At 36.5% G+C, this 70559-nt stretch overlaps 6 protein-coding genes and 1 pseudogene across 10 annotated transcripts; 5 read left to right on the forward strand and 2 right to left on the reverse strand.

The window, feature by feature from the left end:
- Nucleotides 1-115: 115 nt before the first annotated feature.
- On the forward strand, nt 116-3462 carry LOC104226946 (O-fucosyltransferase 36-like). Its single transcript, XM_009779058.2, has 3 exons — nt 116-1498; nt 1739-1988; nt 3099-3462. Exons 1-3 carry the CDS (start codon nt 252-254, stop codon nt 3273-3275), a joined length of 1674 nt encoding a protein of 557 aa, XP_009777360.1. The 5' UTR covers nt 116-251; the 3' UTR covers nt 3276-3462.
- A 1709-nt stretch (nt 3463-5171) lies between these two features.
- Nucleotides 5172-11472, forward strand: LOC104226945 (uncharacterized protein C23H3.12c). Its single transcript, XM_009779056.2, has 8 exons — nt 5172-5688; nt 5798-5862; nt 5945-6043; nt 6758-6805; nt 9281-9350; nt 9521-9592; nt 9992-10120; nt 10807-11472. Exons 1-8 carry the CDS (start codon nt 5491-5493, stop codon nt 10948-10950), a joined length of 825 nt encoding a protein of 274 aa, XP_009777358.1. The 5' UTR covers nt 5172-5490; the 3' UTR covers nt 10951-11472.
- Nucleotides 11473-14755: 3283 nt separating this feature from the next.
- LOC104226944 (26S proteasome regulatory subunit 7 homolog A) lies at nt 14756-21204 on the forward strand. The gene is made up of 10 exons (XM_009779055.2): nt 14756-14929; nt 16317-16398; nt 16528-16619; nt 16702-16779; nt 17402-17463; nt 18120-18264; nt 18471-18689; nt 18769-18950; nt 19466-19641; nt 20769-21204. The coding sequence occupies exons 1-10, from the start codon at nt 14837-14839 to the stop codon at nt 20924-20926; spliced, it is 1287 nt and encodes a 428-aa protein (XP_009777357.1). The 5' UTR covers nt 14756-14836; the 3' UTR covers nt 20927-21204.
- A 2099-nt stretch (nt 21205-23303) lies between these two features.
- Nucleotides 23304-31162, reverse strand: LOC104226942 (protein STRUBBELIG-RECEPTOR FAMILY 6-like). Of its 5 annotated transcripts, none has more exons than XM_009779052.2 (17): nt 29584-31162; nt 29056-29154; nt 28376-28511; nt 28196-28267; nt 28035-28100; nt 27715-27786; nt 27550-27621; nt 26949-27020; nt 26793-26858; nt 26623-26682; nt 26239-26534; nt 25265-25551; nt 24744-25012; nt 24494-24626; nt 24103-24239; nt 23844-24000; nt 23304-23717 (listed from the first exon to the last, which is right to left on the reverse strand). In XM_009779052.2, exons 2-17 carry the CDS (start codon nt 29144-29146, stop codon nt 23610-23612), a joined length of 2094 nt encoding a protein of 697 aa, XP_009777354.1. In that variant the 5' UTR covers nt 29147-29154; nt 29584-31162; the 3' UTR covers nt 23304-23609. The 5 variants fall into 5 exon arrangements, with proteins under 5 accessions (XP_009777354.1, XP_009777353.1, XP_009777355.1 ...); XM_009779051.2 differs by having other exon boundaries at nt 29288-31162; XM_009779053.2 differs by having other exon boundaries at nt 26239-26522; nt 29056-31162.
- A 6643-nt stretch (nt 31163-37805) lies between these two features.
- Nucleotides 37806-38370, reverse strand: LOC104226940 (mitogen-activated protein kinase kinase 5-like; annotated as a pseudogene).
- Nucleotides 38371-41309: 2939 nt separating this feature from the next.
- LOC104226939 (glutamate receptor 2.8-like) lies at nt 41310-45186 on the forward strand. Its single transcript, XM_009779048.2, has 5 exons — nt 41310-41852; nt 42024-43324; nt 43467-43779; nt 43870-44276; nt 44386-45186. The coding sequence occupies exons 1-5, from the start codon at nt 41570-41572 to the stop codon at nt 44938-44940; spliced, it is 2859 nt and encodes a 952-aa protein (XP_009777350.1). The 5' UTR covers nt 41310-41569; the 3' UTR covers nt 44941-45186.
- Nucleotides 45187-63936: 18750 nt separating this feature from the next.
- Nucleotides 63937-66159, forward strand: LOC138872010 (uncharacterized). The gene is made up of 3 exons (XM_070149946.1): nt 63937-64048; nt 64096-65394; nt 65852-66159. The coding sequence occupies exons 1-3, from the start codon at nt 63937-63939 to the stop codon at nt 66157-66159; spliced, it is 1719 nt and encodes a 572-aa protein (XP_070006047.1).
- The last annotated feature ends 4400 nt before the right edge of the window (nt 66160-70559 follow it).

A 70559-nucleotide genomic window follows, 5' to 3' on the forward strand; every position in this document is an offset into this window, starting at 1 on the left:
GAATTAATACGATATCAAAATATAGCATAATGAAAAGTATTAATACTACTTTGGTTCTGAAATTTGATTTTTAATATTAAACTCTATAAAAACGACTGGAAACCAAACACCTCCTAGCTTCTTCGCTCGCATTTCTGCAGTTTTCTACTCAGTTCCATCGTAAAGCAGACGCTGTTTCCATATGACAGAGAAGAGATAAGGAAAATTCTGAAAATTGATAATGCACGTTTGATTTCCGTGAAAATATTGTGATGATGGACAGAGAATCCTCTGATGAAGAAGAGGATCACGAGAATCTGATCGCGCAAAGCGAAAGCCGAAACCGCCATTCAGAATCTCCTCAGCGCACCACATTTCAAATTGACGAAACTGCTAACACTCGCCGCTTCAATTTCAGCTTCAAAAAGAGGTATTTATTAGCGATTATACTTCCAGTGCTTATCCTCATCCTTTACTTCACCACAGACATTAAAAACCTCTTCAAAACCAGCGTTACAAACGTTAATTACGATGCTTCCATCAATCGCATGCGCGAGTCCGAACTGCGGGCTCTTTATCTGCTTAGACAGCAACAATTAGGGCTCTTCAAGCTATGGAACCACACATTGCTTGATAATTCTTTGAATGATATTTCTAATAAGCCTATTGTCAATAATAGTAATTTAGAAAAACTGAAATCGGATTTGCTCAGTCAGATTTCATTAAATAACCAAATTCAACAAGCTCTTTTTTCGTCTCATCAATTAGGGAGCTCGTTAAGTGCATCGGATAATGCTACAGATCCTAGTCTCGAAGGTTATGGTGATTTACATAGGTGTAGGAAGGTGGATTATAGATTGTCTGAGAGGAGAACCATTGAGTGGAAGCCAAGGCTGGATAAGTATTTGTTTGCAATTTGTGTGTCGGGGCAGATGTCAAATCATTTAATTTGTTTGGAAAAGCATATGTTTTTTGCAGCTCTGCTTAACCGCATTTTGATCATTCCTAGCTCTAAAGTAGACTATGAATTTCATCGAGTGTTGGATATTGATCATATCGATAAATGCTTGGGTAGAAAAGTGGTTGTAACGTTTGAGGAATTTGCAAAAGGACGAAAGGGCCATATGCACATAGATAAATTCATTTGCTATTTCTCTCAGCCACAGCCTTGTTTTATGGATGAAGAGCGTGTTAAGAAGTTGCAATCATTAGGGGTTTCTATGAATAAGCTCGAAGCTGCTTGGAATGAGGATGTTAAGAATCCGAAGCCAAGGACTGTCCAAGACATTATGATAAAATTTTCTTCGGATGATGATGTTATTGCAATTGGTGATGTATTTTTTGCCGATGTGGAAAAAGAATGGGTAATGCAACCTCGTGGCCCCATTTCACACAAATGCAAGACACTTGTTGAGCCAAGTCGTCTTATTTTGCTCACTGCCCAGCGTTTCATCCAAACATTCTTGGGAGAGAACTTTATCGCTCTTCATTTCCGCAGACACGGTTTCTTGAAGTTCTGGTATATTTGCTTTTCCTATCTGTATTTACTGTTCAATTGGTTGTCCTTTAACATATGCTCTAGTAGTGGGAATCAAAGACAGCATATTTTTGGCATTTCTAATAATCTTATTACCAAAATGCCTTAGTACCATAACACTTTACAAATTCATATTACTGCTACAGTTACCAAAGCTTCTAAGCTTAGTAATTTTATCATGACATAGTTCCTTGCCTCCACTTTTATTTGTCTATTTGATAGCAATGCCAAAAAACCAAGTTGCTTCTATCCTGTTCCTCAAGCTGCGGATTGTATCAATCGTGTGGTTGAAAGGGCCAATTCAGCAGTAATTTATCTCTCCACAGATGCTGCAGAAAGTGAAACTGGTCTACTTCAGTCACTTGTTGTTTTCAATGGAAAAACTGTGCCACTTGTTGGAAGGCCTGCTCGAAATTCTGCTGAGAAATGGGATGCTTTATTGTACAGACATGGCCTTGAAGGAGATCGTCAGGTGAGTTAGAATCCAAACCTTGGAAATGCACTTGGTTGATATTCATGCAGAATACTGGTAATAGTTTATGTTCTGAGAAAACCAGTGGGTCACTTTGTTACTGGATCTTCTTTGCACTATTAATCTGGACTCAGCCTTTTCTCTTAATCTTAGCTTATCAAATAGAAAATTGAGTTACCCGGTCAACCTTGGTCTTGATTGAAGTTAAGTAGACATCCTATTAAACCTAGGGAAGGATACAGTGTGTCTGATCTAAATTTATTGGTGTGCTTCAGCCTAAAACTGGAAGAAGATTGCTCATCTCGTCATTGTACTTGCATCTAAATCAATTTTAGACAGATCAAGTTAATTCATTATTGATTGACTCTTAGCTAAAAAAAGCAGGTGAAAATATGGTAAAAGTAAACCATACTGTAATCAATCCACTGATGAAAGTAGGCCCAATCTGTTCCCTTGATTTGCTAGCCATCCTAACCTCTTCATTATAATTGTTGCTTCTGTAGTTCACCATCCATTCAAGTTTCCTTAACTCCCTTCTTCCCTGCTCTATGAAATTGAAATTGTTTTGTGCATTGCTAAAAGAAAAGAGATTCATTTTTTAAAAATGATAGAACTTTGGGATGGACAACAAAGGAAACTAGGACATTTGAATTGGGACATGAGAAAGATCGTATAAACAGGCAAGTCGTTTTAACTAGGTTGTTATGTGTTTAAAATAAATTTTACTTGACTGACCTTACAACAACAACAACAACAACAACATCCCAGTATAATCCCACAAGTTGACTGACCTTACAATCTGGATTAAATTAAGACAGTTCATTCAACTAAAATCTTGGTTCCTACCACCTATTAAATGCCATTAAAAGACATCAATCCAAGATGACTCATGTTTCCTAATATTGCATAGTTTTATAACTTTCTCCATAAAATTGTATGAAGCGATGTTAAGACAAATGTATAAGAACCAGGGCCATTTAGCTTTGTTCATAGAACATTCTTCTGCAACTCGTGTTATAAATATTGGCATAGGGTGATAAGCTATTTGACATTCTCTTTTGGCTTTTTGGCATTATCCTAATTCCTAAGTCTGTTTTTACCTTCATGAAGGTGGAAGCTATGCTGGACAAGACCATTTGTTCTCTGTCTGACGTGTTTATTGGATCAATGGGCTCTACTTTCACAGAGGATATTTTGCGGCTTCGGAAGGATTGGGGATCAGCATCACTTTGTGATGAGTATTTATGCCAGGGTGAACTTCCGAACTTCATTGCGGATGATGAGTGAACCTGATAATGATTGAGATTTTCTTATAGTTAGGTAACACATTCTGCTACTAAAGCTGGAATAACCAGAAGGCGTTTCTAACAAGTTACCATGCTTGAGTTGAATTCCCTACTTATTTGGAGAAATGAAAGAATACGCTAGTTTAGAAGTTAGGACTAATTTCTGTCAATGTCAAGTACGTTCCATACTTGGGTTGCAGTCTCATTGCGGCAGAAGGCATATTGGCCCGATTCTTTAGGAGATGGTCATTGTCTTGCTCCTTGTACCTAGGCGTTACTTGATCATGATTAGCGTTATTTGGTCTGCTGCTCACAGTTCATGGAAGAGAAAAGTGCTATTTGTACATCATGCCCCTTTACAAAGAGAAAGCGGGTTAACTCTCCTTTTTCACTTGATGAACAACAACAACCCAGTATAATCCCACTTAGTGGGGTCTGGGGAGGGTAGTGTGTACGCATACCTTACCCCTACCCTAGGGTAGAGAGACTGTTTCCAAATAGACCCCCGACATCCTTCCCTCCAAAAATTTCCCACCTTGCTCTTAGGGAGACTTGAACTCACAACCTCTCGGTTGGAAGTACCATCAGAGCAACCCCCGACATTTTTTTTTTTTAATTCTTTTTCACTTTACTTTAAACGTAGTCAAACATCATGAAACGGGGCATTTCCCTTGCGAAACGGAATTCCGTGAAACCAAACCTGCCACCTGTCCTTTCCGGTATATCTGGAACTTAGGGTTAAAAATGAAAGGGATTCGAAGAAAAACAAAGAAAGGAGAAAGCAAACTTCAGAAAAGAAGTGTCCCTTTCGGGACGAGAAAGACTTATCTGAGGAATACAATCGCGAGGGAATTTGCTCCAGGAGATTGTATTTTCCGTGAGGGAAAACATGCATTTAAATTGACCATGTAATTATATTAGAGGAGACAAAATTAGTTCGTCCATATGCATTTGTAGTGTACCATTGTAATTTGTACACAATCCATACTTAATATTACTCACATGTCTTCTCAATCCTTCAAATATCTAATCAAGTTGTTAAATTTTTCTTTCGGAGAAAAAAAAAGTCGTAGTTAACTTTTCAGGGTCATGCAGAAGATCAAATGATCGAATGAAAGATAGTAACATGGTAGTATAATTAGATAAAAACTTATCGCGCCCCATGTATACACCAAAATTATGAATGCACAATATTTTTTATACACAATTATCACTTAATCATGGTTAAGTGATATATGTTCTCATTTCAATTTTTAATTACCATGATTCAATTATTAATTTAGTATAAACATCAAATAAAAATAACTATTTAAAACGTATTACTCCATAAGCTAGTTGTTTGGTTTGTCATAAAGGAATTAGTTTTTCCTAGTGTTCCATTTCGGGATTGAAATTGTATAGTAATAAAGATTTTGTATTTCCACCCTTCCTCTTTCTTACTAGTTTACTGCTACCGGTAAATATACAATAATTTTATTCCAACCAAATATGATATAAATTCATCTCAAATTTAATTATCAGACTAAGAAGGTATTTGGCTAAGCTTATAAGCTGGTCAAATTGACTTATAAACAGTTTTTGGCTTATCTACGTGTTTGGTAAAATTAAAAGTGCTCATAAGTTAGGTGCTTATAAGCCAAAAATAAGCCAAAAGCCATAAGTTGGTCTCCCCCAACTTATCAAATTTCAGCTTATAAGCACTTTAGGTTTGACCAAAATATTTACTATTCTATCCATAAAATACTTCTTTTTAAAGCAAAATTCTTCGTATACCCAGTTCTTCAGCTGTTCTAGCGTATCAGTTACTCTAAATCAGTTAAGCCAAACCGGCTCTAATTATCCCAATGCTAGGGCTGAGGTGTGAATCCGGTGAAATTCAAAGACAATTTCTTAAGGTCTAGCCACGTAGACAAAGCTCTGTTACTGGTGCAGAACGGTGGCTTGTTTGAGTGCGCGAGCCGCACCTTCCTTCATTCAGCTTCACTTTCGGCGCTCGGTTCTCTTTTGTATTCATTCTCTTAATTGACAGTTACACTTTCCCAGTTTTTTCTGCTCTACGCTGCGCCTTGTTTTCCTGAAATCAATCTGCACTGTTCCTCAGAATCAGCTTGTTCCGTCACTCGCGTATTCCGTTGGTTTTGCGTTTGTGTTTACAATATAATCAATTGAACAATCTTCATTCTTCATTTTGTTGATAATCGTGCATTGAATCGATCATGAAAGCTAGGTTAGTAGTGTTTCCAATCAGAGGAAGGAACTGGTGCTTCAGCCGAGCGATCGAGTCATCACAATTGGAAGCTCAGTCTTCAAACACTCCTTCTACATTCAAAGACCTTTGGAAGAAGATCTCCAAATCTACTCATGACTCCTCCAAAGCTAATCTCGAACTCGTCATTGATTTCGCCTCCAATAAGGTCCTAGTACTTTTCATGTCTTCATTTTATTTTATTTTTTAAATTTGTATTTTGGTTGAAAATACATTTTAAGTTGAGGCGATGAAATGGTTGCTATTACTATGTTTAGATGAATAGAGCTTGGAGTAATTTGGAAAAAGCGCCGGAAGGAAGTTTAAAGAATAAACTTCACGGGTAATTTCTAGCTTTTCTTCAGAAAGAAGTACTGCACTATAACGGAATATTCTGAAACTAATTAGATAATTGGTGATATTAGGCTAGGGTTGCGGCTTCTCTCTCGTGTTAAGCCTTCGGAGATCTTTTTGAAATCCATTCCTAAGGAGGTAACGCGTGTGGACATTACCTATCCCTCAAGGTCTGTGCCTCTCTCTCCTTTTTTTTTCAAATTTAAAGAGTTGGAGCTTGATTTGTGTGGTGCAGGATTTTTTCTGTGTAATGCAAGTGTTCCTTTTAGTCATAGAGAAACGTGAATAATTGTAGATCCTTTTTTTTTTGTATTAATGAGTAAATAAAAAGACAGTGCCGGTACTTGAATTCAAAGTTAAACAAATGTGATATGCAGACTCAACCTCCTTTTTAAATTTGTTAAGAGAACTGTAACTCTTCTTAGCTTGACATGAGCAAGTAAATATAAAAGTTTAATTGGTCGGAGTTGACTAGCAGAGAATGAAAGTAGTAGTATTCCATCAATTATACGGGCCAGAGCCTATCTTATCCCTAAGTTATCATGTCATTTCATGGCCTTATCGAATAGGAGTTATTTGGAGAAAGAGATGACTTTATATACTTTTATTGAATAAAATTGAAGATATTTTGTCTGGCTTTGATATCTCTGATTTCACTTTGAAAAGTTAATTAAATTTTATATCCACATTCACGATATCATTACATTTCTTATCCATAGCATTGCTCGAATTTCTTCAATTTTATGTACCATGTTTTATCTTTTATCTCTTGGATTACGTGTGCTTAAACAAAAAGGAGGAAAGTCACATTACATGAGCACCTCTACATTTAGTTTCTATGTTATCCAGCTGTTTGCTCAAATGTTGTCTTTCATTCTGCACAGTTTAAACGGACGGCTTGTTCGACGGAGGCTACGTCATATTGCCTCGAGGTAGGGCATAAAATGCTTCTTTCTTTAGTTGCTGTTTTTATGCTTCTTTGCACAGAGTCATTTGTTGTTTGTTAAAATCTATCTCCTTCATATTTTCCCTTTAACAGAAGGTCTTGTAATTATGCAATTCAATCCATGTTGCATCCTCTTTCATGATGTCTCTTACTCCAATCTAAAGAAGCTTCTATTTTTACTTGGGATATCATATGTTCTAAACCTAAGGCATTTATCTCTTGTTTCTGGAACTCTTGTTTTGGCTGGCCTCTATCCGTGTAACAGAAGATTTAGCATTGATTTCTACAGTTTATGATTTCTGGCAATTTTGAGTGCAATCCAATTAGCAATGAACCGGAAGATCATGACTTAATCCTTGAACACAAAATTGACTGTTTTTTATCTTGCGCTTAGAAAAGAAAAGAGTTTTACTTAATAACAAAACAATTTTAGTCCCTCTATCCCAATTTATCTGATCCTCTTTTCTCTTTGGGCCTTCCCAAACGTCTGACACACTTTATACTTAATAATACTAATGCTACTCTTTCCGCTCTAACAAAATTCAAGAAGTCAAATTGAACCTCGTTATGATGATTCACTAACTTTGTAATAATACTTCAATATAATCTTCCTTCTTTGAATTCTAATATTCTTCCGCATCATTTTATTTCCTTTTCAATTCTTTGAGAATTCTTCCTAGATGTTTCTTTCTTTGTTCTGTCCCACCATTCCTAAAGTTAACAGTTTAGCTCCGATCTTCTTTTTGTGATCCTATTTCTTTTCTTAATGTTTCTAGAAGCAATTTTTAATAAGTGAGCATTTTAGAAACAAAAGAAGCACCAAGATTGTGCACTGGTTACATCAGGATCCTTACAAGTAATTCATTTTCCATATCCAGGAACCTTCAAAAACTCCGTTCCTACCTACTTTAGCCTGAGAGATAACTGAGAGAATCTAAGAAGCTATCTACACCATATACATTTTCCATGCTGCACCAAAAGGCTAAGAGAGATAAGACATTGACATTTAGCTTGTGATGTTCTCTCTTTTGCCTTCAAAACATCTGAGATTCCTTTCTTTCCAAATGGCCCACTAAATGCTGCCTGGTACGGGTTTTCAAATTTTCTTCCTGCCTTTTCCTGCTCCTTTCCATGTCCAGCAGAAGAGAAGAGATTTTGGCATTGCCCATGTGACACCAAAAATGCTGAGAAGCAAACAGTGAAGGAAGTGGTGATTTGCATCTTCTTCTGCCTTCTCAGACATGTAGCAGTTGTTGCAAAAGTTCATGCCTCTTTGTTGGAGGTTATGTTGTACCAGAATAGCCTCGTGTACAAATGTCTAGCAGAAACATGCTTACTTTGTGGGGTGCTTTAGAACTCCAGGTTTGTTTCCAAGGCCATTCTAGTCTTGTACTTGTGGCGGAAGATTGATCCAGCCATTTGTAGCTAGAGTTTATGGTGATAGTCCATCCTTCTGTGATAATCAATGGAGAGAGTCTGAGTTGATGGGTGAACATTGAAAATTTCCCAATAGTTGCAAGAGTTGGAATACTCTGGCAAATTCCTAATCATTACTGTTTCTTCTTAAACAAATTTCCCATCATGTGTATGCAATGCAGTCAGCCACTATTGCATGAGGGTCACAAGAAACAATTCTTTTAGCCTTTTCTATTTCCTCATACCTTTTCCTGCAAGCCGCCTCTCTTTCTATGTGGTTTCTGCACTACTGCAAATTGTCTATTATATATTCATCGCGGAAAGCATATGCTTGAATCTCCTGATCCAAATGGCTCAAATCCTGAATATGATTGATTGGTATTTAAAAGCTTTTTCTGCTTTGGAGGATCATATTCTAACTACGATTAGAGTATTTTGCATTCATAATCTATACTAGACCAAATGAAGCGAGGGCTTTCAATGGTCATAAAATCACACTTGGGAACTTAATCGTGGTGGTCAGGCAAAAGCATTTACCCTTCCATTCTTCTCAGATTCTGACGTGAACATCAAATTCATCCTCTTGCCTGCAAATGTGTAGCTGTTCTTATTATTTTTTCTCTGGATTCAATACCTTAAATTTTGAAATAGATCCTGAAGATTACCTCACTGTTTGAGATAGTAATCCTTGAGGATGCATTTTATTTTACAGAAAAGAAACTTCCTTGTGTTACTGGCATGAATATCTTAAGTAACTATATGTTTTTTCAAAAGACTATACCATTGATTTGTATCTGATTGAAGTCATGCCAAGGACAATGGAACAAAATCATTTTAACCTTGACCAAGTCACCCAGTCAATTCTCCTCTTTCTGAACCCTGAATGAGTATTTGCTATTTTAACGATGATGCTTTCCTTTACCAAAAAAAAAACGATGATGCTTTCCTACTTTCTGGATTTTACTTCAGGTGTTGTCAATCAAATTTAATTCAAATACTCTTTCCTTCAATATATATTCATATTAATGTGTGATTTTAATACCAGGGGGGCTATCATCCACAAGAAGTATTTGTATGGATCAGTTACATTGCTTCCACTGACATCAGTTTTCATGGTATTTATACTCTACTTATGGAATGCCAAGTCGCTTCTATAGTTTTTTTTTCTTTCTGATCATATCAAGATGTAGGTTTTTTCTTACTATGCACCTCTTTTTGATGTGATCCTCTTGATTTGAAGTGTTCTAATTCTATTGCTTTTCTCAATTATTTCCATGTCATGCAGGTGCTACCCTTGCCTAATATACCATTCTTTTGGGTCTTATTTCGGACATACTCTCACTGGAGAGCTCTTCAGGTGAATAATGTTTAGAACTGATTAGAATGTAGAGAATACTCACATACCTTTCATAGCAGAATAGATGTAAATAGTCCCTCTTTGTAGATTGCTTTGGCAAAAGTAGACATATATGCACGTGCATACTCATATGGATCACAATTATCCATCATGTGATTCCATTTCATTGCACAGCTTTCTTTTGTATCTGTCCAGTACACTTCCTCCCCTTCCTTCCACTCTTTCAAGTCATTTACTTCTTGAAGTTCAATGTGTGCCCCCTGAAGTTTAATGTGTGCTTACAGACATTCTAGTTATTGATTTTTGTATTTACTATGTTGCTTCAATAATTTGTCTTCTCTTCTGAAGAGCTCCTGCTTTTTGGGTTGCTAATTACCTTTACGTTTTTTGGATCTTCAGGGAAGTGAAAAACTTCTTCAATTAGTTACAGACAGCTCCTATCACCAGAAGTCAGATGAAGGAACAACAGACAAGAGTACAAACACAAAAGATGACCCACAGAGAACGAACAGCTGTCGTCCACCATGGGTAGAATTTCACTTGATACTCTGCCGAATAATTTGAAACGAGTGCGATGTGTTACTGGGAATATGGCTATGTGCAACATATTTTAATTTATCCATCTTTTTGGAGCTTAGCTGGAAAAATTATTAAATTTTCTTGTCTTCTTTGTTTTCTGCTGTCCTACATGCATCATTAATCCTGTGTACATCATATTCTAATTTGTCCATCTTTTTGGAACTTAACTAGGACAATTACCAAAAATTTATTGCGTTCCTTTGTTTTCTGCTTCCTTAGCAGTTCTTCTTTAGTCACTCTATTGCAGTATATAATGGTAATGCGGATGTTACTTAAATCTGCAACATACACCTTTTTTAGATGTAAAGAATCTTGGTGATGCATGCACAACTTTATGCATTATCAAAGTAGTAGTTTTTGAGATGCACACTTTTGCTTCTAAAACCTGATCTTACGTTCAATCTAGGCTTCTCTCTCTGTTCCCTTCCCCCTCCTCCATCTAGTTCTACTAATTATTGAGTTGCTTCTATTCTGTAACCTTTATCCTTGTATTGTATACTTGCTTTCATGTGTGTAAAGCATGACCTGGCTGGATCATCTTGTAGTTATTGGTTGGAGTCGTTCTTTGTTTATGCTGCCTTGAAAAGTGCCTGTGAATGCATATTGACTGCGATCTTGCACTTGCTGGTATACAGGTATTACTGCCATCCGAAGACCTTCAAAAGCTTATTCGATCTGCAGAAGCAAATGATAGTCTAAGTGAGCCGACCATATCTGATATCTGCCAGAGATTTAGCTTGAACACAATGGATGTTATTAAGTACAGAGATTCACTATAGCTGAATATACCAATTGCTGCACTTCGTTCCATATCAATGAGCGAACATTTTATGAGAATTTGAATGACTGGAGCAACTTCTTAGATGCTTGTGGCTATGGGGAACCAAGAAATTTCATCAGTTTAGCAAGTACTTCAGGAAAACTCAACAAAATGCTGGTTCTGTTAGCTCTGCCTCTATGCATTTGTTACCTTGTGACATCTCTTGGAACCGACATAGCAAGAATGACAACATTATGACAAACATTATCTGCATCGTTGCCACTGACTAACAAACATCGTTGCCACTGACTAACAAACATGTTACCCATAAGTTTCCTGGATTCATCTGTCTTTCCTGCGATAATATTTTCCTTGAACTATAACTTGGTGTAGTGAACTCGATAGTTGTATTTCTTTATTTTGTTTTAGCAGTTGCTAAGAAGCTTAGTTTCAAAATTGTAGCTTCAGGAACCAACCTTTATTAAAGCGTTTAGGCGCTTGACCATGAATGTTAGATGTGATTGGTAGTTTTATGTTTGGACTTCAGATGTGCATGAAACCAAACCAACGTTGATGCAAAATCTGAATGCTTGAACATCTTTTAAACTTGTCTCATAAGAAATCTTCCTTGAACAAGCTTTTAACTTTTTGAGAGTAAATCCTTGGCTTGGACAATCAGCACAGGTGCAAGGGGAGATACATTCTTGGGGCTATATTAAAAGCTTATATTATTTATATGGCCACCTTGAGTTAATTTGGAATTGATTCGTATTTGGTTGATTGAAGATGTAAACTTAATGCAACTAAGGGTGGGCTGTATGTTTAAAGTGGCTTGCTTGAAATTATTTATATGGAACCTCACATCACAATATGGGATGAGAGTGGATTGGTTAGTCATTGATGACATCTTATATTTTTATTCTTCTTTCTTTATTTCAATGTTGATTATTTATGAATTGAGTTATAATATTTTTCGAAATTTTGACTGTCCAACTTGAGAACAGACAAATAATGCACCCAAACTTGAAGAACAATGATGATGGAATAGGTCCATGGATTTTCTTTATTTTCTTTGCTACATTTGTTATTTTCTTTTCTGTTTTTAGGTTAGGTTTACTGGTGGTTCAATCAATCATTGACGCGAATCTATCACAAGTTTTAACAAACTATCTTATTTTCTGTTTTCAAATCATTTGATGCATAACACTTCCATGCCTCTTACTTCCCAAATTTATATCCCCACACATTAAACAATGAAGAAGAAAACAAAAGTAAAAAAAAAAAAAAAAGAATATAAGACAAACAAGAAAAAAGAAATTTTTTTATTCCTTTTCAAACTTGTCTTTACTTTATTATTTTGCAATATTAATAGTTTTTTTTTCCTTTTCCTTTTTCTTATTTTTATGTTGTGTAAAATTAATTCATGAGCAAATAAAACAGAACATAGTTTTGCAGAAAAGAACAAGTTAATGCATATGGTTCAAAATTAGTTCGATATTACTCCCAAATCATAAATGGTTACACAAAATTTGAAATAGGGAGGTTTACTCTACAAGTTGAAACTTTAGGGGAAACAGAGGCGGATTCAGAATTTAAATTTTATAGGTTCAATTTTAAGGGTTTTTAACATTGAACCCATTGTATTTTTAAATTTATGGGTTCATATCTACTATTTTTGCAATTTTAATGAATTTTTACATACAAATTTTTACTTCGTGTCGAAAGTTATGGGTTCAGTTGAACCCGTAGGTTATACGCTGCATCCGCCCCTGAGGGAAAATATATGTAGTAATTGAAGAATTAACCCAAATAGCCGCTCACCTAATCTCGTAAACTAAAAATAGCCGCAGGATGTAGAATATATACATAATTCATGTACATATATGTATAATTATATATAATCAATGTATAATTTATTATCTCATTCTTTTACCATGTTCAGTTGGGCCCAAAAAAAAGTGATCGATCCAATTTAAGAATGAGCTGGGCCTTTTATTTCGTGTTGAGCGGGAGAAATTCAAAAATAGTCAGATTTACAAGTGGTCATTCAAAAATAGTCACAGTTTCAAAAGTAATCGAAAATTAGTCACTTTTCATGTAAAGATAAATCTGAACGAAAACACTGTTCAAAATCCAAAAAAATACTCCAGTATAATATACTGGAGCTCCAACATAAGCATACTGGAGCTCCAACATAATATACTGGAGTTCCAATATAAGCATACTGGAGCTCCAACATAATATACTGGAGATTGGAGCACCAGTGCTCCAATATACTGGAACTTTCCGCGTGTTGGAGTTCCAGTATAATATTCTGGAAGTTCATACACAGGTGCACTGTTATGCTCGAACTTTACGTGTTGCATCAAAATAATGGCTATTTTCAAAGAAATTTTTACCTCCAATAGCAAAGGTTAACACCTTATTTATTTTAAATAAATACCATTTAAAAAAATTATATTCTATAGATACCCTTTTAATGTTTATAGCAAAATAACTAATTTTGGTTACCTCCTACCCCTAAGCCACTAAATATGTTATTCAGTTACATTATTTTCTTTCTCTCTACTTTGATACATGCCATTCTCTTCCCCCGTTCCTTGAAAACACGATGGTCAGTCTCAAAATTCCTCTCACCTACCATTAGTCACAAACGGTGATTTCAAGTTCACGATGTCTCATCACGGTGGTAAAAGGAACGCTGAGAAATCCCACATTTCGTGTCTCTCATCCTCGTTTTTAATTCACATGAAGTCACATTGCAAAATAAGATAAACTAAAGAGAAGAAAGTATAAACAGTATAGCCGATTTACTTGTCTTTCTTTTGGCAAAAATTCATGGTCTACTGCTCAAAGCTCTTGTCACCGAGTTGCTCTCAAAAGTTGCTATCTATGTAGATCCGAATTTCAGCTCAGTAAGATTCACGGTTTTTGCTCGACGGCGGATTCGTCAGAAATAAGGGTTTGTTCTTGAACAAAGACGATGGAGTTTAGGGCTAAGCAACTTGATTTTCTATTAATATATTTCAATATGTTTTCAATGTATCACGCTGTATTTTCATGTATTTCATTGTATTTCAATGTATCTCGCTGAATTCCATGTATTTCATTGTATTCACTGTCTTTTTTTTCATTGTATTTTAATGTATCTTGTTGTATTCTATGTATTTCATTGTATTCACTGTCTCGTTATATGTCATGAATGTATTCATATGTGTTTGTTTAATTAATACGTATAATTTATGTATTCAGATGTATTATATAATTTCTCTGAAGATTGCTATGCGTTTGGGGTATTTTTCGGTTGAGATTTTTTTTTATAACTGGAAATATAATTTTTGTGTGTTATAATTGAGTTTGTTGAGTTATATTAGAAATCTATTATGTTAATTGATTTACTTTACGTTTAAAAATAGTGTAATCCCCTGTTTCACGCCGTGAATAGAGTCAAATACAGTCGAATACAATAATCTGTCCAGCTGTAATCCCATATTTCACGCCATGAATACAGTCGAATACACTCGAATACAACAACTGATTAGCTGGACTTCCCTAATTCACGCCTATTTTTTGCTACTGTATTCATGAATACAGTAGTTTAAATACATCTTATAACAACAGAAAACATATTTATAATCCATAATATAGCAAATATTATCTATAAATAGCTAATTACTACTAAAAGATAGTGTTTTATGAAAATTTCTTATTTTGAATGACCCGTTCAAAAACTAGTTAGCCTATGCTAGCCGGTCGGATAATACCCGGCCCAACAAAGCACCGTGCATTGGGTTTTATAAAATGAAAGATCTCATTTGAGCTGATACTTTCCTTTACTGCTTGTTTCTCAAGAAAAAATAAAATACAGATCTTTTTGTGAGAAGAACGAACGCATCTGAAAATCGATGGCACCCGCAGCAGATATCGAGGATGAGATCAAGGACGAGAAGAACCCTCCCCCACTTGATGAAGATGATATTGCTCTTCTCAAGACTTATGTACTCATTTATAACCCTAACTTCTTGCATTCCTGATTTTTTTCCTGTTTTCTTTGAGTTATTAATTCTTCATTGCTGACTATTGAGATAATATCTCGAATTTTGCAGAATTATATTATTGTTACTACTGTTGTTTTGTTCAGGTGGTTTAGAATTTGATGAACAGTAAAGAGTTAGGACTTTTTAGAAGAATTTGATGAACACTATACTTGGAATTGTTAGAAGAGTTAGGAGATTTGTAGTTTCTATGTTAGTGGCAGATGTTGGACTGTTGTAACTCAGTACCATCTTGATACCTTTTCGAATAAAATCTTATCTTATAAAAAAACGAATTTGATGAACACTAGAGCTAGTAACAATGTCTAAAGTTATGTTTGGTGTATTACCAGGGGTTTGGGGGTTGGGAACCAGAAATTTTCAATCATTGGGCTGCCTTTGCCTCCTCGTTAACAAGCCCTTGAGCAGTTGTGTGTGCTTGACTGAGTATGCAGCCATGTAACTGTTAAATCCCTTGTGGCTCTCAACCAGATTTGCTTATGGTATAAACTAATTTTTTATGGTCGAGAGGTCCATAATTTTACTTTTATTGTTTATATTTACTCTTTCTTCTTTTTCTTTTTGTGCTGCTTCAGTTTTGTATTTTGCAGCTTAGAATTGATTTAAACTCAAATTCAATTCCTCCTTTCCATTCACTTGTAGCAGTGAAAAAAACAGACATGTTAAGTTCATCTAACCATGTGCGTAGTTTGAAGCCATTGAAGGTGGAAACATACCAGTATAATTATATCTGTAATTATCAGTTATGTCTGTATCTGGTCCATTCTTCTGCGAAGTTGGGTAATTGCAGCGGTATATGGTTGGCCGATGCAACTTTCATGTTCCGTATTTGTTGCTATCTGCTTTTGTACTTCTAGTTGGAGATCTTCCATGCCCCTGTAAGGTCCATCCATCTTAATAGCTATGCCCCTGCAATTGAGCTACTTTCTGGGAGCTTGGTCGCTTTATGTTACTCTAGGGTATTGAGAGTCTTCTGTTAAGCATGGATAAGTTGCCTCGGTGAATTGTGCCACTCTTTGAAAATAGAATTAATTTTCTTATTCATCGTTTTCTTTTTTCGTTTTCATAATAAATTATTCTACTCCTATTGCTAAGTGGTGTTTCGTCCTTATGAAGTGTTGCACAATTTGGCACCATTATGCCGCAACTATACTGTCTGCCTTAGTTTACTTTTGAAGATTCATTGTGATTTTAACTTAGTCAATTACGTAGTTAGCTTCATCTTTTTCTTAAAATAATTCTTTGTTCCTTTTGCAATGTCCAGAATGGTGTGGTGGATGTTTGTTCATTAAGATCAACTTTGTGCTAAATAATATTATGATTTATGCAGGGCTTGGGACCTTATTCCACAAGCATAAAGAAAGCTGAAAAGGAAATCAAGGAAATGGCCAAGAAGATAAATGATTTATGTGGTATGTGCTATGTCTCTTCTTGATTTGTATTTGATTATGTCTAGGAACTTCATGTTTTTATTCTTGTTAAACCTTATGTTTCTTTGTTGCATATTCTCGTCAACTACATCTTTTTTAATTTACTAATAGGTATTAAGGAGTCTGACACTGGGCTAGCTGCACCAAGTCAATGGGATCTGGTTTCTGATAAACAGATGATGCAGGAGGAGCAACCTCTTCAGGTTTGGTTTTATGGAAATTCTGATTCGGAGTTCTTTTATTAATCAAGTACTCTGAAGCTTTAATTGAATTTTTCTGGTGCAGGTTGCCAGATGTACAAAGATAATTAGCCCCAATACTGAAGACGCAAAATATGTTATAAATGTCAAGCAAATTGCAAAGGTATGCTTTCCAATATAGAACTGATACAATGGCCATGATCTCTGTGTAGCCAAGGAAAGTAAGATTCTAATAGAAATGACCTTTGCTTCTGTTGAAAGGGTCTCGCCATAGTCTATTCCTTTGGTTTGTGTGAATGTATTGTGCTCAGTTCTAATTTCTAGCAACATCTCGATTGGTGAATGGGGGTACCTGGAAGGAGGATGCCTGGGAAGCCAAGTTTACCGTTTTCCTCTGGAGAACAGTGTTCAGAATCTGAATCTATATCTGGGCTATAAAATATGGAATGTTTTTGTTTCCAAGAAATAAGGTGTAAGTTTGACAACTCTGAGGTGTATGGTTATCAACAGGTTCAAATTTAAACTTGTAAGGAATGTGGTCCTCATGATTGTAAAGCAATTATCTTCCCTATTCGTTTCTTTTAAGTAAATATATTGACGTTTTCCATGTTATTATGTCTTCAACTTGAAGAGTATTACTCTTTTTCTTTGGGGTTGATGTATGAGTTTGTCTTTATAGACATCAATGAAGTTTATGCGGCATTGTTTGTTGAATTCGTTCTCTCTTTAATAATGAGGGAGCCCTCCTGAACACCTTATTTGACTATCTCATTTTATACCTGCAGTTTGTTGTTGGATTAGGTGACAAAGTTTCACCAACCGATATAGAAGAAGGCATGCGAGTCGGGTAGATGCTTATTCTCCTTCTCTCTCTGTCTCTTTGTCTCTCTCTCTCTCTCTCTCTCTCTCTTCCATAGAATGTGTGCAACCTAAAAAGGAAAAAATGCCCCTGAAGTTGTTTTCTTCAGTAAAAGCAGTCATTATGTATTGTCTTCTGGTAATTGCATTTGAAATGATGGGAGTCCTGTGTCATATTGCACCAAGTATGATTTGTCAAAGGAAGAGGGTTACAGCAACATCAAGATCCCTCAGAATGCTAGTAGTGATTTTACTGAGAACTGGTAAGGATTTTCAGCAACTAATATCCATTGCTGTATATGGGGATGATAAACTGGAACTTTTGCAACATATATGGTAGCTCACCTGATTGGTGGATTCACCTAAACTAATAAAATGTGACCTTTGCTTATTGTTGGTCGTAAAGCTTGACATTTGAGTCTTATGACAGTATTAAGTGTTTAATTAGTTGTGGAATGAATTTAAATTGCTTGGCTTTCTTTTCGTATTGGAGATACCTAAGTGCTAGGCAATCTCTTGCTTTATAGGTGGAACAAAGATTTAGCGGGAAAATGTAGTTGTGTATGTTAAGAATAATGAACTAGCCAAACCTTCTGCTTTACGGAATCTTGTCAGTGTCTTTTGACCATATTGTTATTCTTGCAGGGTTGATAGGAATAAATATCAGATTCAGATTCCATTGCCCCCCAAAATTGATCCTAGTGTTACCATGATGACAGTTGAGGAAAAGCCTGATGTAACATATAATGATGTTGGTGGATGCAAGGAACAAATTGAAAAGATGAGAGAGGTACTCATGATTGTATATTCTTCTGTTATAGTATTATCTGTCGATCCCAACTTGTTTGTGACTGAGGCGTAGCAGTTGAAATTGTAGTTGTTGTTGTCCGACTCTGACCCTGTTCTGCTCAACATTCCTTATATTGTATCTTTTTGACTTTTGCAAACTAGATTTCTCTTTCTGCCTGCTTGATGAAATTTTGCTTTTAACTACAGGTTGTTGAGTTGCCCATGCTTCACCCTGAAAAGTTTGTGAAGCTTGGAATTGATCCCCCAAAGGGTGTTCTCTGCTATGGTCCTCCTGGTACTGGGAAAACACTGCTTGCTAGAGCAGTGGCAAATCGAACAGATGCTTGCTTTATTCGTGTTATTGGTAGTGAGCTTGTTCAGAAATATGTTGGAGAGGGAGCTCGTATGGTTCGTGAACTATTCCAGGTTAGATGTAACCTTGTGGGCAACTTTATAGCAAGTCTTTGTAGTTTTGATTGCTGATTACGTTTGTTTTGCACGGCAGATGGCACGCTCTAAGAAGGCATGCATTGTCTTTTTCGATGAAGTAGACGCTATTGGAGGTGCAAGATTTGATGATGGTGTAGGCGGAGACAATGAGGTTCAGCGCACCATGCTTGAAATTGTGAACCAACTAGATGGATTTGATGCTCGTGGGAATATTAAAGTTCTCATGGCAACCAATAGGTTAGTTTTTCCCTCTATGTTTAACTTTTTGTTTCAGTAGTCTCTCTCGTGGGTTGCAGGCGCTGGGACAACTTTGTGATTTATTGCAGCTTATGATAAATGAGTGATGCAAACTGGGTATCATATCCATGTCTTTCTCTTTCGCCAACCTACTGCTTTTATTTGCTTATCTATTAGGGATTTGACCTCAATAGCATACATTTCGATGTATATTTCGATTTTGCATGAACTTTCCTAGCAAAAGGCCACATCTGACTGAACTATATAAAGTATTTCTGCTACTTTTGACTGTGTGGTATAGCATTTGATTATCTCCCTTGCTGAGGGGATTTCGCCTGTACTCTTTGGACTCTTAGTTGTTTCCATTCATATGAAGTTGACTTGTGGTAAAAAGAAATAAAATTATCAGTTTATTGATTTTTGGTAGCTAACTGCTGATTTGTAGTTTGCGGCTTGTTCCTCTTTCTCAAATAGTAACTCCATTTTGTTTTTCTTTTTTGCTTTTTTTTTTGCAGGCCTGATACTCTTGATCCAGCATTGCTACGTCCTGGACGTTTGGACCGCAAAGTTGAGTTTGGTCTGCCTGATCTAGAGAGTAGGACCCAGATTTTTAAGATTCATACACGGACAATGAACTGTGAGCGGGATATTCGATTTGAACTTTTGGCACGTCTCTGCCCAAACTCTACTGGTAATCTCTCATATTCATTGATTTATACAAGAATTTAATTTTGAAGACTGATATTTTCTTTATCAAACCTAGTTCTACTTCTACATTTTTTAGATTCTGTTTAATACTACCAACATAGACAAATCATAATTAAAATTTAAGGTGTCAAATTTTCTGAGTGTAACTTTACTCTTTCCCTGTGCTTGGGAAAAATAAAACTAACTTGCCCATGTTTCCTGTTGAACATTGCACAAATCGATCCTTTAATCTAATTGTTGTACAGAGTCAAAATGAGAGTAAGGGAATATAGTCCTTTGGTAGTCTACATCACGAGTTGCACAAGTTGCTTCAATGTATGAGGTTGTATTTTGTGCAAAGTATAATAGCAAAGCCACTGTCGTTCCATTGATCCCAATCCCATTATTTTCTGGTTACATTCGGAATCCAACTTTACTTACATTTATCACAGACTTCTTTTATTTCTCACAGATTTTAAAATTGTAAACTCAAACTGTTCAACAGCAGTAATTAATGTAATCTTGAGCTGTTCTATTCCAGTGAATTATTGTGTATGCAACAACATACCCAGTTAATCCCACATAGTGGAGTGGCGGGGTTGGTGTATGACACACCAAAAATCTTTTGCATAAATAATGGGGTTGAAGTACCTAATTTTATAGCACCCACGATGTTTGATGCTGTTATGCCAATAGGAATTCTAGGGTAAGTACTTGCACATTGAAATCTCTGTGAGCTTGTCCATCAACCAATTTAAAGCCAAAGCTAAGGTAGCATCGCCAGGAGAAGTTGGAAGAGGTTGATATATAATTAAATTTGATGTATTTGAAGGTGAATTTCACGATAAGTTAGCTGCTTTTGCTAACTTTATGGATTTCAATAATACGAGGATTGTGGTTGTGGCTGATGGATGCCTATGTAATGAGTATATGGATATTTGTGGAATTTCATAGAGAGTGATGGTTGATATACTAGAGAAGGTTTGCTTTCACATAAAAGAGAAGTGATAAGTTCACTTGTATGTTCAACTTAAAATATAAAAAAATTGTAGTGATCAGATGTACGAATACGGAATACCCAGACAGTTGGGGGCTCAATTTTTACCTTTTCACTGATTTCTTTTATTCCAGGAGCTGACATAAGAAGTGTGTGCACGGAGGCTGGAATGTACGCTATTCGAGCAAGGAGGAAAACTGTTACAGAGAAAGACTTTTTAGATGCTGTCAATAAAGTCATTAAAGGATATCAGAAATTCAGTGCTACACCGAAGTACATGGTCTACAATTGATTGTGTTACTTTCTTTTCGGCATCCCTGGAGAAACAATGGAGCATTGGCAGGAACGGACTGACATTGCTGTTTGATATTTAGTTATCCTGTATACTCGATATGAGATTATGCTGTTTACTCAGTTTCACCATCCAGGTGTCCATTAGACTTTTTACCTTCTTATTAATCTCTGGATGCTTCTGTTTGTTGCCAACAAAAACACCGGACTGATTTGTGCTCTGTAATGCATGATGATTTGGTGTTTCGAGTTAAATCTAAGAAACTGTAATCTCTGATAGCTTCCCTTTCACTTATCTTAATTTTCTACCCATGGGTGTGTGTGTGTTGGATAATGTTTACTTCTGTCAGTTCTTCCGCTAGTCATGATAGTTATCTTATTGGCAAAGTAGAGCTGTTATTATCGTACTGGCATTAAGCAATTATATGTCCTAATTTGTCTAATACCTTATGCTAGCGTTCAGAATTTGTGCTAGCAACACTGTATTTTTGCAGGTGTTTCCTCAAGACTCAAGTGCACCTTCTAAAGCGAAAGTTGTCATACACTCTCTTCGTTAAGACGTATATATATATATATATATATATATATATATATATATATATATATATAAGAATAGCTTGCTTGCTAACAACCTACTTGCTATATCGTGTACTGTCGCTATGTGCTGAATAAAACTGCCATCTTTCTGCAAATGATAAATTGGTTTTCTATGATGGAGGGCGGGTCAAGTAGGATTGACATGGTTTTAGGCTGGCAAATTTTTAAAGAAGGGGTGCACATGTTATCTTAGGCGAATCGCACATCGGAATGAGAGAAGAAAGTGAAGAACTTTATAAGGCATGATATGGTACGCACGCTTTTGGGGCTCAATGTGGCGTAGCCCAAAGGACAAACACGTAGGCCCGAAGCGGCAACACTTGCCATGAGCTTGGGTCGTGACAAATATGGTATCAGAGCCAAATCTCCCTTAGTACGATGGTGGAGCAAACTTTTGGTGGGGCAAACCTCAATGAGGATGTTGAGTCCGGGGGGTGAATGTGATGCTCATGACGGAGGGCAAACTGATGAGGCCGGGTTAAGCAGGACTGACAGGCTTCTAGGATGTCAAGCATGTGAAAAATGTGTGCACATGTTACCTTAGGTGACATTTATATCTGCAAACTATCTTTAACTTGGAGCAGGTCTCTGAGTTGACCTCGAGATAAAATTTTAGAACTTTTTTGGTCTGTGTTAGAGCGAACAAGTACCTGCGTATCTAGAGGTATGTCACATTGTCCGTGGCTCATCATTGAAGTAGTAAAATCTAGCCTTGGATGCAATATAGTGATCACTGGGAGTGGCAAATGGACGGGTTGTGTCGGATATGGTTCGGGTTGAAAACGGGTAATGAAAAAACGAATAAATTATCCGACCCGACCCATATGTAATACGGATAAAAAAAACGGGTTAACCGGCGGATAATATGGATCCATGACTTCTTGAATATGATCATTTTTGGGAGAATTCCTAGTCTCTCAAACTTAAGGAACCCCCAATTTGAGGTAAAAATAGCACGGTATAACTAGTTTTCGGACTGATCATTCAAAAATAGCCAGCGTTTACGAAGTCAATGAAAAATAGTCACTCTTTTGCTGCAACAGAGACCGGTCCAACATAATATACTGGAGTTCAGTGCACATGCGTATGAACTCCAGCATATTATGCTGGACCGGTATACTTTGCTGACTCCAGTATAATATACTGGAGACTGGAGCACTGATGCTCCAAACTTAAGTATATTATACTGGACAACTATACTTGATGGAACTCCAGTACATTATGCTGGAGTTCTAGTGTACTTATGCTGGAACTCCATCATATTATGCTGGAGTTCCAACATACTTATCCTGGAACTCCAGTATTATATGTTGGCGTATTTTTCGAGTTTTGAATAGTGTTTTCGCTCAAATTTATCTTTACATGAAAAGTGGCTAAAATTTCGATTGCTTTTGAAACTGAACTATTTTTGAACGACCAGTTGTAAATCTGGCTATTTTCGAATTTCCCCCAAATTTGAGGCTTTACAAATGTGAAAGTTAAACTCATTGGTTATCCACTGGTTACCCATTATCCATTTTCTAAATGGATAATATGGTTATTATCCATATTTGATCCATGTTTTAAAAATTTATTATCCAACCCATATTTTAGTGGATAATATGGGTGATTAACTATTTCCTTTTAACCATTTTGCCACCACTAGTGATCACCTTACCTGTGTTTTGCCAGTTTTGGTTCACTTCCCTAAAAAATTTGTAATATACTATTTTTGATCTAACATGAAATTTTCAGGTTTGTTATTTCTTCTGAGGAGTGGCACCTTCAACCGTATATTTCAGTTGACATGGAAAATTTTCAGGTTTCTGAGTTGCACATTTATCTGTCAGATGTCAATTAACTTGCCTTGGCTAACAATATTGGTGAGCAGAGTACCAAAGCCGGGTATAAAGTCCCGTGATTTAGGAATGTTAGCATCTGGTATTAATCGAAAATATTGCAACGTGCAAGATCTTGCTGGACTGATCAGCTTCAGGTAATCTCCCATAAACAGCAAAGAATTTAGGGAAAACCATTTGCTGAAATAGGCAACAGAGTGAGTCAATGTTGCTTAGAGTTTCTTACTCTTGAACAGCTCTTTCGTCTCCTCAGTCCTGATCAATACCGTGTAACCTCTTGCTCAGGTTTGCTCGTTGCACTAGCCGAACCAATGCTTGAACCACTTCTGACATAGGTGGCCTGAACTCAGGCTCGGGCTGGCACAACAAACACAACCATTGAGATAAGAGAGAGCGATTTGATGAACTACGTTCTTGAAAAATACATGGCATATATAGCAGATTTATGACTTGGACTAACTCTTAACACAAAATATGTATTACCTGGACACAGAGAGCAATAACATCAGCAAACCGTGACAGAGATTTAACAGAATAGAGTCCATCAAGCGCTGGATCGACAATCTGTTCCAGTGCATCAATATCATGGAGCTGAGGTGTTGCCCATCTTACTAAAGATTGTTCAGATCTTGGTCTTGAGCTGAGTAGAGAAGAGCAAACACATTATTTTTTAAAAAACCCTCTAAATTCTCTGTCTTCAACAGATTTTGATTGGAAATAGTAGGTGGTTAAACAACTTTACCTATCAAAAGGTTTTCGTCCAGAAAAAAGTTCTAACATAACCACTCCAAAGCTGTATACATCACTCTTCGCGGTACACTTTCCAGATATAGCAGCCTCAGGTGCACCATATCCAGACTCTGTATTATGGTTCAATCCCTGTAGGGAGAAGAAAAGGAAAGTCCAAAGCGAAACCAATTAGAAGATATTGATGTGGAGCTTTAGGAAATTGTACACAGTAAAAGTTTTGAACCTACTGAATGGTACAGAACTACAAAAGAGCAGGCAACAAAGCACTTGAATCCATCAAAAAGATTTGCATGAATGATGCATGAGAATATTTTTTTTTTTTGAAAAAAAAAAGAAAAAAGGAAAGAACACTTTCCAGTAAAGCACACAACACAAAGGGTTACCTGATCTACATCAGCAACAAGGTTTGCTAACCCACTGTCTGATAGATGAGGGTTGAGGTCAGTATCAAGTAAAATATTTTCAGATTTGATATTTTTATGAACTAAAGATGGCGAACAAACTTCGTGTAGATACCTGCAAAAGATGCTTAAATTAATTAGCAAGTGAAAAGATCACATAAAAGGCTGTGTCAAGCTGCATTAATTTTATGCGATGCGCCATGAAAGTAATTTTGTAGGTTATGAAACTCACTCTAGTGCTCTTGCTGTGCCAAGTGCAATCTTGAGTCTGCTATCCCATGTTAGTTGTGTGCTGTCTTCTTCATCAATTCGATGCAGGAAATCGTGCAGAGAACCATTTCTGTAGAATTCATAAATCAGCAGGTGCTGCTCATGTTCTGAACAATAACCAACCAGTTCAGTCACATTTGGATGATGCAGCCGGGATATGTCAGAAACCATATTTTGAAAAACTTCAGGATTCCGTGGCTCAGGTGAATTAATTTTCTTGACAGTGAGAACCTACAGCATTTCAAATTATATTAGGAACTTAAAAGATTTGGATCACTTATATGATCATAAGGAATGGTAACTGCAATTTGAAATAGTTAAAACAAACAGAATCTTCGATAAATAAATCTTTTTATTGTAAATATTTCTCTACCACTTAAAGCCAACTTTCTTAAAGTTACTTAAAGATTTCATCATGCAGAATCCAAATTCATAAGAATGATTTTTTTCCTTTTATAGATATTCTCAAGAAAGAGATATTACTTCGCCATTATCAAAGTGAGCCCGATAAACACTCCCAATGAATCCCTCACCAATAAGTTTTTCATCAGTGAAGCGATCAGTAGCCATTTGTAGGTCTGCAAATGAATATTGTACAACATTCATTTGAGCTGTATGAGTTTTATTCTGAGGAACAATGTGTTTTTCTGAAATAGTATCTCCATCAAAGGATTTATGATGATTGATTGGTGGAGGTCTTAGAGTCATTGCACTGGGAGTTTCTACAGCTTTCATGCTTGTTGTCGAGGAATTTTGGCTAATTTTCATCTCTGCAGCCAAAAATAGGTGATGAATACAAAATCCAGGTACCAAAGCTAACACAATGAAAACAATATTAGTAAAAGAGGCAAATGCAATCTGGAACTCTGATCACATGACAATACAGAATTTAAAGAAATTGACCATGTTACAAATGAAATTCCATAAGGATAAGAGAATTGATCATTCCCTTTTCTGGAACTTGCATCCTGAGTTATGAGTGCTCTTATAAGGCAATTACATTTCTGAAATTTTTTGTGATTATAAGGGTGCTGATTTTCTAACTTGCCAAAACAAATTTATCTTATTCTACTGATGTACCGCAATAGATTGTGCTCTATATTCAAATAAGCTAACATGGACAGGAAGGATCCTATCCACCATAAGAGAGCATAAAATGAGCTTTTTCTTTGTAATGTTAAGCTTCAAAAGCATCAGGTAACTCAGAACCTGCTTTATAAAATCTGCTGGATTTCGAACATTAAGTCTTTGCAGCTTTAGGTTTGAAATTTGTCTCTTTTGAAGATAGGACATTTTTTGGTCCATAAAGTTGTTATTTATAATCTAATTAAAGCCTACAATAAATCATAACTTTTAATGCCATATTTCAAAAAACCACGTAGATATATAACATGTGGACTAAATATTACTCTCAATGAACAAAAACAAAAGAAAACAGCAGTCACAAAATTATATACCTTGTCCTTCCTGTGAATCAAGAGAGAATGGCTGAACGTCAAGTTTTTCTATGTCTGTTGACGACTTTCTATGTCTTTTCTTGATAATAAAGAAAACTGCAACTGCGCCGACCGCTGAAACTGATATGACTATACCTGCAACGCCTCTACTGTCTATACCAGATTTCTCATTTCTATCACTGCTACCTCCACCACTGGAAGGGCTGCCATTGCCTCCGGATTTGTGATTCGGGGGGGTTGTGCCAGGTGGAGGTGGAGGGGCTGGCCCTGAGCTTCCTGTGTTACTATTAGATTTTCTACAATCGTATCACAAGTCCCGAATTGAATATAAAGTTATTATCTATCAATGATGAACAATAATTAATAATGTACTGAAACACTCACTGCAATATCCCTTTTAACTTCTCGGGTATCGCGCCAGTAAACTGATTGTTTTCAAGACTCCTAAAGCATGAAGGAATCAACATGACAAACAATAAATTACTGTAAGCCTGGAAATGAAACATTTGACATCAGGGATAACATTTACACACACAAAGATGTGAATAACTCACAGATTGTCAAGAGGAAGATTGGCGAGGACATCAATATTTCCTGTAAACTGGTTGTTCTGCAGGTATCTGCACAACATAATACTAGAACTTCAATATCTGAAAGGACAGTACTCAACCAATACAGAACAAAAATGAATCAGAAGATACCGGTCTTACATTTTCTTCATACTAGTCAGTGACTGGAAGCTTTGAGGAAGTTTACCGGTCATTGAATTGAAAGAGATATCCCTGAAGCATAAATGTAAACAACCAAAAGTAAGCAACAATGGACAAAGCATAAATGTAATCAACCAGGAAAAACAAAAGATACATGTCAAAGACTAATTTATGCTCATGATACTTTGAGAACTTAAAATTTCAATGCATCAGGTCCAGGGGCGGATGTAGTGCATTCTCGAAATAACAATTTATATGTAAAAATTCATTAAAATTGCAAAAATAGTAAATACGAACCTATACTTTTAAAAATATAATGGGTTCAATGCTAAAAACTTTAAAAGTTGAACCCATATGATTTAAATCCTCGATCCGTCTCTGATCAGGTCAAGGATCAAACCCATTCTCATCATTAATATGGCGACAAACAAGCATCTTTGGACCTTTTTGCACTTGGTGGGAACAGTTCGCATAATAAATTGATTGGGAAAGTTTATATATCTATCAAGAATAGCACATTATACATTGAACTTCTCAATCATAACAGGGTAATTTCAATGTATATATATAAGAAAGGGAAGAAATGAAGAGAAGGCCTTACAACGTGTTGAGAGAAGAAAGTGATCCAAACATGTCATTCAGTTCTCCTTGAATTTGATTATGACTGACATTTCTACAAAACCAGACACAACAATTGGAGAGAAAATTAGAACAATGAGCCTAATGTTACCTATATAGATGATTTTAATTTAAAATTTTCACTCACAAGTATTGAAGGGAAGTCATTTGTGAAATCGAATAAGGTAAGCCACCAGTAAAACCATTAGCAGCAAGGTTACTGCGTTACGAGGCAACTGGTCAGAATGATGTATGAATAGTACAACAACAACAACCACATACCCAGTATTATCCCACACCGTGGGGGTCAGGGGAGGGTAGTATGTACGCAGACCTTACCCCTACCTTGTGAGGATAGAGAGACTGTTTCCAATCGACCCTCGGCTCAGTATGAATAGTAAATTAAAAAAAAAGGACTAGAGCCTTGAATTAAGGACAAAAAATTAAATTCCATAGAAAAACACATACAGTCTCTGCACATTTGGAGGAAGCTGATAAGGTATCTGGTTTCCCAGATTATTGTTGCTTATGTCACTGCAAATTAAAATACCCGAAATATTACAATTTCTAGGACTTAAACACAAATCAAAGAAGGAATTAAGGAAATAATTGAAATTCATTAATCTTACAAATTGGTCACAGATGTAAGACTAGTTAATTGGTATCCCATTGATCCAGAGAGTCCTAGACCGGATATCTGTCTGAAGGAAAATGAAATATGAAAACTAAACATCAACATTAGTTGCAAATCAATAAATGCGTTGAAAAATGATGATAGGATGGGTATATATTGAAGAGAACAATGTTACATTTCAGTTACTCTATTGCCGGAGCAAGTAATGCCTTTCCAGAATTCTCCACAAGGATCGCTACCGTCAGATGAGTTCCAATTTGTAAGCTGCGCCGGTGAATTTAGGGAGCTATACATTACTCTCAGGGCTGAAGCTGAAAATTAGCCATATAACAACAACAACAACGACGACTCAGTAAAATCTCACAAATGGGATCTGAGAAGTGTAGTGTGTACACAGAGCTTACCCCTACCCGATGGGGCAGAGAGGCTATTTTCAATAGACCATCGGCTCAAGAAGACGAAAAAGAAATTTTCAAGGTAACCAATCTACATTCCTTTTTAATCTGTTAAGAAAATGACACTTTTCTCTAGTTTAAACTTCTAATTTTACTCTTAATGAGATGATTTATAGCTACATGGATATTTATGGTTTGTTATGGATCATAAGTTTTCTTTATTAAACTTCGTACCCAATCAAACACCTTTAATTTAAGTGTTCCACATCTGTTCATAAGTTGAGTGACAACGAAATTCTTTCTTAGTTTACAAAAGTTTCAATATATATATATATATATATATATATATATATATATATATTTTGAAACTTCTGTACTAATGGTCAATCAGTCCCATGATTATACCAATTCAGTAATTTATTCATTTCGAGCAGAAGTGGAGCCAGGATTTGAAGCTGACCGTCAGATGGATCTGTGTCGGCATTGGCGAAGCTGTGACTATTGACAAAGAGAAGGGCCACCACCATTATTTGGATCACCACCAAGCTCATCCTGCCCCCTTCTCCTCCCCACCACCACAACACGAAACTCAATTAGTTTCAGCTCAGGAACAACAACAACAAAAAGAAAATCCAATATAATCCCACAAGCGGGGCCTGAAGAGGGTAGTATGTACACATATTTACCCCTACCTTCAGGAACAAAAAGGCTTTAATTTGTTAGCCCAATTTATAATTTTTTGTTGTAAAAAGGGAGAATTATATAGAGTGATCCTCTTGATAATAGCTAGGAGAACGAAAGAATTATAAACAAGAAAGAAAAATAATTATATAGTGAGGGAATTAAGAAAACAAAAGCAATATCGTGAGGGAGGAAAAGGGGCCATCCCAAAGGAAAAGTATATTATTCTGCATGTTTGTATATTGAATATCAATATGCAGGTAGAGATATATATTACTATCATCAGTAAAACTGACTGTAGATTTACATTAATGCCGGAATAGGAAAGCAAACTTATGGAACTGGAAATATAATGTGACAGCAAATTGAAATAGGTTAAACGTTGATAAAGTTGCATGCACGATTGCATGGTAAAGTTGGTTATGGTTTGGGGGGGGGTACCGGGTTGCCCCAAAAAATGGGGTGCCAGTTTATTTGGCTAAGCTTATAAGCCGGTTAAACTGGCTTATATACGAGTTTGGTAAACACCCAAAGTGCTTATAAGTTAAAATTAGCCTTAAGTCATAAGTTCGTCACCCCCAACTTACGACATTTCAGCAAGCACTTTTATTTTGGCCAAAGCTTTTACTAGTTTATCCTTAATACTCTCTCCGTTTCAATTTATGTGAACCTATTTCCTTTTTAGTCCGTGCCAAAAAGAATGACCTCTTTCCCTATTTGAAAACAATTTCCCTTTATGCAATGCAATGATTTATAGCCACACAAAATATATGTGCTTCATTTTACACCACAAGTTCAAAAGTCTTCTCTCTTTTCTTAAACTCCGTGCCCAGTTAAATAGGTTCACATAAATTGAAACGGAGGGAGTAATATATTTGAATTCATAAAATATTCTTCCCAAAATAAATTTTCTAACTTTCACTTCATACTATATTCGTTATTCATTCTTTGCCAAGACGAGGACCCACAGTACACACTACGCTCTCCAGACCCCACTAAGTGGGATTACACTTTGTAATTTTCACCAGACCCCACTAAGTGGGATTACACTTTGTAATTTTTAGACCATTTTTTATACGTTAAGGGCAATTCTGACCCTTTTCCGGGGAAAAAATCGCTGCCCCACTCCTCTGCCGTCACCGGCGTACGGTGCAGCAAGTCCTCCTCCCCATCCTTCCTTTTTTTCTTCATTTTCAGAAAACATTTTCTTCTTCCTCCCACCTTCCCTTTCTTCTTCCCCCACCCAATACCCTCCCTTTCTGCTTCTATTTCAGAAAACCCCACTCTCACTCCCTTTAAAGGAATTTTGGTTGTGATTTAAGGAGAATATCCGATGGTATGCTCATGGTGGCGATTAGAAGAGAAGAAAAAATAAACAATGGCTAGAGGTGTTTGTGGTGGTCGGATTTCGTTGGCGACTGAATTTCTTGTGGTGGCAGCGGTAACGGAGCGTTGAAATGTTGTGGTTGTGTGGGTTGTTCGATGGTGGAGAGTGATCTAATGGAGGGGTTCATTGGTAGCATTTTGAGGTGGATATGAAGGAAGAAGATGTTTGTGGTAAAAAGAGGTTCTGTGATGGCTCCAGGGGCTTTCATGGTGGCCGGAGTGTGAGGTTCTGTAAGAAGACGGTGGTGGCTTTAGGGCAAGATGATGGCAGCGCAAAGATAATCCATGGTGGAAGGGAGGCGGATTGTGACAATGGTATGGCAGAGTTGGATGATGTTTCTATGCTGCTAAGGTGGTAGGACTTTTGTGGCGGCGACAATGGCGAAGCAGTGGTGGTAGGGTGGCGTTAATGGTGGTTTCTGGAAAAGATTTTTTTTTTTTTAAAAAAAGGAAAAGTATGTTGTTTGAACTTCTGACGCGCTTAAGATAAGTTTGGAACACATTTTTTTTCCATATCAATTAATAGACACATATTCAATAAGGTTGGAGTATTTAATAGGAACAAGCCTCAATTAAGGTAGCTAGATGAAAATATCGGACAAATTTAAATAGCCGTATATGTATTTCGCTAATTTTTTAATTTATAATCTTTTGTAAAGTTTTAAGGGTATTTTAGTCATTTTAATAAACAATAACTTAAGGCCAAAAAGTATGAAGTGCAACAAACGTTTTCATTCACTTAAGACCAATAAGTCTGAAGTAAAATTTTGCACTTCAGATGCACCTAAGGCCAAATAGGTCTGAAGTGTAACCAATGGTTTCATGCACTTAAGACCAATAAGTCTGAAGTTTTTAAATATAATCTTTTGTAAAGTTTTAAGGGTATTTTAGTCATTTTAATAAACAATAACTTAAGGCCAAAAAGTATGAAGTGCAACAAACGTTTTCATTCACTTAAGACCAATAAGTCTGAAGTAAAATTTTGCACTTCAGATGCACCTAAGGCCAAATAGGTCTGAAGTATAACCAATGGTTTCATGCACTTACGACCAATAAGTCTGAAGTGAAAAATTAGACTTCAGATGCACTTAAGGTCAAAAGGTCAGAATTGCAACAAAGGTTTTGCTACACTTAAGGCCAATAAGTCTAAAGTCAAAAATTACACTTCAGATGCACTTAAGGCTAAAAAGTCTGAAGTGCAACAAACATTTTCATTCACTTAAGGCCAATAAGGCTGAAGTGAAAATTGCCAAGAAATAAAAATTTGTTCTTTGAATTATAACAATCCAATATACGATTTTAATACCTAAATCTACTCCAAATGAGCTCAAATTTAAAACATAACCTCAAATTTAAAACATAACCTTCAAATATCATTAGGTACAAACCCCAATCATCAATTTGTCAAAACAACAATAAATCTAATGAACCTGTTTTACAATTAAGAAAAATAAGAAGAAGAAATCCTAAGTAATAGTAAAAAATAAAGCGTCATAACAATTCACCATTGTAAAACATCATAAACTATATTAAAATATATTCACAACCACCGTATAAAATCATTGTCACCCGAAGAAGAAGAAGGAGAAGAAGAAAATGAAAGAGGAGAAGGAGGAGGAGAAAGAGGTCTAAAGTTGTTTAAAAAGTGGGTACAAGTTAAAACTTTTTAAAAAAGTGGGTATAAGTTAAGTGAGGGCGACCAAATAGGGCGTCCCATGCAATTTTTACCCGTATATATAGGTTTTTATATTTATTTCTTTAGAAAAATATATTGGACCAGCCTAATTAATCCGTTAAATATTTATTCGTGGGCATTATGTTGAATGTTGCTCGGAGGCGGAGCCAAAATTTGAATCTTATGGGTTCAGAATTGTTATTCTTTTAAGTTATTGAGTTCTAAATTAATAATTTGTATATATTCAATGAATTTTTTAAAATAAATATAGGGTTTAAATAAAAGTTACTGGGTTCGACCGAATCCGCAACCCACACTCTAGCTTCCCATGCTTAGAAGTGTGCTAGCGGGTTCTTAACACAAATAGCTGGCCATATTCATTGTTTACTTTTTCTAGCTACATACGTAGACTATACATTAATTATATATAATGATTCACATACAATATATAAATTATATATATATATATATTATATCTCAATCGACTATTTTCAATTTAAATGGTTGGGTGGACGAATATTTGGTTAATTCTTCTTGTTTTTAATTGGGCCACAAATCAAAGTGAAGGCACATATCTTCATCATTGTCATGTTATAATCAGCACCATATCAAATTACGCATCGGATGGTAATATCTTGAAAGGGTATGTAGCTAGCTAAGCTAGTTGCTGGACAATAGGGTTTGAAGGCATTATTAATAATCAATGTGTGTATATATATATATATATATATGGAAACACTACTAGAAATTCGGTCAAAACCGACCGCAACAAAGTTGGAAGGTATTTTAAAATATTTTATTTTTCAATTTTTTTTAATGAAACCGACTAACTTCGGTCAATTTCTTTTTGGCGCAAAAATAGGGGAAACTATTTTGGCGTCCTGCGAAATTTATTTTTTAAGAAACCGACCAACTTTGATCAGTTTTTCCTATAAAATAAATTAAATTTAATATTCAAAAAATCAACCGAAATTGGTCGGTTATTTCAGTCGGTTAGTTTAAAAAACCGACCAATTTTGGTAGGTAATTTTATATTTTTAATAAAACCACCTAAATCGATCGGTTATTTTCGCGGGAAAATACAATTAAAGAGTACAAATATAATAAAAATTAGTCTTAAACCAAAATGTACCAGTAGTCTAGTGGTAGAATAGTATCCTGCCACAATACAGACACCAGATCGATTTTCAGATGGTGTATTTTTTAATTGCATAATTAAAATACCGACCGACTTCGCTCGTTTTTTTTGGCAGATTTTTTATTTTTGGTCGCTTGTAAAATTTTATTGAGCGATCGAAATCGGTCGAAAATTGCGACCGACTTCAATCGCTATTTATTACCGACCAACCTAATATTGACGAATTAACGTCGGTCGGAAATTGATCGATTTTTTCAATTTTCCAACCGATTTCGATCAGTATTTTTGGACGATTTTAGTCAGTTTTCTAGCCGTGAAAGGTTTATTGCGGCTTTAATAATCTATCACCTTAAGAAGATTAAAAATTCCAAGCTAATCTTATCTTACAAAGCAACTGCAAAAAAGCACGAGCAGAAAATCACATGGTGATGATGAGCATTAAAGCTGTATCGTATCTTCTTAAGACACTAATGTCAAATTTTTTAGATTAAAAAATATGCATATTCTCAAAGAGCACCATTGATTTGATTTATAAATGGGATGATTTGGACAAATAAATCTATGGAGATTTGATATTGTCCCCAAACCAGACAAAACCATGACATTTGGGATTCTAATTATCCTTTATACTCGTAATGCAACATATAATTATGAATATTAAGCTACAATTATTCATGCTTAGCGTCCACATTATATATAGTAGCTGTTGTTAATTAGATATTCAGTTGCTTAATAGTAGCTGTTGTTAATTAGATATTCAGACAAAGATCTTTAAGAAAATTAAAAAAAAGGAGCAAATTAAGAAACATGCCAGTTAGTGAGATTATAATTAAAACTTGGCTGGCTGCATTTCCAATATTAATATTATAATCAAGCTACAACATTATGTTATTCTAGCAAAGGAAATGTGGACCCTAACCTACAATCATTTAGCCGAACAATAAAAATAAAAAAAACAGTTTGGTGCACAATGTATTCCGCGTGAACGTAGGGTCCAGAAAAGGGCGGTACCTCAAGGGGTGTGATATATATACAACCTATCATAATTTTATTAGTGGTTGCTTTTATCGGTCAAACTAGTAACCTACAAACCAGAAAGCGACAACTTTATCGTTACTCCAAAACCCCTTCTGCTTAGCCGAACAACAGGGGTTCCCAAATCCCTTAGCTTTGCCTTTGTCCAGATTAAGCAGTCCTCCTCTTCTCATGCTTTCTTAATTATCATTTTTCTATTCAAGTTCCCAACCAAAAAATGACATAACTAAAATGTATGGGTCAAAATCTAACTGTAATAGTCGTCTCAAGAAGAAAGATACGGTCGTAAGAAAACACGCCGGTCAAAGGCCGTTGGATAAATGGGGAAAGGAATTATATATATGGGCAGAGGGGGCTTAGAAAAAGGGGGGAATTCTGAAAAAGGAGAGCAACCACAGTAGAAAAAACAAGAAAAGTCTCTCGTTTATCAACACTGACTTCTCTTCCCTTTCTTTGCTCCCTCATTTTCTGATGCGTTTCTGCTCTAGATATAAGCTCATATCTCATGTTTGGTGTACGACTATCATATTAATAAATCTTATACATTTCTACTCTTGGTTGTTTCGCACTTAATATGCTTGGATCTGAAATTAATTATATTTGGCTAATATTTACCTTTTTTATTATCAATAATTAGTTCAACAAAATAGTTTTAAACCTTTTTGCCCAAACATATAACAAACCAATAAATCATCCCTTGCATTTATTTCAACTTTCTATGCTTTTGCAGTAATATTTTATTCCACAGTCTATTCCAAAGAGTCAGTATCCCATGTTTATTGCTCTTTGTTTCCACCAAATTACAACTTGAATATTGAGAAATTAACTAATGCTTATTCCCAAACATATCCCCCTCTTTTCGAAATTGATCATGTTCTTTAATTGTTTACCAGTTTAACCCCCCCCCCAACCACCCCACCCCACCCCATTTCATAACATGTCAATGATTCTTTTGGTATAAATATTTGATTTCTTTTCTCCCTTTTTCCCTCAGGGTCAGCTCGATCTGAAGTTAAGTTTTTTCCTTTATCTTTCATTCTTATGATAAAAGATTAATCATAGCTAGTAATCAAGATCGAGTACTGATTAAGAATCATGGCGGAACAGTTGATCAGGAAAACTTCAAACATTATGAATATTACTGGATCATCGAGGAAGAATAAAAACAATGGCATTTCAAGAAAGTGTGCTTCCTTTATTAAAGAACAACGAGCCAGGATTTACATTCTACGTCGATGTGCCACCATACTTCTCTGCTGGTATATTCAAGGAGATGATTAAATTCAGCATTCATATGACTGTGACCAAGAGGTCACGGGCTCGAGCCATAAAAATATCCTCTTACAAGAAATGCAGGGTAAGACTGTGTACAATAGACTATTATGGTCTGGCCGTTCCCCGGGTCCTGCACATAACGGAAGTTTAGTGCACTAGACTGCCTTTTTCCTTTTGTGGTCTCCCAGTTATTTTCTCCCTTGTTGTTCATGGCGCCATTTCACTTTTTTCTTTTTTTATCCAAGGATGTGAAAATTGTAATCCATTGGGTTTTTTGGGGCACATGAAAATCAGGAGAGTTCGATAGGACCACTTTGAAACAGAGGTTTTTGGACAAAAGAAAGCTGACAAAGAGCGAAATTTCATGGTTATTGATAAATATGTAATGTAAATTTTGAATTTTAAATCATTATTGTACTTAGAAATAATGTTTATCTTCTAGATCAACATGTAACTATAAAAGCTCATTGTATCCGTAATAATATTTATCAAGAAATATTACTTGTTTTAGATATGTCGACAGACACGTGGCACATAATAGAGAAGGATTTAATTCAAGAATTATATTCTATTTAGAGGGCTCTCTTTATGTTTATGTAATGTCATCCTAGCTAGTGTCTCATAGCCATATCAAGACCAAATAAATTTAGGTGGAAGTAATGAAGTCCACAACTAAGGGCCATTATCATTGCTATTGTAACGATGTGTATATGAATCTATCGTAGTGTATGGACTAATTTCGGCTTGTGTCGGGTCAGTTCGGAGCATTGAAAATTAAAGAACTGACTCAATTAACGAGGAATTTGATAATCATATATAATTATATTCTACTGGTTTGTATTCAGGTACGTGTTCCTTTTTGGTCAGTTTAAAAAAGAATGACCCATTTCTAAATTTGATAACAATTTAGCTTAAACTTCTAATTCTACCCTTAATGAGAAGCTTTTATAGCCACACAAATACTCTAGGCCTCTTTTTGACTTGTTTAGGAACACAATTTCAAAAAGTCTTCATTTTTTCTTAAACTCCGTGCTCATTCAAACAGGTTCACATAAATTGGAACGGAGAGAGTATTTAATTAATGAACAAATCTAATCCATCTGATTGGTTACTTGATGGATATACCAGATTATACCAGACAAGAGGGGTTGCTCTGATGGTAAACAACCTCCACTTCCAACTAAGAGGTTGTGAGTTCGAGTCACCCCAAGAGCAAGGTGGGGAGTTCTTGGAGGGAAGGATGCCGAGAGTCTATTTGGAAACAGCCTCTCTATCCCAGGGTAGGGGTAAAGTCTGCGTACACACTACCCTCCCCAGACTCCACTAGTGGGATTATACTGGGTTGTTATTGTATAAATTGGTATTGTCTCTACCCATTAGGGTTACCACTTTTCCTACATACAATTCCAATCACCGAAGGTTGTGATAGCCTAAGGCTAGGGCTAGGAGGTAAAAACCATTATATGTAAGATTATAATGTTCAGTTAAAGTTTCTGTTTACATTACTCCCACAGTTACTATTAACCCAGCCCAAAAAAGGAAATAAAAGAACCGAGGAGTTCATTAATCATATATAATTACACCAAGATTAAGAGTGAACGGAACTGTCCCTACTAAAAACTGCCCACAACTAACAATTTTATTTTCTGAACGGAAAAGGCCTAAAAATGCCACTCAACTTTCAGAAATGGTCTATCCATGCCATCCGTTAAAAAAATGCTCATTTCATGCCACTGCCGTTAATTTGTTGTGGGAATAGCATGGATGAGCCAAATAAAAATTGAGCCGTTAGTCAATAATGGCATGGATGAGCCAATTGTATAACGGTAGTGCCATGAAATGAGCATTATTTTAACGGATGGTATGAATAGACCGTTAGGTTAGAGAAACTTTTATTACACATGCAATTAATCCTTTTACAATCATCACCTAATGGAGCAAAGCCATTACCAAAAATAAAACAAATCCATGAGACGATGCCATCCTTTGGAAAAAATTAACCAAGTGCTACGAAATGTCATCAACATATCCATGTATTCAGGTCCGTGTTGATTCTCTCGGGACTCATGTAGCTGATACTTCCCACTGACAAATCCATTGTTTGCACCAAAAATCTCGAGATTCCGAAGTCCGCGATCTTCACTTCGCGCGTAGAGTTGATTAACATGTTGGAGGGTTTGATATCTCAATGAACAATGTTACGGCCATGGAGGTAGAAGAGTCCGGAAAGAACCTGACGGGTTAAATCAGAAAGGACGGGCTCGTAAGGGATGTGAATCCCTTCCAGAGAGCCGTTATCCATGTACTCGAGGAGGATTTGGATTTCCCCGTTGTGATCATACACATACGTTAGGGTTATTTACATCCAGGAGAATGTCGATCTCTTGGCACATATGGTCGCGGATGGAGTCCTCGTGGATACAGGGGATCACCTTGAGCGCGTAAAGTTCACCGGTGGGCCTGTGTTGGACCTTGTACACCGAACTCCCGAAGCCGCTGCCGATGCGATTGACGCGCATGAGCTCGGAGGAAGAAGGTGGTGCCGCCATGGATGAGGAAGAGGCGGCGGCTGATGGAAGTCGCATGATGGATAAGTAAAACTCAAGTATGTGTTTTTTTCTTAGAATTAGGGATGGAAAATTTCTTAAAATTAGGGATGAAAAAAGGTACTCCCTCAGTTTAAATTTATGTGAACTTGGGCACGAAGTTTAAGAAAAAAATGAAGATTTTTTAAATTTGTGGCCCTAAACAAGTCCAAATAGGACCCAGAGTATTTATATGGTTATAAAAGCTTCTTATTAAGGGTAGAGTTGTAACTTTAAGCTAAATTGTTACCAAATTTAGAAAGGGTTCATTCTTTTTGGAACGAACCAAAAATGAAATAGGTTCACATAAACTGAAACGAGGGAAGGGAGCAACAATTAGAGAGCTAATAATAAAAAGGGCAAAACAGAGAGGGATTTCATTCAACTCTTGTTGGTGGGAAAAATAGCAATAAAATACACTGATAGACGCCATTTAAATAGAGAATCATAGACCAAAGACGGTGCTCTTTTCTTTTTCTTTTTGCGTTTTATTGGCGCCAAATACTGGACTAACAAATAGGGCAGAGCAGATTCAGAGAAGAACAATTTGCTTTTTACATACTCATTATCGAAATACTAAATTCTAGACGAAAATAGTTAGTATGACTAAATTACTTTTCATTAAATGTTGAACCATAGTTATAGTAGCACTTACTTCACTTCTCAAATATGAGGAGTAAATAACTTTTTAGGGATACGTACATAAGGGTAATTTTGAGAAAACAAAATAAATTTTTCCTTGATTATATAAATGGACACTTATTTTGGACCAAAATAGAAAAGCAAATTGGTCACTTATTATGGACCGGATGGAGTAATAATTTGACTTACTTAAATATGGGTAGATGAATAGTTTTCCCAAAGTTCTAATTTTTCAATTCTTACCACTTAAATAATTTTTCACTTCTTAATAGAAAAAACACTCTATCCATTCCAATTTATGTGAACCTGTTTGACTGAGTATAGAGTTTAAGAAAAAATGAAGACTTTTGGAATTTGTGGTCCTAAACAAATCAAAAAGGGCACCAGAGTATTTGTGTGGTTATAAAAGCTTCTCATTAAGGATAAAATTAGAAGTTTAAGCTAAATCATTTTCAAATTTAGAAAAACGTCAGTCTTTTTAGAACGGATCGACCAAAAAGAAAATAGGTTCACATAAACTGAAACGGAGGAGTAATTTGCAAAAATTTTACACTCCTTTTTTTAATTTGTCCAAGTCAATATTTCTTTCCCGATTCCTTCATATTTCAGAAACCACTACATATTTTTTTGTCTTTTTCTTTAATATTCTTACTCACCTTCTTTCTCCAAGAAATTTAAGCTTCCAATAATTCTATACTTTTATTGCTCTATAAAATATTATATAAAATTAACAATATTTCAAGAAAGATTACATGAGTTGGCTATATTATCAATTGAAAATGAATTATTAGGAAAAATCGATTATAAAAAGGATTGTTAACACTTTGTATCTCAAAAAGCTAGAAAAATAAATAAAAATATAACGTATAACTTTTTTTTAAAAATTTATGCTTCATATTAAACTTTAGGCCCCGCGTATATTTGTGCCGCCGGAAAGAAACTTGAAAATTTGACCCACAAGCTCGAAAGTTGAATAGTCAAGAATATTTACACGTACCTCCTCTAAAATTTAGGAATTGTAACACATATAAGCAATAATACGTTCACTTCAACATCATAGGAAACATCCCAATCAATTACAGTTAGCCAATGACTTTGAACTCTACATAATCATCTCCAAAACCCAATGGACACTTCTGATATCTAACTGCATCATCATTCCATTCCATGCATGACGTTATGTATTTGGTTGTTTACTGTCCAAGCAAGTTACTATTGGCCAAGTCTAAACTGAAACCGCATAGAATATTAAAGACACAAAGGTGTGGTACGAAGGAAAATATTTTTCACGGAAAAAAGTTTCTAGAAAATATTTTCATAAAAAATAAGTAGCTTTCTTACATATCTTTTGGTGTTTGGTTAGTTAGCAAATTTTTTTTTTAGAAAATATATAGAGCGCATTTGGATTGACTTAAAAAAAGTACGTTTTTCAGCAGAAATAACTTTTAAGCCAAAAACAATAAGTTAGTGTTGTCCAACTTATTGCTTTTAGCTTGTTTTAAGCAGTTTTTTTTTTTTTACTTATTTTAAGCACCTTTTAGTTTTGCCAAACACTGGAAAAAAAATTAAAAAAGCTTAAAAGCTGATTTGACCAGCTTAAAAGTCAATTCAAACACCCTTATAATCTCGGCAAATATTATGAAAAACGAAATGGTGAGGGCGGGAGGAGGAGTGGGGTGATAGGGGTGGGCGAAGGGAGAGAAAGGGGCCGAGAGAGGAATGGGTGGTGCGTCGGGTGCCGTGGGTTGGTTGGGGAAGGGGAGGTTTGCCAAGGAGGGGGTTTGGATGGTGGGCTGGGGGGTGGTTGGGGCTTTAGGTGTCGGGGTGACGAGGGTGTGAATTGGGGGCGAGGGTGGAAAAGGTTGAAAGAGGAGAGTTTTATAAAATGTTTTTGTTCATTTCTGGAGGGAAGTCATTTTCTTTCTATTGGAGTAAAATTAGTTCATAAAGAAAATATTTTTTAAAATATTTATGCTAACAAAACATAAGAAAATTGGACATCATATTTTGTAGAAATTTTTTCTTTTATACGAACACACCCTAAATATAGGTATAATAGTCGCCTTAGAATATTGCAAATGAGACACAATAATTTCTTCTACTTATGGGGTAATTTCTCGAATTTGCAACTGAGCTAGCTCGAAACAATTCCCCCTGGCTTTTGCAATATCCTCTAGATAGTTGGCATCAGATGAATACAAAAGAAATTGGGATTGGAGAATAAGCACCACACAAAGTTCAACCAAACCAATTTTGTCAGTGTGTTTATTTAGTCAGTTTTTGATTTGGTCAAACTGAGGAGAAAACACACTTGCTTGTGGTGTAGAATGTCTGAAAAGTCCTCACTCAATTCTTCATTGAAAACATTGATTTATCTTTGACTTTTCTTTCTACGTTTATGGGATTTGGTGTTATTATATGAACTTGCCTGATTCTGAAGCCATATATTCAGAGTAATCCATTTTGAGAGAGCTTTAGACACTATCTTTGAAAAGTGTTTGCTTGCATAAACACAACTGCTTTCCCAACTCTGGGAGGGAGTTACAGATTTTTCGAAATGCAAAATCCAAGATGCCACTTCCTAATTCTTTTGATTCAACTTGTCTCTATCATTAGCTTTTGCCAATACATAATGCCAATAAGTGGCGAAGATGAAACTAATGCTGTAAAGCAGGTGGATGTAGGAATAATTCTTGATATGGAAACAACTGTAGCAAAAGTCATGCACACATGTATATTGCTAGCTCTTGAAGATTACCATGCCGCTAATCGCAGTGCCATTAGGATAGTCCCTCACTTCAGGGATTCCAAGATAGATGATGTTGAAGCAGCATCTGCTGGTAAATCTAGCTCCATGATATATCCTGTTAAACTAAGAATTTCTATGATATATTCATGCCATATTTGCACAAATATTCTCCTTTGTCCAAAATTTTCTAATTTTCCATTGGTTTTCCTATTTTGAAAGGGGTGTTCAGACAAATTCTTATAGTCTAATTGTGTATGTGCAGCCATATACTTGCTAAAGGATGTCCAAGTACATGCTATCTTTGGGCCACAAATGTCTACACAAACTGATTTTGTGATTGACATAGGGAACAGAGTAAAAGTTCCTATTATTTCTCCAGCAACAAGTCTTTCACTTTCAGTCAAGGAAAATCCCTACTTCATCAGAGCAGCACTTCCTTCTTCCTGCCAGACTAAAGCCATAGCAGCAATTGTTAAAAACTATGAGTGGAGGGAGGTTGTAATCATCTATGAGGATAGCCCCTATGGAGCCGGGATAGTTCCATATTTGACTGATGCCTTACTGGAAACCAGCACTTTAGTCTCCTATAGAAGTGTTATTTCTCCTTCAGCCAATGATGATCAAATCCTCAGGGAGCTACACAAAATGAATACAATGCAGACCAGGGTCTTCGTTGTGCACTTGTTACCATCCCTTGCCTCACGCTTTTTCCTCAAGGCCAAAGAAGCCGGGATGATGAGGAAGGGATATGCGTGGATCATCACAGATGTGCTAACAAGTGTTCTGGACTCGGTAGATCCTTCAGTGATTGAATCATCAATGCAAGGTGTTCTTGGAGTAAAGCCTTATGTTCCAAGATCAAATGAGCTTAATAATTTCACCAAGAGATGGAGAAAGAGATTTCGTCAAGAGTATCCAGACATGGACACAGTAGAACTCAATGTTTTCGGGCTATGGGCATATGATAGCATCACAGCATTAGCAAAAGCAGTAGAGAAGGTGGGCACTACTGCTATCCCAAAATTCAAGAAACCAAACACGAGAGAGAACTTAACGGACTTAGATGCGCTTGGAACCTCAGAATTTGGATTTGTGCTCATTGACTCTATGCAAAACATAATGCTAAAAACAGGATTAAGTGGCGAATTCCGTATAATTAATGGAGAATTGCAGCCTTCTCCATATCAAATTGTTAATATAATTGGGAAAGGAGAGAGAAGCGTTGGATTCTGGACAGAGAAGGATGGAATTTCGCATAAACAACTAGGGACTATCATTTGGCCCGGTGGATCTACTATTTTTCCTAGAGGCTGGGAAATACCCACAAGCGGGAAGAAGTTAAAGGTTGGAGTTCCTGTCAAAGGAGGGCTGGAGCAATACATTAAAGTGGAAATAGATTCAAAAACACAAGCAGTTACTCCAACTGGTTTCTGTGCAGATGTCTTCAACGAAGTCATCCAATCTATGCCATATGCTGTCCCTTGCGAATTTATTCCATTTCCAATAGCAGATAACCCCACTTCTCAAGACTATGATGATCTTGTTACCAAGATTCATTCTCAGGTAATATCTAATCCTTGTATGAATGGACCTCTTTAGCTGTATACATGCTCCTTTTTGGGACTTTCTTATCTACTTTCTGTTTTTGCTTTGGCTGAGGAAGACCAACCATAAATACTGCAATAACATTGTTTGCTTGAACCAGGAATATGATGCAGTTGTAGGTGATGTGACTATTTTAGCAAGCCGTTCCAAGTATGTGGATTTCACATTACCTTTTACAGAGTCGGGTATTTCAGCAGTTGTGCCTGTAAGGGATGATGAGAGGAAGAATTCGTGGATTTTCTTGAAACCTCTAAAGAGCGAACTTTGGGTAACAACTGGAGCATTCTTTGTCTTCATTGGTTTTGTGGTTTGGGTACTCGAACATCGTGTAAATAAAGATTTTCGAGGACCCAAACGCAAGCAAGTTGGGATGGTATTCTGGTTTTCCTTCTCAACTCTCGTTTTTGCTCACAGTAAGTCTCTAACTCAAACCAAAGTATATATGAAAGCTTTACATTAATTCTCCTTGTTTCTCAACAAATCATATATATGGCTGGTTGCAGAAGAGAGGGTAACAAGCAACTTAACAAGATTTGTGGTGATTGTGTGGGCTTTCGTGGTGCTAGTACTGACATCAAGTTACACAGCCAGCTTAACATCTATGTTAACGGTGCAACAGCTACAACCTACTATAACAGACCTCAATGATCTCATCAAGAATGGAGAATATGTTGGGTACCAAAAGGGTTCCTTTGTCGAAGACATCTTGAAGCGCATGAAATTTGAGAGCTCCAAGTTTAGAAATTATAGCACATTGGAAGATTACAATGATGCCCTCTCAAGAGGAAGCAAAAATGGAGGAGTTGGTGCAATTGTTGATGAGCTACCTTATCTCAGACTCTTCCTTAACAAGTACTGCAGGAAGTATGTTATGGTTGGTCCAACTTACAAAACTGCCGGCTTTGGATTCGTAAGATTCTCACACTCCAATGATGTTTTTGGACGTGTTTATATTTGTTTAGAATAGTTTGTAGTTTACTCAATCTAATCCATATTTTTTTCTCCATAACTTCTTGCAGGCATTTCCAAAAGGATCTCCATTGGTACCTGACGTCTCGAGAGCAGTCCTAAAGGTGATAGAGGGAGAGTTTATGAATAACATAATTCAGAAATGGTTTGGGAATGAAACAGATTGTCCAGAGAAAAATGGAATGTTTATAACATCTGATAGCCTAACGCTAGATAGTTTTAAGGGCCTTTTCCTCATAGCTGGTGTATCAGCAGGCTCCGCTCTTCTCACATTTTTACTCATCTTCCTTCATCAGAACAGAGAAATCTTAGCCACTGATGATTCTATATGGCAAAAGCTTTCTGCACTAGCAAAAGTCTTTGACGAAGCGAAAGACAACTCTAATGTTAAGTCAGAAAAGCATGAAGCGAATGAAAGCCAAACAGCTACACAGTTCTCAGCAACTGCAGCTTACCCTGATACATTGCTCAATCTTGCCTCGCAAAGCCCAGAAATCAGAATTTCTGACGGCCGAGGCGCATTCCATGCACATGAAGGATTCTCTACACCAGAACCAGGAACTCCAGCTCATGAAACCATTACAGAGGCAAACGAGGAGAGATGATAAATATAACTGCCACTACAATTATGAACACACTTGAAAAGAGCCCTACAAGAGATTGTACAGAGATGAGCAAGCTTTAATATAGTTAAACCAGATTACATTATAACTTTGTCGCTCTTAGCCATAATATTTGCATCAAGAGGCGGCTCTAGAATCTAGATTTGATTTGTCCAATCTTTAAGTTGTTACCGTTGATATCATTGTAAATTATTGGTTCAAAATAAAATATTTATTATTGAAATTTCACTAACTTTCCACATATATTTATGTGACGAAATTATTGAGAAAAGGATGCTCATGTCACACCCCCACTTCCAACCGAGAGGTTGTGAGTTCGAGTCTCCTCAAGAGCAAGGTGAGAAGTTCTTAGAGGGAAGGATGCCGGGGGTCTATTTGGAAACAGTCTCTCTACCCTAGGGTAGGGGTAAAGTGTGCGTACACACTACCCTCCCCAGACCCCACTAAATGGGATTATACTGGGTGGTTGTTGTTGTTGTTGATGATGCTCATGTCACAAGAATACCTTATTAGTTAATCATCATCATCTCATACTATACTAAAGGTGGGAACACCCCCAAGTCAAAAGTTAATTTACAGATTTACCCATCAAAAGCTAAGTGACCACTTTGCCCTTTAATTAAACATTGTTTTAAAAATATTTTGTACAAAAATACAAATAAACATCCTAATAAAAAAATATTATTACATGAATATTAATGCATTATACGTTAGTTGTATAGCATAGTTGAAGAGGCAGGTTTCAATGAATTTAGTGCTTACCAGAATGGCCATTACTTTCAATTTTCAACGTTAATTCCATATGGAGGAAGAAGAATCTCTAGACTCTTCAGCAATTACCGAAATTATATATACATACCACTTATATAGTGGTATGTACGTATTTCGTATCCCGTATTTCATATTTCATATCTCTTATATATTGTTGTTATTTTTATTACGCATTTTTATGGTACTAATATATCATCTTCTATTGCTTCTTTTGAGCCGAGGGTCTCTTGGAAACAGCCTCTCTACCCTTCGGGGTAGGGGTAAGGTCTGCGTACATATTACCCTCCCCAGACCCCACTTGTGGGATTATACTGGGTCGTCGTTGTTGTTGTATACCACAAATAGAGAATTTTATCAAATAAAATCCTAATCTCTAGACTCTTTAACCTTGTTTCTATCATGCATAGTAGCATTGGAGTCATACAACATTGAAGAAATAAAAGAGAATTTTAATAATAAGAAAAGTTATCAAAGAAATATATGGATTTAGCAAAAGAAATCTAAAACATGATTCTATTGTAGTACCTTTGTTTGGCTATTTAAACATTGGAAGTTGTAACAACTTATTTGTTTTTATTTTATTATCTTGGTATTTATGTGCTAATTTATTCGTCCAGAAAGGGCGAAAGTAGCATTTTTGCTCCTGCATATCAAATGCTCTGCAGAAATCCGATGTAACAATTATCATTTATCCATGGAGGTTTACAATTGTCCCCCTTTAAATATCTTTGCATTAATTAATGTTGGATTTAATTTAATACAGTTTTATCTTTTGTTTTTTCCCCACTATTTTTTGAATCATGTCTTTAACTCTCATCTTAAACCAGAAAAAATAAAATTTGATAATGACATAGCACTCTACAAATTTCAAAGCATTTAGCATATTATTTATTGTGAAAAAAGAGAGAGCATATTACCTATCAGGTATTCTGGCAAAGTGAGGAATAGTTTTGACTGGTGGTTCTTTGCAACAGTTTGTATGTTCACTTCCATTAAAAGGACATTCTTGTTATTAATGTTAATTAGGAATATTACTAAAAAACAATGTTTGTTAAGAGTAATATGTCTTTGATGCATTATTCTAAGGCCACAAAGGATACAAGGCCTGCTGCGAAAGAGGTAAAAATTGCACGGGGCGTCCTATTTGGTTGCCCCTATTTAACTTATACCCAATTTTTTTAAATTTTTTAATTTGTACCCACTTTTTAAACAAGTTCAACCCCCTTTCTCCTTTCTTCTTCTTCTTCTTCTTCTTCTTCTTCTTTTTTCTGCTACTGTTGGTGTTGCTATGAAACTTCAGTTCATGGGATGATTGCCATAAATATATTTATCAAATTATTTAAAAATAAATTATAAATAATTACGTAAGTTAGTAAACAATAATTTGTGAATATTTCCACGTACGTAAGTTAGTAGACAATGATAATTCTGTTCTTTTCACGTTTATTGTTTACAAAATTCAGGATTTAGATACTATTGGCAATCTGATTATTTATCTAGTATGTTAGAAAACTTTTTCAAAAACTTCAGCTTATATAGTGCTGAAGTTTTTACAAATGAACTAAATAACTTCAGCATCTTCTGCTGAAGTTTTTGAAAAAGCTTTATGATAAAACTAATGAATCTAGGGCAAAAAAACTTTAGCTTTTAGATGAATTTTTTACAAATGAACTAAATAACTTCAGCATCTTTTGCTAAAGTTTTTGAAAAAGCTTATCTAGGACAAAAAAACTTCAGCTTATTTAGTGCTGAAGTTTTGATAAATGAACTAAATAACTTCAGCATCTTCTGCTGAAATTTTTGAAAAAGCTTAATGACAAAACTAATGAATCCAGGACAAAAAAATTTCAGCTTATTTAGTGCAATTACAAACAAAAACTTCAGCACACTTGCTACTTCAGGCCTGTCTACTAGAATGCTGAAGTTTTGCGTGATTATCTTTGCTACTTCAGCCCCGTATGCTGAAGTTACGTGAAAAAGTGGGTACGCTTGCAATTTTTTTTGCAAAGCGGGAACAAATTAAAATGTGACCCAAAAAACGGGTATAGATGCAAATGCCTCGCGAAAGAGCTACAACCATTATTTCCTTAACCAATTTACAAACTTGATTATGTTAAAGTTTAAATATTAGCCAATTTCACTCAAAATTCAGAACACGACATAGTTAAAAGTGACTATTGCAGCACTTCGCAGAAGAGGTACTTCAAAGATTATTGAGAGTATATCGGGATTGAATGCTTCATTCTCTCTCTCTCTTTCTATATATATATATCATTTTTTCCTTCTTTGTAAACCATTTCCCTTATTGTCTCTGAGTTTTCTTAATTGGAGGATTGATCTTATTTACCTTACAATTATTAAATTTTATTAAATATTAATGACTTAATTTCATAAGCTTTCATAAGCTATAAAAAGTCATTTGGTTTATTTGTACTCAAAAACATGTTTCAATAATCTCATGTGCTTATTCAAAATTTTATAAAAAAATTACTTGGAATACACGTGTACACGTGTAGCGTATGTGTTGAGAAACTAAAGATACGTACTAAAGTATTCTTTTGTAATTTTCCATTTTTATGACGAAAATAAAGTAAATAAGTCAAAAATAGTTGAAATAGCTATATTAGGCCTAAATTAAATATTTACGTGCTAAAATATGAAAAATCTTGGGGAGGGTCAAAAATCACATATCTATAGCTGCCCCTCTTTGACTGGAAATACGAAGTATTTTCAGACAAAGAACGACTAGACATGTTTTTTTACCCGACCCTTATTTAGAGAGACCAAAACTAAGAGATAAGGGAATGTGACCGAGCCCTGGTATCTGAGCTGCCTACATATCCTTGGCGATAAAGGAATCAGGCCACGTGTAGTTCAGAGGTGGGTGAGATGATGGAGTATACCGAGGTGGAGAGCCAGTCGAGGTGCCGTTCCACCGAGGTTTCGGTCTGTGGTCCTGATCTTACACCAAAAATCAAAACATGAAAAAGACTAGCTAAGCCTATCAACTACGAGTTACAAGATTCCTATCTATAAGTCTTATGAAACTTGATCTTGAGTCTTGAGTGGTTCTTCATGCAGACTTTAGATTTGAACCTTGATGCTTGCTAGTTGCAGGTGCTAGTTCCCCTTTCTTCAGCTTTTCGGATCAAGACCAGGCATGCAGTGCTTGTGACATCAGTCATGTCTTGAGCAACTCATATCTTTCATCAACTTCTGCATTTGGATTCACTTCTTGCCCTTTTTTTATTTTTATTGTGACTAACTTCTGTTGATCATCTCGGACTGTTGACTCGCATTCCTGCCGCGAGCTTCTTTTGTTGCTGACTTGAATTGCATTCTGAAGTGATTTCCCTTGTTTTCCAGGTGGGTGCCTGATTGCCAAATCTTGAACTGTCTTCCTTCGGAACTACTTTCCCTTGAAACTTGAACTGTCTTTCCTTGTTCTCCAGGTGGGCGCCTGATTACTGAAACTTTCTGTATTCCCTTGTTCTCCAGGTGAGCGCCTGATTACCAAAACTTGAAATGTATTCCCTTGTTCTCCAGGTGGGCGCCTGATTACCAAAACTTGAAATGTATTCCCTTGTTCTCCAGGTGGGCGCCTGATTGCTGAACTTGAAATGTATTCCCTTGTTCTCCAGGTGGGCGCCTGATTGCTGAACTTGAAATGTATTCTCTTGTTCTCCAGATGGGCGCCTGATTGCTAAATTTTGAAATGTATTCCCTTGTTCTCCAGGTGGGCGCCTGATTGCACAAAATAGACAAAAACAAAGAAAACTTCTGCCCCAGTTTGGCATGTTACCAAATATCAGTAATAACTTGAAAGCTAAAACTTGAATTGTACTCCCTTGTTCTCCAGGTGGGCGCTTGATTGCTGAACTTGAAATGTATTCCCTTGTTCTCTAGGTGGGGGCCTGATTGCACAAAATAGACAAAAACAAAGAAAACTTCGGCCCTAGTTTGATGCTGGGTGCATCTGTGAGTGTTAATTGAATCATTCTACCGACTATCTCTATGAATTTGAAACCTAAATTCCATTATCCAAGAGGGTCCTGAAAACTCTTAGTTAAATGATGGCTTTAAAATCTAAATTATATCTTTTAGAGATGTGACTCCCGCTAAATCTTGTTATCTAAGAAAGTCTTAAACTACATCTCATTATCCAGGAGGGTCCTGAAAATCAAACACCAAGTCCTATCTTAAGAGTGACAACTTTTATGGCTAAATTATACTACCCTACAGCAGAACTTACGCTAAATGTTGTTATCTAATTGAAATCTTAAAACTAAGTCCCATTATTCTGGAGGGTCCTGAAAATTCCTGATTGAATCCTGTCTTGAACATGCAAACTTTTAAACCATCTTCTATTCCTTGAGGTATATTTGTGCTAGATTATGCTATTTCTGAATTTTAAACTAGGTCCCATTTTCCAGGAGGGTCCTGAAAACTCCTAATTGGATTCTATCTCAAACGTGCAAACTTTTAAGCCAACTTATATTCCTTTGGGGTACATTTATGCCAGATTATGCTACTCACGGTTGTTTTGAATTTTAAACTAAGTCCCATTTTCCAAGAGGGTCCTGAGAATTTCAAATTAAATCCCATTATCCAGGCGGGTCCTGAAAATCACAAGTCAACCTGTCTGGTGCTTGCCTTTCCCCGGCGGAGGATTTCTCCGGAACAAACAAAATTTTCTACCCCTGTTTCAAATCAAAAAAAATCTTGTCAGTTTAAAATATGGTAGTTGGTTTGTGGCCTTGACTTTGAGGGCGGTTGCTCCTTCACTTCTCATGATAACTGATTTCCACCCAAAGACCTTGCTTGTTACTTGACTAATCACTTTCTCTGCCATCCTTATCACAGAAAATGCCTCTTTTCTGTTCAGACCCAATACCCTCTATCTGTTGCATTACTCATGATCTGACATTTACCAACCTTTGTGTCTCACGTGAATCCCAAAGCACGTCAATTACCGTCCACTCAATGTGCATGCTGTTCTTTCCTAACTTAACCCACCGGCATTGGCCTTGAGGTCTATTGCTCCTTCACTTGCCATGATAACTTTGATTTCTGCTTGGAAGACCTTGCTTGTCACTGGTTAACCACTTTCTTTGTTAATCTTATCACAGAAAATACCTTTAATCCGTTCACCCTACACCCTCCATCTGTTGCATTGTTCATGAATTGATATATACCAAACCTTAGTGTTTCACCGAAAATACCTTTGATTCATTCACCTAACACCCTCCATCTTGTTGCATTATTCCTGAATTGATATGTACCAAACCTTTGTATTTCACAAGTATCCCAAAGCATGTTGATTATTACCAGCTCAATGCGCTTGTTGTTCTTTTCTGACTTATGACATTTGATGTGTTAGCCAGACCCCGTTTCGTGCAATTGGACAGCTGGTGGCAAATTTTGAAGTCATTTCTCACTTGTTCTAACCGCATAGACTCAGGAAGAGGAAGTAAACAAGACAAAAAGGAACAGAGTAAAGGACAATGAAAAGAGATTATTCCTAACAAGAAAACTACAAAGTAGAAACCTATCAGATGTGGACACCAACTCTAATGACCGTGACATGCACCTGTGGCCTATTCTGTCAAGCAGGTCTGATGTTCAACTCCTATTATACCCCAAACCGTGAAACTGGGCTTCCATACTCCGATTATCCAATCTGATTCACAATCCTTATTCGACATGTAGTGCCTGAGGGGTTTTCACCATCAAGTCTCTCTCGTTTTGTTCTTTTTTCTAAACTTACAGTCGCCTCAAGGTACCCGTGAAGGTTTTTACCAATAAGACTCTCTCATTTTTTATTTCTCTCTGGTTTCATCACCTTATGGTGCCCGTGAAGGTTTCCACGAATAAGACTCTCTCATTTTGATTTCTCTCAGCTCCCGTCGGCTTACGGTGTCTGTGAGGGTTTTCACCGATAAGACTCTCTCATTTTCATTATTTTTCCTGCTTGGACCAGAGTGTTTCCCCTGATATGAATCACCTCTATTTGCTCGACCTGGCATCTCTCGAAGACTGATCAGAAGGTCTTTCTTTGGACCGTAACGTGGGCCTTTGGACGGGATTAGAAAGAAAAGGTATAAAAGGCTCAAAACAATTCAAATGGGTTCAAAATTACAACTTTTAAAATCAGATTTCCTACAACAACCACAACTTCTGGCCCAGTTTCTTGCTTGGGGACTTTTGGATTGTTATTTCGACGAGACCGAACCGTGAGGCTGCCTACGTATCCTTAAAAGGAATCAGGTCGAACGTAGTTCATGTTATAAGAATTACTTTGTTTGTTGTGATTTTTCTTTTTTTTTCTTTTCTCTTCTTTCCTTCTTTTTCTTTTTGTTGTTGTTTTTCTTCTTCTTTTTTCTTTTCTTTTATTTTTTCCTTTTCTCTTTCTTCTTCTCTCTCTTTTCATTCTTTTTCTTTTCTCTTTTTCCTTTACTCATCTTTCACTCTTGCGTTTCTGATCTTGGCTACTGATTCGAAAGAGGGGTATGAAAGAAAATAGATAAGGCTCAAAAAGGTAACGAAGGATAAAGTGTTTAGATAGCAGAACAAAATGTCTTCGTCATTCTAATCTCCAAAACATGCCAAGTGCAAACTACACAATTAGACAAACCAAGGAAAACCTTTGTAACATCTTTTGATTGCACTAGACTTGATAATCATATCCACGCATTCGCCTTCTACATCTGTTAGTTACCAAGCTCCATTGGACAACACCCTCACTCTCATTACCACGAACGACCCCTACAAATTTGGGCCAAACTTGCCATTATCTTTACCTAATGCAGCATGATGCGTTTCAATAGTGTATTTTTATGTTCTACCTGCCCTAGTTTCACACAATTCGGGCTTGAAGTGATCTCAAAATGCCTTTACTTATTTCCCTCAAATGTCCTTACATCTTCAACAATGTTTCATTGCTTCGTGATTAAACTGACTTTTAAAACCAGGCTGAGAGTTACGCGTGCATGTCATGTCACTAGAGTCAACAGGAAAAGAACTATAAAAAAAAAAGAGAACTAAACAAAAATGACTAGAAATCACAGAAAATAGAAAATTGCATTAGACAAATGGTAAAATGGTTTGGACAACAAAACAAACAAACCAAACTGGGGTTACAAACCTAGAACAAACCTAGACAACACTAAGCGGGCTATTATGACTAAACAAACTAAGCAAAATAAAAGGATAGAAGGGTTTGAGTCACAAGACAATATTCGGATTACAACCTTGAAATAACCCGGACAGCAGAAATGATAACAAAATAAACCACCAAAATTCCTCCCTGGCAAACCAGGAAAAGAACGTCTTTACAATCATCAAACTCAACATATTAGCCACTGACTTCTGCATCAACAATGCTAGGACCTTCACTAGCCTCCATCACATTGTTCCGAACCGATTGTCTTCGGGTTCCCTTTGCTTGATCATTCTTAGGATCAACCTCTGATAGCGCTAAAAGCTTCGTAGCACGTCGACCTCCAAGGATCCCAGAAAAATTCTCACATTCCTTTTCAAAATAAATCATACCCACCATATGCGTCTTATTATGCACAGGTGACAGACTTTGGCTAGTGTCTGCTGCATCTGCATTTTGCACGACCATGTCGCCTGCATCAATAAGCTTCTGAATTGCGTTCTTTAGATTCCAACACTTCTCTATGTCATGCCCCGGGGCATCCGAGCAATATGCGCACCTTTGAGAAAAATCAAACTTCTTTGGAAGAGGGTCTGACATTTTTATCTGGGTCGGCTTCAACATGTCCAATATCCTTAGACTCTAGAACAGACTGGCATATGACTCTCCCAATGGAGTGAAGGTCTTCTTATTCCGTAACCTTTCGTTCTTAAAGGCTTGATTGGGCCGGAAACCTGATCCAGGGGGTTTTTGATAGGCTCGTGGGAGTAGATAGGCATTTTGTGGAGCTGGGTACTGGGAGAGTGATGTACGACTTTGGGAGTTCTGTGGAGAGAAGTGGCATTGGGGAGGATCATCTAGTGCATAAAGATATCTACGGGGACGATGTCGAGGCTGGAAGTATTGATCGGGAAAACCCATTGGATCATCTTCTCTGTTTCTCTTTCTTCCACCCGAGCTTACTGGGATGTGCTGAATGTTTTTCGAACAACTCATGATTTTGCCTGACTTGATTCCCTCTTCTATTAGCTCCCCCATTCTTAACACATCATTGAAAGGCTTCCCCAGGGCCGGGATCAAATGACTGAAGTAGGTGGGCCCCTGGGCTTGTAGGTAAAGCTCAACCATTTCTTCTTCACCAATCGTGGTATTGACTCGAGCAGCCTGCTCCCTCCATATGAGCCCAAACTCTTTAAAGCTTTCCTCCGGCTTCTTTCCCATCCTAGATATGGAGGAGCGGTCTGGGGTAACGCCTGATTTGTATTAAAAGTATTGAACAAAATCTTGAGCCATGTCATCCCATGTATGCCACTTACCGCCATCTTGACGAGTATGCCATTCCAAAGCTGCCCTAGTTAGACTCTCACTGAAATATGCCATCAGCAACTCATTTTTCCCGCCAACACTTCTCATTTCACTGCAATAACCCCTCAAATGGGCTTTTGGATCTCCACACCCATCATACAAAATAAACTTTGGCATCTTAAACCCTTTCAGCTTTCTGGATATCTCATATTGCTCCACTGTCTTAGCAGGCTTTGCAATCTCACCGGGAGGCTCAAAATGAGAAGCGTGAGAGTATGGAACCGAGACCTTGAAAGTTGGTTCTGGAGCACAGTGTTGGGCATCGGGGATTTTGAACATAGTGTTGCTAGAGGATCGAGGAAAGGTAGCAGGTGGATGAGCTACAAGAACATGAGTGGTCAAAGGAACGGGATATGAGGTGGTTTTGGGGGGTGGAGTGTGTAAAGGTTGTGGGGAGATATTCTGGACTTGTGACAGTGGCAGAATGGTGACAAGGCTTTCAGTGTAGTTAGTGGAAACTGATGGTGGAGGACGCCCACTAATCCAGGCTTGGTATATTTCGACCATCTGTCCTTTCAACCTCAAGACCTCTTCTTTCAACTCAGATTCTGGTTCAACAATTCCCTTAGACAGATCAATAACCCATGTGTCCAAGTCTTTGCTAGCCATGACTACCTTGCTCTTTGACCTTGTGTTGTATGGATGAGTTACTTAAGAACCACAAACCAACCACCCTTCTGCTTAATGAAAATAACAAAAGGAACAAAATGGGGTCATCCTGTTAGAATTAGGGCATTTAACAGCTAAAAATATTACATTGCGTGCAATGCACTTAGCAACAATTAACGGTTCTAGAATGACTTCGAGGGTCACAAGGTCACTTGGCATCATCCCAATTTTGTTCATTTCAATCTCCTCTTTTCTTTTCTATCACTTCTTGGCTTGCTCATTTTCCTTCCCTTTTTTTTTCTTTCTGATTATCACTCTTTTCTTTCCTCTCATTTCTCACGTTCCATAATTTCACCTCTCTTTTTTTCTTTTTTTTTTTCTTTTTTTTTTGTTTTTCTTTCTTTCTTTTTTATTTTTATTTTTTTTTGTTTTAATTAAAAAAATGATTCGATCGAACCCTATGTAGGTTGCCTACGTATCATGACGCCGCATGAATCAGATTTTTGCGTAGTTCGGGAAGATCGGGAATAAAGTAAACAAACTAATGTTCTCAATTTCTTATTTTTTCTTTTTTTACCTTAATGACTACTCTAATGAGAAAAAGGAAATAAAAGAAATAAATCTTTTTTTTTGAGTTTTCTAGACTTAATGTTGTATAACCTATTCTAAACTCAAGCTTAACGGACATGTTTTTTTTCTTTTTTCTTTTCCTTTTGAAACAAATACTCTATTAAGGAAAAATCCTATAAGAGAATTATTTTTTGACCCTCTTTTTATTTTGTAGGAAGGAAATCTAAAAAATAAACCAAAGAAATATATTTTGATTTTTGTTTGATATCGTGAAAAAAAGATTTCGAACTAAGAAATGGAAAACATAAAAAAATATTTTTGAATTTCAGTTTTTGATTATCTAAGGAAGAAACTTTAAAGATAAACAAAAGATAAAGTATGTTTTTTTTCTTCTATGTACAATATCCTAAAGTTTTAATGAAAATAAAAAGATTTTTTTTTTCATTTTTTATTAATTTTCCAAAGAAGAACCTCAAAAGAAAATATTTTCGGATTTTTTGAATTAATATCTTAAATAAAACTTTTTAAAGAGGCACTAAAAGAAAAATCTCTTCCTTTTTGAACTTTTAGTCTTAATGTACTAAAAGGAAGTGTAAAAGCAATTTTTTATTTTAAGTTTTAGATATTAACTTCCTATGGAAAACCACCTCAAATAAATTCTTTTTTTTTTCATTTCTAGAATTAGTATTCTCAAGAAAACTTCTAACGGAAATATAAAACGCAAAATCTCTCTTTCTTTTTTTCGGTTTTTGAGTTATAACACACTTTTTAGATACAAAATAGAAAGTATAATAACAAAAGACTCGACATTACTGTAAAAAACTAGAAGGTAAAAGACGACATAAAAAGAAAAACAAACTCAAAACATAAAAATAAAAAATAAAAAATCTCCTTAAGCAACTCTTGAACGAGCGATCCTGACTGGATGGTCCTAGGGCATCTGTCATGCTCTAACTCCGGTAAGTAGACCCACACCTGTATAAGAAAATTATGACCAAATAAAGTTAAAGATTTAGATCACTATGTGAGACAATAACACTCCCTATTGGATGCATGAAAGACATGATTGAGGTTATTTTTGCAAAATAGCTTATGTGGCCAAAAGGTGGCTATAAGTGCAAAATTTGGCTAAGACCCCGCAAAGCCAAGAACCTAAGATTTACTAGGAAGACCAGACCATATGTAGGTTGCCTACGTATCCCGCCCCGAGAGACGAGAATCAGGTTCGCGTAGTTCGGGCAATTTGGATGTGGGCGAGAGTTTAAACGAATACGACTAATTTAGAGAAAATATATATATTTTTTTTGTCTTTTCCTTGAAAATGATGAAACATGCAACATCTTTTTTTTGGATTTTCTTTTTCCTTTTTTTTTTGATTTTTGATTTTCGAAAAATGATGAAAAAGTGCAATTTTTTTTTTGAATTTTCAAGCTCTTTTTCCTTAACAAAAAATGTGACAGAAAACATAATTGGGCCCACTCTCTTCACACTTCACCCTCTTTTTTTTTTCATTTTTTTTTCATTTGCTCTCGACTATCATTAGTCCGCCAAATGGCCCTTTTACCCTCGAAGAAATGCAACATGTATCACATAGGATGCATCAAGATAGTCTGTTATTTTGGGTACACCTGTCCTAGACGGACTCAACCCCTGTGTTGAGTCCCCAAAATCAAAATGCACATGATGCAAACAAGCGTTCCTACTAGGGATCCGACATGAGGTCTTGTTATACTAGGTTTAAAACCTGGGTTTATTTGTTCTAGACCTGGCTTACCCGAGCGGACAACTCAAACCGAAGGGGGGCTGCGTACCAGTAACCAAAAGATCATCCGGCTTTGCAACTTGTCCGAACCTCGTTCTATTTGGGATATGACACTAACAGAAAGAAGTCACGACCAGCGTGCACTCCTCAAGAGAGGAAAATGGGGGTTTTGTAGCAGTTTATATATACAGTTCAGATAATATCAAAGCGGTAAAAGCAACATTTAGCACATTAGGCCCAAACATGTAGATAAAATCAGACAATAAATAAAGTCAAATATAACAATTATTCTAAGCTCGAATTCTTGAACCCCGAACTAGAGATTCTGGGTTCGATCCCAAGCAGAGTCGCCAGAGCTGTCACACTTCCTTTTTACCTACACCCCCGTAAAGGGTATATACAAGGGAGTTTTTTTTTCCAATTTAAAGTGACAATCGAAACGGGATTTATTTATTTAAAGATTCAGAGTCACCACTTGGGATAATTTATGGTGTCCCAAATCACCGGTTCAAATCCTGAATCGAGGAAAGATTGACTCTGTATTACAGTCCGCGAACACAAAAATCCGGGTAAGGAATTCTGTTAACCCGGGAGAAGGTGTTAGGCATTCCCGGACTCCGTGGTTCTAGCACGGTCGCTCAACTGTTACAATTGGCCTATTACCTGATTTTAATACATGTTTTAGCCTATGGTGTAATTTTAACTTTATAACCACTTTTATTTAATTTTAAGAAAAAATTGCAACGTCATCTAAAACACGTCTTGAACCACGTCACATAAATGCACCCGCGTTCCACGACACATTTTATCTAACGCTGTTGAAATTTGGATTTGGGTCACATAAATGCGCACCCAGATTTAGGAAGGTAATTATTAAAATAGCGTGCCTAAAGCAACTAAGCACTTTCAACTTTGCGAGGGCCATGGAAAATTCAACTAATGGCACACCTCGATTCTAATTTCAAAGGACTGTACTCAACTAAAGCAAACTACGGATATTCATATTTAAAACTAGTCCGAAATTAAGTGCCACAACTACGTCACGGGAAATATACCCGTGGCCGTGGTGATTTAATTACGGGCCTAAAACAAACTACAATATTTATACCACTCAATCCGTTCTTATCAATAAGGTACTTGGTCAAATATTTTGCTCATTTTCGTCCATCAAATCAACAGTATATCATGCCTTGGCAAATAAGAATCGTAAAATCTTTTAAAACAAAATAAATAAATATAAGCATATTCAATTCTATCTTATGAGATCAGAAACTCAAGATTAATAACTAAAATCCAAACGTTGCAACAGAGCAATAGAAACAAAGGCTGTTGAAACAAACGCAATAACAAATCAGCAATTTAAAAACAAAGATCTTTTCAAAGAAAAGAAAGAAGAAAATGTCGAGAATGTGACCTTTAATATAAAACGAACTGGGTTGAAGTTACAAAGGCTTGATAGCTGGATGGCTGTCGACCGGAAAATTTACTGCGACCTCGACGGAACTTTGCCGAACCTTGACCGGACTGCCTCGCTTTTCCTCCGTCTATCTCTCACTCTGTTTCAGTGACCTCTTGTTGGTGCTCTATCCATGTGTGTGCGTGTGGTCGTGGAAGGCTATTGAAGGAGGTCGCTGGTGTTATGGGTTGTTTTCCGGCGAGCTTGGTTGAGTCGCTGGCGTGAGGAGGAGGACGAGGGAAGGTTGTTTTGATTGGTGAAGGTTTAGAGTCGACGGTTGTTGTGTGTTCGACGTGAGGGGTGGTCGAGGAGATGAAACAGCAGCGACTGGAATGGCCGTTGGGTTCAGCTGCTGGGTGTCGTTCAGGTCTGGTTGGGATGCGGAGAAGATGGCGGAGGGCTGTTTGGCATAGTCGTTATTCGTTGATGGAGGTCCCTTCCTCTTTCGCTGAAGATGACTACTGCTCGGGCGGCTGAAGGTCGTGTATGGCTGCTGCTGCGTGTAAGTGAAGAAGAAGACCTTGGGGGTCTTAGGCTCTAGCCTCCTTCAGACTTTTTTAAGCATTAGGTATATTTTGTGTATTTTGCCAATTAGTTCCTAGGTCCTTTTGTGTTAAATTCTTAGGGTCCTTTTTATTTGTTTTTGTTCCAAAGAAGAGTTTAGAAGGGTCCCTAGGCTTAATGGACTAATCCGAATTGGGCCAAGAATTGAGCTCTAAAAATTCTTAAAATTGTGATCCAACACCTTAATTGACTCATTTTAAAATAAGATAAAAATACTACACAATGCAAAAGCTAACATGAAACTATTATATATTTTTTTAATCTTTTCAAAATTATATAAAGATAAAAATAAGGTACTATTTTTGTATTTTTTTTTAAGAATTATGAAAGATACATACTAAAGTATTTTTTAGTAATTTTCCATTTTTATGACGAAAATAAAGTAAAAAAGTCAAAAATAGTTGAAATAGCTATATTAGGCCTAAATTAAATATTTACGTGCTAAAATATGAAAAATCTTGGGGAGAATCAAAAATCACATGTCTATGTTTTGAAAATATAAAATAATTAAAATTAATTTGTTGGAATTAGAAAACTGATACCGCAAAGGAAAATGAACTTTACGCCATTGAATTGGCTTAAAAGTCAGCTTTAAATCTCTTTTTGACTTAGCCTTCTGAACAAAGAAAAGATGAAATATTGACATGAAATTTATTGATATTATTATTAATATTTCATATTATTAGTATTTTATAAAAAATATATATTTTTCATTAATCAACCAAATATATCACATATAATTTCTAGGAAAATACATCCTATGAAAAATATTTTTTTATAAAAGATACCACACGGTACGGTATTTAGATATTTCGGTTTGATATTTTCGGTATTCGATTTTTTAAAATGCTATACTAATACCGTACCAAATTAAATTCGGTATGGTTCGATTTTTATCCTTTCAATTTTGGTTTATTCGGTTCGATAACTTCGGTTTATTCAGTTTGAATACTAACTAGTGCATAGAGTCAGAATATAATATTCTTAATTAAAGTACTCAAAAGTGCAAAACTAAAAACGTTTGTTGATAAAAGTTTTGTCCAAAGCCCGTAAATATCAACCCAGAAAGAGAAAACTGTACATAAAGGAATAAATTTGATCATTAGAAATGTCTTGTTACTTGCTTAGAGTTAATTGATGAACTTAGAGAATAAAAGAAAGTAAAATTTTAGATTAGTTATATTTATATTATAATTAATAATATGTTTATTGTGTAATATAATATATATATTGGTACGGTATCGGTATTTCATTTTAAAATAACAAATACCATACCTAATGCTAATTTTTTTTTTTAAATTAAACCAAATACCATATCGAATACTAGGGGTGTACAAAGGAAACCGACAAACCGCACCAACCCGATAATCCGAGCCAAACCGAGAAAAAAAACCCGACTATGGTTTGATTTGATTTGGTTTGGTGTTGGAAAAAAAAAACCCGACCATAATTGGTTTGGTTTGGTTTTAACTAAAGAAAGTCAAACCGAAACTAAACCAACCCTACATTCTATATATAGAAGTTTTAGATATATTTAATATATAAATATATTTATTGTGATGTAATTTATAAATATTTCTTAAAAAATTTCATAATTTTATCTTTTAAGGTATTGTTTTAAGGTTGGACTTAGAACTTTTGATTGTTCCAATAAGTTTTATAGTCATTAATATTAGTAAATTAAATAATGCTAACAAAAACCCAAATCAAAATCAAATCAATACCAATGCTAATAAAAAATATTCCATTCAATAGTCAATACTACGACGAGAATGTATTGAATATTTATTTTTTGTTTTGCAATAATTTTGATAAAAATGCATAACCTATGTTTATCTTTTCTTTACCGTTTAGTCATGTAATTAATACTCCCTTATTAGTCTACTTACTTTAGCATGACTTAGCACTTTTAGATTATGTTTATTTTTATTATGGTTTTTTAATAAGCAATATTCTTATTACATAATTCTATTGTCTTTATTGTTGAATATTTTAGGATAATGTCATGACATATCTCATATTTTGTATTATTTTCTTGGAAAATACTTTATATAGTTGTATCTTACAAGGATTAAAGAAATATTTTGAGTACAAGTTATATGTTTTGTTCTATGAAGATTTTACCGGAAAAAAAAAACCAAAAAACCAGAAAAACCTGAAAACCCGAGAAAACCCGAGTTTTATTGGTTTGGTTTGGTATTTAGATTTAATAACCCGACACAATTGGTTTGTTTTGGTAATCGTAAAATCCGAACCAACCCGACATATGTACACCCCTACCGAATGCCAAAATATCAAATACCAAATACCGAAACTTTCGATTTCGGTACGGTAATTCGGTATTTACCAAATTATGCACATTCCGACACGTAACAGCTTGTTTACCAAAAGTATGTAACGCAATGTTCACTAGCTTCTCACTTTTTTTACCTTATAAGAAAAAACTAGCTCATCACTTTTCAATTATGTATCCTCTTTTATCTCTTCTTTCAGTAGGGGTTCGAACAGAAGATATAACGCTCCTCAAATTTATAAAAGTTTCAAGATACGCTAATTATAGAATTAAATTATTATTATTATTATTATTTTTCTTGCCTATAACGAATATATATATATATACACACACACTCTTAAATAATTGGATATACAATTAGGGAATATTAATAATTTTAATATTATTAATTATTAAAAATAGGTATCATTAATTATTAGTTAAGAAAAAGAAAAATAATAAGAAGAAAAATGGACAAAATTACCAAAGCTCTTAAGCCCACAAAATCTGTTGAAAAGCTAAGCAGCCTTAAAGCCTTAAAGCTTCGAACAAAAAAGAAACCCTAAGCAGACTTTTCTGACTTCGCACGTCCCAGCGAAAGTACTCACGCAAGCAACGGAAAATTCTAGGGTTCTTACCAATCACTAATTCTTGAATTCAGGTATGTAAATTTTCCTATTGTCAATTATCCTACAGTGGTAATAGGTAAGAATTGAATAGCTAATCCCCTCCTTCCTCTATATCAATAGTAAATTACATGTTTAGGTGTGAAACTTTAAAATTTATTTAAGATGCACTGGTTGTTGTAGAATCGATTGTTTGACTGGTGTCAATTGGACTGGGGTCTACGTATTAGCTCAAGGAGTTTTGAGGTGAGTTGATATAACCCTTTACTAAAGTGGTTTAACTCACAAAAGCACGCATACAAGGTGTTTGATGAATTGCTTAAAAGAGTTTATCTTTATTTAGTTAGAGCGAGTGAGTACCCATTAATGTAGAATTTGTTCTAGCAAAAGTTTAGATGATCTATTACGCTATATGTGCTTAAATTTTCAGATTTTTGTGTTGTTCTTATATGCTATTTTCATGTTGAAAATTATGAAGAAGAGAATCTTTGAAAATATTTTTATATGTTTATTTCATTCTTATGTCATACTTTACATTTAAGGACACCAATATGAGCATGTACATAATGTTCTATAAAGAAAAGATTTAGACTTGAAAAATCACAAGAAGAAGTTTTAGAAAGAAAAGATTTTTGGGGAGTATCCTTTATTCTGAGAAGGGGTCATCGTCCAGGCCGAGGGTCCTGACCAAGGCGTTGACTTCCTGAAACTACTTGTGCCAAAGTAGGGAGCATACGAGCCGAGGGTCTCGTTGCTGAGAATTTACTTAGCCATGCTAAGGTATGATACATGAGCGCTGAGAACCATGAAGCGAGTGGCACCTCGTGGATTGGGCTTATTCGATCAGGTTGGGATCGAACCCGTGCCGATCACACGGTGACTGAGACAGAATTAAGTCAGGATAGTTGGAACTTCCAAAGTATAAAGTAAAGTATTTTTTTTAAAGAAAGAAAAAAAAAGAATTTCTTTTAGAATATTCATAAATTGCTATTATGCAATTATTTTAGAATTATTCTTATAAGCTTTATGTTTTACATGCATTTAGAACCTTTGCTCGTAATGTATATGTTATTAAAGTTTCCCCCCTGTTGTTGAGACTCACTGAGTACAGTGGATGGTACTGACGTTCTCTTTTGGGAACCTACGTTGGTCTGCGGTACAACGTAGGAACCGGATTTGCAGGCGAGCAGACTACGAGTTAGGACTTCCTTCCCTTCCAGTGATATTGGTGAGCTCCGCTTTTGTTCGTGGAGTATTCTTAGAGTCATTTTCATTTAGCTATTTCTTTATTTATTTAGAGAACTGGCCAGGTAATCTCATGTCCTGAGCAGTGCGTCAGTTTATCGGTAGAGGCTTCATAGACATAGTCATTGGGTTGAGATTCATATGTTATTTTATAATAACTTAGCAATAATTCAGTAGTTACTATGAATAAAGTTTTGGAGTTGATTTATTTAAATATTTGAATTAATCAAGAGTATTTGGTTAGAGTATTGCTTTGTTGCATCTAAAGTGTGGAGCTATAATACATTGAATAAGCAGAGATGGTTCGCTCGATCAGGTTTAGTGATCGAGTGCCGGTCTCGGCTTGTTTAGAAAATGGGTCGTGACAAACTTGGTATCAGAGCCTCAGGTTTATGGAGTCCTAGGGGTCTATGAAGCCGTGTTAGTAGAGTCTTGTTTATGTGTATGAAGCGCGCCATACTTATAAACAGGAGGCTACAAGCATTTAGGAAAAATCTTTTTTTTCATACTTTAGATCGTGCAATAGAGCCTACCTCTAAGAAATTATCTAATGTATTCTTTTCTCCAAAACTCGCAGAAATGGCTCGTACTCGCAACTCTGACACCGACACTCAGGATGCTACTCAAGAAACTATTGCTACTATTGTGACTCAAGGCATAACTAAAAAGGCTCGAACTCAGAAAAGGAAGGGTAAATCCACAAGGGGGTTCAAGTACCCCAGGTTGAACATGAAGAAGGGGTGGAGCATGATGAGCAAGTACCTCAGGATCCAACGCCAACCCCAACAGCAGCTCCGACTCAAACAACTATATCCCCAGAGGTGGGTCAGATGTTCAATGCAGTCAACAGTGCTATGGAGATGTTTAAGGCCTTTATGGCCAACCAGAACGAGAAAAGAGATAAGATTCCACCTCAAACAAATAGGCAGAACAATTCTGAGCCCTCAAGAGTGAATGAATTTCTGAAGTTGAGTCCTCAAGTGTTCCATGGTTCTATAGTTGATGAAGATCCAATGTTATGGATGGAGGGTGTTAAGAAAGCCCTCCGAGTGATGAAGGTATTTGATGACAAAGCTGTGGAGCTGGCTGCTTACCAGCTTAGAGATGTGGCTGGCGCTTGGTTTGAGATGTGGGAAAAAAAGAAAGTTGAAGATGATGGTCCACCTACTTGGGAAGAATTTGAAGAGGCCTTCATGGCTAACTTTATCCCAGAAGAGGATATAGCAGCTAAGGCTACAGAGTTCGAACAACTCACGCAAGGGAATAAAAGTGTGCAAGAGTACTACATGGAATTCATAAGGTTAGCTAAGCATGCTCCTCACATGGTTAAAATAGAAAAAGCAAAGATTCGCAGGTTTGTTAGCGGTTTGGCTTACCACATTAAGGATACGACATCAGCTGCAGCGGTAGGAATGACAGCTTTCTCATCTGTTGTGGGGTTCGCCAAGCACTTAGAAAAAGACAGACAACAAAGGAGAGAAGAGAAAGAGCATAACAAGAAATCCCGGACAACGGGCAGGTTTAATGGTACATCCAGCGGAGGCGGAAGGAATTCCTCTAATAAGGAGTCATTAGCACCAGCTCAGTTCAGTCATCAGTCAGGTGGTGGGTCTTCCTTCAGACGTACTCAGAGTAATGGAAATCAGTCTCGCCAGAATCAGAATTTTAGGACATCATCCTCACATAGCCAGAGTCATGCTGAGCAACATTCACACCAGCAAAGTCTTTGTGGAACATGTAAGCGGCAACATTCAGGTCAGTGCAAGCTCGGGTTTCATGGTTGCTACCATTGTGGAGACATTGGTCATATAAAGGCCAACTGCCCAAAGTTGCAACGTAAGTTCAGTGGTGGATCAACTCGTCCTTCTAGTTCCTCAGCTACTGCAGTTGCACCACCTCAGGCTCGTGGTTCTCAGAATCAGTCCGGGCATGGAGCAGGCAGAGGTGCAGACCGAGTTACTCAGGGAGGGGGACAACCCCATTTATTTGCTACACTTGATCGTCAGAGTGCAGAGGCATCTGCAAAAGTTATTACAGGTATACTTTTAGTCTGCTCACATAATGCTTATGCCATAATGGATCTAGGTTCAACATTTTCATATGTGACTCCATACTTGTGCAATTAACCTCGGACTAGAACCTGAACAACTTAGTGAGCCATTCCTAGTATCTACTCTAGTTGGCGAGTCAGTGAAAGTCACCAGAGTCTATAGAGGCTGTATAGTTTCAGTCCAAGGTCGCAACATCAAAGTTGATCTCATAGAGTTAGAAATGGTGGATTTTGATGTGATCATGGGTATGGATTGGTTGTCTTCCTGCTATGCCATGTTAGATTGTCATGCCAAGATAGTCAGGTTCCAATTTCCAAATGAAGAAGTCTTAGAGTGGAAGGGTAGTTCAGCATCGCTTGTAGGTAAGTTTATTTCTTATCTTAAGGCACAACGAATGATCGGTAAGGGGTGTCTCGCCTATTTGGCTCACATTATTAATCCAGAATCAGAACCACCAGCTCTTCAGTCAATGCCAATTGTTAGAGAATTTCCAGAAGTTTTCCCAGATGACCTTCCCGGACTTCCTCCCGAAAAAATCATAGACTTCGGCATTGATCTCATGCTAGGCACTCAGCCCATATCTATACCTCCCTATAGGATGGCTCCAGCAGAACTTAATGAGTTGAGAGAACAGTTGAAAGACCTTCTTGACAAGGGCTTCATCAGGCCGAGTGTTTCACCGTGGGGTGCCCCGGTCCTGTTTGTCAAAAAGAAAGATGGGTCTCTCAGAATGTGTGTCGACTATCGGTAGTTGAATAAAGTTACCATTAAGAACAAGTACTCACTGCCAAGAATTGATGATTTATTTGATCAACTTCAGGGTGCAAAGTACTTTTCAAAAATAGACTTGAGGTCGGGATACCATCAGTTGAGAATCAGAAAGGAGGATATATCTAAAACAGCCTTTAGAACTCGCTACGGGCACTATGAATTTCTAGTAATGTCCTTCGGGTTGACAAATGCTCCAGCTGCATTCATGGACCTCATGAACAGAGTTTTCAAGCCATTCCTGGATACCTTTATTATCGTGTTTATAGACGATATTTTGGTATACTCTAAGAGCAAGGAAGAACATGCAGAACACCTTAGAATAGCCTTGCAGACCTTGAAGGAGAATGAGCTTTATGCCAAGTTTTCAAAATATGAGTTCTGGTTGCAGTCAGTAGCATTCTTAGGCCACGTGGTATCTGGTGAAGGAATAAAAGTAGACCCTCAGAAGACAGAAGCAGTCAAGAACTGGCCCAGGCTGACAACGCCAACCGAAATTAGGAGTTTCTTGGGGTTAGCTGGCTACTATAGAAGGTTTGTAGAGGGGTTTTCCTCACTTGCAGCTCCATTAACTAAGTTGACTCAGAAAGCAGTTAAGTTCCAATGGTCAGACGCTTGTGAGCAGAGTTTTCAAGAGTTAAAGAAGAGGTTGACCACTGCACCTGTGCTAACCTTGCCAACAGGTTCAGGTGGGTTCACAGTGTATTGTGATGCCTCCAGAGTGGGCCTTGGTTGTGTTCTTATGCAAAATGAAAAAGTTATTGCTTATGCTTCCAGGCAGTTAAAGAATCATGAAAAGAACTACCCCACACACGACTTGGAGCTTGCAGTAGTGGTGTTTGCATTAAAAATATGGCGACACTACCTTTATGGTGAGCATTCTGAAGTGTTTACAAATCACAAAAGCCTCCAGTACATTTTCAAGCAAAAAGAACTAAATTTGAGACAGAGAAGGTGGCTCGAGCTATTGAAGGATTATGACATCAATATCCTTTATCACCCGGGCAAAGCTAATGTGGTAGCAGATGCACTTAGTAGGAAGTCAATGGGTGTCTTGGCCCATCTTGCAGTACAAAGGCGATCTTTGGGTCGAGAAATTCAAAAACTAGCAAATGATGGAATTAGATTGGATGAGACCGAAGAAGGAGACATAACTGCTTATGCCTTAGCGCAATCCTCCCTTGTTGCGCATGTTAAGGCTAAGCAAGACGAAGATCCGTACTTAGTGAAATTAAAAGAAGGAGTCAGAAGCAAAGAAATCACTGCTTTCACTCTAGGAAGTGACAGAGTTTTGAAGTTGAATGATCGGTTATGTGTGCCTGATGTAGATGGTCTTAGGAAGGCCATAATGGAGGAACTCACAGTTCGAGGTACTCTATCCACCCAGGTGCTACCAAAATGTATCTAGATTTGAAAGAGTTGTATTGGTGGAAAGGCATGAAGAAACAAGTAGCAGATCATGTGGTTAAATGTTTAAATTGTCAGCAAGTCAAAGCCGAGCATCAGAGGCCTGGTGGCCTAGCTCAAGATATAGAGATACCATAGTGGAAGTGGGAGATGATTAATATGGATTTCGTAGTAGGTCTACCTCGCACATACCGTAAACATGATTCAATTTGGGTTATTGTAGACCGACTAACAAAGTCCGCGCATTTCCTACCAGTAAAGACGACAGACTTCGCAAAGTAGTATGCGCAGTTGTACATAAAAGAAATAGTCCGATTGCATGGTACTCCAATTTCAATCATATCTGACAGAGGCCCTCAATTCACGGCAAATTTTTGGCAGGCATTGCAGAAAAGATTAGGTACCAAGGTCAATTTAAGCACCGCTTTTCATCCACAGACCGATGGCCAGGCAGAAAAGACCATTCAGACTCTCGAATATATGATGCATGCGTGTGTTATAGATTTTGGAGGTAATTGGGATGATCACTTGCCACTTATAGAATTTGCTTACAATAACAACTACCAAGCCAGCATTGGTATGGCTCCTTATGAAGCATTGTATGGGCGGAGATGTAGGTCTCCGGTGGGTTGGTTTGAACCAGCAGAGGTGTCGTTGATTGGTCCGGAGTTTGTTTGTGAGGCCTTGGAGAAAGTTCAGCTAATTAGAGAAAGACTTAAAGCGGCTCAGAGTCGTCAAAAGTCTTATTCTAACAAGAGGCATCGTAAGTTAGAGTTCATGGTTGGTCATAAGTGTTTTTGAAAGTTTCACCAATGAAAGGAGTTATGAGGTTTGGTAAGAAAGGGAAACTTAGCCCTAGATTTATCGGACCTTATGAAATTCTAGAAAAGAAAGGAAACGTGGCTTATAAGCTAGCGCTACCCATTGAGTTGTCCTCTATTCATCCTGTCTTTCATGTGTCTATGCTTAGAAAGTACATTCATGATGAGTCGCATATAATACCTGCCGATACCATAGAAATTAAAGAAGGCTCGACTTATGAAGAGGTACCTATAGAAATTCTCGATAGGCAAGTAAGGAAGTTGAGAACAAAAGATTTAGCATCGGTAAAAGTTTTGTGGAGTAATCATGATTCAAAAGAGGCTACATGGGAGGTCGAGAAAGATATGAGAAAGAAATATCCATATTTATTTGAGGAAAAAGGTATGTGAACCTAAGTTCGGTTTTACATTTATATTCCATTTATTAAATACAAGTTAGCAAGTGTTTATATCATTCCTAGATTATATTTAGTTGTCTTAGTGATTTAGTTTATGTCAGAGTATATTTAATTCATTAAAGTGATTTACTTTTGCTAAAGTGTTGTGCTTTAGATAATTGTTAGTTATTGTGGTACCTCCTTGCCGGAGCGTGAGTACTTAATTTATGGGTTGTGTATGGTGCCTATGAATGGCCTGTTATGGTATATTTGGTTGTTGTTGGTGTAGTTGTGGTATTTGTGACAGAGATATTTTTTTGGATAGTCCATTTTACAAGGGAAACTCTGTCGAAATTTTTGAAAATTTAGGGAGTTAGCCAAAATGTTGAGTCCCTTGGAAAAGTGAGTAGTGCCAAGAAAACTTAAGAGGTTCAAGGGCCTAAGGAATGATTGTTAGCTTAAGAATAAGGCCCTAGCAACATTCGAGGACAAATGTTTTTAAGGAGGGAAGATTGTAACACTCCTCAAATTTATAAAAGTTTCAAGATACGCTAATTATAGAATTAAATTATTATTATTATTATTATTATTTTTCTTGCCTATAGCGAATATATATATATATATATACACACTCTTAAATAATTGGATATACAATTAGGGAATATTAATAATCTTTTGGAGTGTTCCTTCCTGTAGATATTGTCACACCTCCTTTTTCCGCGCCCGAGGGGGCGCATGGGGAGTTTTTCCAATTAAAGGACAATCGAAACGGGATTGGTTTAATTATTTCAGAGTCGCCACTTGGGAGATTTAGGGTGTCCCAAGTCACCAATTTTAATCCCGAATCGAGGAAAAGAATGACTCTATATTATGGTCTGCGTACCAAAAATCCGGATAAGGAATTCTGTTAACCCGGGAGAAGGTGTTAGGCATTCCCGAGTTCCGTGGTTCTAGCACGGTCGCTCAACTGTTATATTTGGCTTGATTATCTGATTTTATACATGTTAAACCTATGTGCAAGTTTTAAACTCTTGACCGCTATTATTATTATTTTTACGAGAATTGCAACGTCGTGAAAATATACCTCGAACCACGTTACATCAATGCACCCGTGGTTATTGATATATCTCGACTCGGTTGAGATTTGGATTTGGGTCACATAAATGTGCACCCGAATTAAGAAAAATAGATTATTTAAGACGCGCCTAAAGCAACTAACGTATGGTTGTTTTGGGGAAGGCCGTAAAATTTGCTAAACGGCATGTCCCGAATTCTAAGTATTTTTAATATATATGCATTTAGAGGGCCCCGCAGCTTCTACATTTTTGTTTGTCGAGGCTCGTCTCATTTATTATTAAAAGGAATTTACAACGTCATGGAAATGCATCTCGGGCCACGCCACAATCAATGCGCCCGTAACTAAAGACATATTTCGACTCCGTTGAAATTTGGATTTGGGTCACATAAATGTGCACCCGAGTTTAGGGAGATAACATTATTAAAGGCGCGCCTAAAGCAACTAGCGCATTATTATTTTTTTTTTTTTGGGGTAGGGCCGTGAAATTTGCTAAACGGCCCGTCCCGGAATCTAAGTAATTAATACATATATTTTGTGAGGGCCCCGCAATTTGTACATTTTTTTATTTTTGGCGAAGCTTGTCCCGTTTTTTATATTTTTTTTTTGCGAGGCTCGTCTCATTTTTACTATTTAAGGGCAAATTTAAAACAACTACGATTTCCTACTAGTGAAGCCATCCGAGATTAAACAAAAAAACGAT

The sequence above is a fragment of the Nicotiana sylvestris genome, chromosome 6, assembly GCF_000393655.2.
Source record: "Nicotiana sylvestris chromosome 6, ASM39365v2, whole genome shotgun sequence".
NCBI classification, from domain to species: Eukaryota; Viridiplantae; Streptophyta; class Magnoliopsida; order Solanales; family Solanaceae; genus Nicotiana; species Nicotiana sylvestris.

Excerpts from the sequence above, each read along its gene's own strand:
- LOC104226945 (XM_009779056.2), top strand. The coding sequence starts at position 5,491 with ATGAAAGCTAGGTTAGTAGTGTTTCCAATCAGAGGAAGGAACTGGTGC. Across the intron at positions 9,351-9,520 it reads CACTGACATCAGTTTTCATG|GTGCTACCCTTGCCTAATAT; the intron begins GTATTTATACTC and ends CATGTCATGCAG. Across the intron at positions 9,593-9,991 it reads CTCACTGGAGAGCTCTTCAG|GGAAGTGAAAAACTTCTTCA; the intron begins GTGAATAATGTT and ends TTGGATCTTCAG.
- LOC104226944 (XM_009779055.2), top strand. The coding sequence starts at position 14,837 with ATGGCACCCGCAGCAGATATCGAGGATGAGATCAAGGACGAGAAGAAC. Across the intron at positions 16,620-16,701 it reads AGGAGGAGCAACCTCTTCAG|GTTGCCAGATGTACAAAGAT; the intron begins GTTTGGTTTTAT and ends TTTCTGGTGCAG. Across the intron at positions 18,951-19,465 it reads GTTCTCATGGCAACCAATAG|GCCTGATACTCTTGATCCAG; the intron begins GTTAGTTTTTCC and ends TTTTTTTTGCAG.
- LOC104226946 (XM_009779058.2), top strand. The coding sequence starts at position 252 with ATGATGGACAGAGAATCCTCTGATGAAGAAGAGGATCACGAGAATCTG. Across the intron at positions 1,499-1,738 it reads CACGGTTTCTTGAAGTTCTG|CAATGCCAAAAAACCAAGTT; the intron begins GTATATTTGCTT and ends TCTATTTGATAG. Across the intron at positions 1,989-3,098 it reads GCCTTGAAGGAGATCGTCAG|GTGGAAGCTATGCTGGACAA; the intron begins GTGAGTTAGAAT and ends ACCTTCATGAAG.
- LOC104226939 (XM_009779048.2), top strand. The coding sequence starts at position 41,570 with ATGCAAAATCCAAGATGCCACTTCCTAATTCTTTTGATTCAACTTGTC. Across the intron at positions 43,325-43,466 it reads TTACCAAGATTCATTCTCAG|GAATATGATGCAGTTGTAGG; the intron begins GTAATATCTAAT and ends TGCTTGAACCAG. Across the intron at positions 43,780-43,869 it reads AACTCTCGTTTTTGCTCACA|AAGAGAGGGTAACAAGCAAC; the intron begins GTAAGTCTCTAA and ends GGCTGGTTGCAG.
- LOC138872010 (XM_070149946.1), top strand. The coding sequence starts at position 63,937 with ATGGCTCGTACTCGCAACTCTGACACCGACACTCAGGATGCTACTCAA. Across the intron at positions 64,049-64,095 it reads TCGAACTCAGAAAAGGAAGG|GGGTGGAGCATGATGAGCAA; the intron begins GTAAATCCACAA and ends AACATGAAGAAG. Across the intron at positions 65,395-65,851 it reads ATCTGCAAAAGTTATTACAG|AATCAGAACCACCAGCTCTT; the intron begins GTATACTTTTAG and ends TTATTAATCCAG.
- LOC104226942 (XM_009779052.2), bottom strand. The coding sequence starts at position 29,146 with ATGAGCTTGGTGGTGATCCAAATAATGGTGGTGGCCCTTCTCTTTGTC. Across the intron at positions 27,021-27,549 it reads CTTTCTTCTCTCAACACGTT|GGATATCTCTTTCAATTCAA; the intron begins GTAAGGCCTTCT and ends TTTATGCTTCAG. Across the intron at positions 26,859-26,948 it reads CTGACTAGTATGAAGAAAAT|ATACCTGCAGAACAACCAGT; the intron begins GTAAGACCGGTA and ends TATGTTGTGCAG.